Source organism: Accipiter gentilis, chromosome Z, assembly GCF_929443795.1.
Source record: "Accipiter gentilis chromosome Z, bAccGen1.1, whole genome shotgun sequence".
In the NCBI taxonomy this organism is placed as follows: Eukaryota; Metazoa; Chordata; class Aves; order Accipitriformes; family Accipitridae; genus Astur; species Astur gentilis.
The window spans coordinates 75034592-75100465 of NC_064919.1; the positions used below are offsets into that span (position 1 = coordinate 75034592).

Genomic DNA, 65874 nt, shown 5'->3' on the forward strand with positions numbered 1-65874 from the left:
AAGTCCACCCCTCGATCTCGAGCCCATCTATATGTTGCATCTCTTCCCTGATGGCCTGAGGTATCGTGGGCCCACTGAGCCATAAATAGCTCGCTCCTACGTTGCCAGTCCGGGTGCACCTGAGACACTTCAATCTTGGCGGCCTGATCCGCCTGCTGGTTGTTTTGATGTTCTTCAGTGGCTCGACTCTTGGGTACATGAGCATCTACGTGACGTACTTTTACCACTAGCTTCTCTATCCGAACAGTGATATCTTGCCACAGTGCGGCAGCCCAGATGGGTTTACCTCTGCGCTGCCAATTGCCCTTCTTCCATTGCTGTAGCCACCCCCATAGGGCATTTGCCACCATCCATGAGTCAGTATAGAGATAGAGCACTGGCCACTTTTCTCTTTCAGCAATGTCTAACGCTAGCTGGATGGCTTTCACCTCTGCAAACTGACTCGGTTCACCTTCTCCTTCAGCAGTTTCTGCGACTAGTCGTGTAGGACTCCATACAGCAGCCTTCCACCTCCGATGTTTTCCCACAATGCGACAGGACCCTTCAGTGAACAGGGCATATTGCCTCTCATTTTCTGGCAGTTTATTATACAGCGGGGCCTCTTCAGCCCGTGTCACCTCCTCCTCTGGCGACATTCCAAAATCTTTGCCTTCTGGCCAGTCCGTGATCACTTCTAACATTCCTGGGCGACTGGGGTTTCCTATGCGAGCCCGCTGTGTGATCAGTGCGGCCCACTTACTCCACGTGACGTCGGTAGCGTGATGTGTAGAGGAGACCCTCCCTCTGAACACCCAGCCCAGCACTGGCAGTCGGGGTGCTAAGAGGAGCTGTGTCTCAGTACCAACCACTTCTGAGGCGGCTCGAACTCCTTCATATGCTGCCAAGATCTCTTTTTCAGTGGGAGTATAGCGAGCCTCGGATCCTCGATATCCCCGACTGCAAAACCCCAGAGGTCGGCCTCGGGTCTCCCCAGGTGCTTTCTGCCAAAGGCTCCAGCTGGGGCCATTCTCCCCAGCTGCAGTGTAGAGCATATTTTTAATATCTTGTCCTGTCCGGACTGGCCCAAGAGCTACTGCGTGAACAATCTCCTGCTTAATCTGTTCAAAGGCTTGTCGTTGCTCAGGCCCCCATTTAAAATCGTTCTTCTGCTGAGTAACTTGGTAGAGAGGGCTTACAATTTGACTGTAATTTGGAATATGCATTCTCCAAAACCCCACAACACCTAAGAAAGCCTGTGTTTCCTTTTTATTAGTCGGTGAGGACATAGCTGCTATTTTGTTGATCACGTCAGCAGGGATCTGACGACGCCCATCTTGCCATTTTACTCCTAAGAACTGGATCTCCTGCGCAGGTCCCTTGACCTTACTTTCTTTTATGGCAAAACCAGCCTTCAAAAGGATTAGGATTATTTTCTTCCCCTTCTCAAAAACTTCTTCTGCCGTGTTGCCCCATACGATGATGTCATCAATATATTGCAGGTGCTCTGGAGCTTCACCTTTTTTCTAGTGCAGCCTGGATCAGTCCATGGCAAATGGTGGGGCTGTGTTTCCACCCCTGGGGCAGTCGATTCCAGGTGTACTGGACGCCCCTCCAAGTGAAAGCAAACTGAGGCCTGCACTCCGCTGCCAAAGGAATGGAGAAAAATGCATTAGCAATGTCAATTGTGGCATACCACTTAGCTGCCTTTGATTCCAGTTCATATTGAAGCTCTAACATATCTGGCACAGCAGCGCTCAGCGGTGGCGTGACTTCATTCAGCCCACGATAATCTACTGTTAGTCTCCATTCCCCATTGGATTTCCGCACGGGCCTTATGGGACTACTAAAGAGTGAGTGAGTCTTGCTGATCACTCCTTGGCTCTCCAATTGGCAAATCAGCTGATGGATGGGGATCAGGGAGTCTCGGTTGGTGCGATATTGCCGCCGGTGCACCGTCGTGGTAGCAGTTGGCACCTGTTGTTCTTCAACCTTCAGCAACCCCACAACCGAAGGGTCTTGGGAGAGACCCGGCAGGGTAGACAGCTGTTCAATCTCCTCCGTCTCCAATGCAGCTATACCGAAGGCCCAACGGTACCCTTCTGGGTCCTTGAAATACCCCCTCCTGAGATAATCTATACCAAGGATGCACGGGGCCTCTGGGCCAGTCGCAACGGGGTGTTTATGCCACTCATTCCCGGTTAGACTCATTTCAGCTTCCAATACGGTTAGCTCTTGGGATCCCCCTGTCACACCAGAGATACAGATGGGTTCTGCCCCTTTATAACTTGATGGCATTAGGGTACATCGTGCACCAGTGTCCACTAGAGCCTTCTATTCCTGTGGGTCTGATGTGCCAGGCCATCGAATCCACACTGTCCAGTAGACTCGGGTGTCCCTCTCCTCCACCTGGCTGGAGGCAGGGCCCCTCTAATCCTGGTTAGAATATCCGTTACTCACTTTCTGCACACGTGAATCGGAAGTCCCTTCAAGGGGATCAGAAATGAGATCAGCCCATCTACTACTGCGTCTGGGGGACTGCTCACGGGAAACTGGAGCAGCGGTTTTCCAAGAAGAATTCTCTTTCCTGGTTGCTTTTTCTCGCAACTCCTGTACCCGTGCATCCAAGACTGAGGTAGGTTTTCCATCCCACTTCCTCATGTCCTCTCCATGGTCACGCAGGTAAAACCACAGGTTAGCCCGTCGTGTGTACTTTCGTTCTCCTCTCTCTTGGGTAGAGGAACGCTTACTCCCAATAACTGCGATGCGGGCCCGTACAGGTGAGGAGGAGGACAGATCTACTTTGAATTGCTGGAACTCTCGGGACGACCCCTCTACAGCTGAGACACAGGCCCGTAGGGAGGAAGAGAGACTTCCCTCGTCTTGCCGGAGTTGGACAGCCAATTCATCCACCGTTTGTCCATAGCCTTCTCTCCAGGACATCACTGCCAACGAGTTGGCATAGGTTGCTGGTGCACTTCGCAGAAACTTCCGCCACATGGGTTGTGTGCGTTGGACCTCATCTGGATCTGTGGGTGACTGCGCATTTTCTGGATCATTATAAATCACCTCCAGCACGGCTAATTCTCTCAGGTACTGAATCCCTCTCTCCATGGTGGTCCACTTGCCTTGGTGACATGTAACTTCATCCCCGAAGGGGTACCTTTCCTTTACACCTAACAGAAGTCGCCTCCAGAGGCTGAGGACTTGTGTTTTTCTCCCAATCGCCTTGTCGATGCCCCCTTCCCTAGACAGAGATCCCAACTGCTTAGCTTCTTTACCCTCTAATTCCACACTACTAGCCCCACTATCCCAGCATCGGAGCAGCCAGGTAACAATGTGCTCACCTGGGTGGCGGCTAAAATCTGTTCGCATGTCACGCAACTCACTCATGGATAGGGATTGGGTAATTATTCCAGGTTCTGGCTCTTCCTCCTGTTCTCGCGATGACCCTGGTTCATCTTCATCTCTCACTAAGCGAACTGATTTCTTTGTGCGTTTCTTTTTCTGTACAGGGGCGACTGATACTGGCACAGGTTGGTTCTCTGGTTTAGCTGCAGTGTCTGTCACCGGGGTAGGGGTAGTCGTGGTACCTGTTGTCGTGGTAGGGGCAGCCACGGTGCTTGTTGTCGGGGTAGGGGCAGCCAAGGTGCCTGTTGTCAGGGTTTGGGTAGCCACGGTGCATGTTGTCCTGGTTTCCATCTTTTCCCCCTTTTCCCCCTGAGGGTGCTGCATAATATCAAGCAGTGTTTGGTAGATACTGGCCAGGGCCCAGCACAGTGCAGCGAGTTGTACGTCTTTGGAATAGCCACAGCATTTGTCTTTCAAATATTCTACCACTTCATGAGGGTTCTGTAGTTGTTTGGGAGTGCACTTCCAAGCCACTGGAGGTGAGAAGTTCTCTAGATACCTGCCCATATCCTCCCACATGCCGTGCCACCCATGAATATCCAGCTTTGGGGCCGATCTCTGGGCGGTCCTCTTAAAGAGCCTTTTTGTAGCCCTAAACAAGACCTGAAAAATATTCAGGAGGCATAGCACTAACAGCACGCTGGCTTGCGCATCCCAAGGATATTCAAAATTCTCGAAAGCTGTTGTAATTAGTCGGAAGGAGGAAAGGGAGGCGAATGGATGGCGGGGAGTATCCCCCCCTAACTTCCCCATGGATGGGGTGTAATTACCAATAAAATCTGACAGAAGGTGCCCAAAGTATGGAAATGGTATCGCTGCCTCGTACAGATACCAGCTTAACCTCATGACCAGTGATGTAATCATTTCACAAGTCGACATTGCCCAGTACAGCAAAATGATAATCCCAATCACTCTCCCAGAGATGAGATACGCAACTACAGGCAATACATAGAGCATATAAGAGCTTACAAAACGCCACCATGTAAACAAATGAAACAACATTGTGACTAACATCTATTTATCCAAGAAATGCGTTTGACAAATTTGTTTCAACACGCTCTGGCCAGATCTGTCGTTATCTCAACCCTTCTGCCCCACGTTGGGTGCCAAAAAAGGACTGTCGTGGTCTCAGCCCAGCCGGTAACAAAGGACCACGCAGCCGCTCGCTCACTCCTCCGCCCCCCTCCGGTGGGATGGGGAGGAGACGGAGGAGAGAAAAGAAAAAGAAAACTGGAACCTCGAGGGTTGAGATAAAGGCAGGTTACTGGGACAAACACAAAGAAAAATTACAACAACAACAACGGTACTAATGAAAAAGTATACAAAAAGAGTGATGCACAGTGCAACTGCTCACCACCCCGGACCCGACGCTCCGCCACTTCCCCCACCGAAAACCGAGACCACCCCCCGGCCCGCTCCCCATTTATATACTGAGCATGATGTCACATGCTATGGAATAGCTCCTTGGCTAGTTCAGGTCAGCTGCCCCGGCTATGCCCCCACCTCCCAGGTTCCTGTAAAACTTAACTCTATCCCAGCTGAACCCAGGACAACTACCTTTTCTGGTTACCCCTTGTTGTGTCCATGGCAAAGTATACCTGCGGTTTCCCTGTGGAGCTGAATCCGCCATCTCCACGTTGTACTTCACCTGGGTTCGGATCACACGTCCTGAATGGAACTAATTGTGCTATTCTGGTACCTTTAGGAATAGAAACAGGAGGGATTAAATCATGAATCATAATTCTTTCACAGTCCCACAATAATCTGCATCAATAAGCCCTGGGACTACTAGAATTCCTCCTAGAGCTGTTGAAGATCGCCCCATTAAAAATGCACTGAGTCCAAACCCCAATGGTCCCTTTATGTTGGATGTGTACTGCGGTTTCCACATCCACTCCGGAGCTTCCTGCAGTGGCGGATCTGGTGGTTGCGAGGCTGCCTGAGGGCTGGCAGCCCAAGCCCCTTGCATTCGTGTCGTTGCGTGAGGGGCCTTCACGGTCGGTGTGAATTTTCCCTGCTTCCTGTATTCTTGGTGGTATGGTTATCTTTCTTACACTTGTTGCAGCACTTACTGTTGGCAGTAACCGTACATTTGCTCCTAATGTGACCACGTTTGCCACAGTTAAAACACTTGACCGAGGGTGTCTTACTGGCCTTGTGCTTCTTTGTAGCTCCTTGTAGAGCTGTGGCAGCATAGGCTACTTTCTGTGAGTCCACTGATCGATCCATGTATTCCATCATATCAACGACGTCTGCATTTTTCGGCAAATTACACAATGCTTTGTGTGTCTTTCCAGTAGCATTTTCAAAAGCGAGTATTTTGAACATGTTTTCTTTCATGCCCTCGTTCACGTCAGGGTGGTCATAGATTGCCCTATGCAGTCTATTAATAAGCTGTGCAAAAGGTTCGTTATACTCCTGTTTCACCTGGGTGAAAGCACGGCTGCGCATGTTGTCTGGTATGGTAAGAAAAGCTTGATACGCCAAGATCTGTGACAGATGACGAACCTCAGGGACACACCGTAACTGAGCGTTCCCTGATGCGAAGGGTCCAGTACCCTTCAGCATCTGCGTGGTTACTCCCCATAAGGGATCTGTTTGTTGTCGTGGTGTTGCTTGTTCCCTATCACAGAACGTCTCCCACTGCCGGAAAAACACTGACATTTGGGTGGGTGTCAAAACCAACTGTGCTAGCTGTTTAATATCTTGAGGTATCAGCGTATCAGCAGAAAAATGAAGTGCAGTATTTGGTGAGTTAACGCAGATTTGATTCCGTACTGGCTCACAGCATTCCTTAATCTCTCAATGACCTTCCAGTCAAACGCCTCCCATTTTTTCTGTCCATTTGATGCAATAACTGGGAATGCTTGGAGCATAGTCCCTTCTGTAACGGCATCTTTTATTACACCCCTCCAGCGTCTCTGCCTTTCTTCTGCAGCGGCTATTACAAGCGGCTCCGCGTCTACCGCGGGCGCGGCTGGTGTCACCGTCTCCGGTCCCGAGAGGCGGGATGGATGAACGGGCGGGGGCGGGGGCGCGGACGGTTCTGCCCGGGGTCCGGCCGCGGCCGCGGCGGGCGGCGGGCGCTCCATGGCCGGCTGACACGCGCCGGGGCAAACGGGCGGAGGGGGGGGCGGACAGGGAGGGGAGGAGGGAGGGGGCGGAGGGGGTGGCGAGAAGGCGGGGGAGGGAGCGGGACTGGTACACGGCCAGAATCCTCATGCTCTTGCCTTCTCGGTTCATCCTTTCGGGAGGATCCTTTCTCCCTCACTTCTGGCTCTCCCGACCGTGCTGCCATTTTTTGTAATTGGTGCACCACCTCCCTTGGGAGCTCTTCCGACCGTACTGTCCGTTTTTGTAATTGGCTCACCACCTCCCTTAGGAGCTCTTCCATCGCACTACCCGATGGAGATGGTTCCCTCACCCCCGCAACCTGTTTATCCGCATTGGTCACCCCCGAGTCTGTCGGGTTCGGATCTGTCGGGCGACAGTCGGCCCCCCCTAATTCCCCTCTTTCTTGTGGAGTAACAGACGGGGGAATTTTTTCGGCGCCAACGGCCTGGCTGGGTATAGGCAAAGGCTGCGCCTGTGCAGGCGTCTCAGCGTTAACAGAAATGGATGTCGGGGGGTGGAGATAGCTGTGTAGAGAATGTCCCCCCAACTCCAGCGGGGTAGGCTGACGCGGCAGCCGTGGAGGCAGCAGAGGGGTCACGGCCGCGCGGGCAGCGGCGGCTGCCTCCCGGTCCGCCCTCATCGCCTCCAGCATGTCTGGCATTACTTTCCCAAGCGCTGCGTATTTTTTCATCTCCTTCACCTTACCCCCCTTGCAGTTAGCAGCGTCCCACAGTGCCTTGCCTATATTATCCCAGGTCGCTTCTTCAAATGCGACATTTACATTCGGGAGAAGTTCCTTCTCCCAGGCCCATAAAAGTAACCCCTTTAACACAGAACTATCGAATTTCAGTCCTCTCTCAGAGAGAAAATTACGAAGGAGCTTTAGGACTGCTTCCTGCCTTTTGTCCAACCCCATCTCCTTCTCCGACCGCTCACCTAATCAGGGCGAGATTCAAGCTTCCGCGCGTCTCCTCGTTTTCCCAGCTCAGGGCGAGATTCACACTTAGGCGCGTCCCAGCTCAGCTGAAGCTCACGTCGTGCTTCCCAGCGTGGCTGAAGCTTCTGCCGTCCTGCCGGGGCAGCAGGAACACTCTCGGCCGGCTCCTCCGCTTCCTCGTCGGTTCAGCTGCACCAGAAATTCCCATAGAGACGATAAAGTGCTGATCTGAGGGTCCCTGTTCGGGCGCCAAATGTTGCGGAGGATCCACAGGGGAAATCACGCACAGACCAATGTGATCAAGTGAAGCCCATTTACTACAACTTTTAGCACAGTTCTATACCTTATGTGCTTGTGCACGCGCCTTGTACAATACTCTAATTGGTCCAATACCCCGGTTCACGCGACACTACCTTATCCTCCATTGGCTGTGCAAGCTTCTTCACGAGGTGTCCAGCAGTTACTTGTCTCATTCTTCGGCATCCAGGAGTTGCTTGTCAGGCTCTTCTTATCTTCCTTTCTCCCAGCGTACAAGGGCACAGCGTCCTTGTCTGCTCCTGCACTTTGTCAACTTATGCCTCGTTCCCACCTAACGGCTGGATTGCTCGCATGCCCTCGCCCAGCCAAGAAATCCTCGACACCTTCCTGCCAGCAGTGGCACAGGGGCTGAGCAGGGCCAGGGTGAGCGGGAGGCAGCGGCCGAAGCTCCCCGTGGCGGCAGCGGCGGTGGCCGTGTGCGGTGCCCGGGCTCTGCCTGCGCTGCTGCCCCTTGCCCGCTCGGCCCCTTTTATGGTGGAGGGGCCCGCGGACAGGCAGTGGCCGCCCGTGCTGGGCCTCCTGCCAAGGGTCACCCTGGTGGGAGACGGGCCACTAGCCACCACGCCAGACTGAGTGGGGTCCTGCTCCTCCGGGCAAGGCGGAGGTCCCGAGGGAGCACAGTGGGGCAAACTGGGGCTGCGACGGAGGAGCCCAGGCCATGGCAGGGGTCATGGTGGGGGACAGGCACCGGGCCTCGGGGATGGAGCCCGGAGAGGGCATGAGATGCTGTGGGGGACACACAGGGGAACATGGGCGCTGAGGCGCAACACGACAGGAGACGGGTGAGTGTTTGCTGCAAAGCTTTATTGAGAGCAGCAGTCGGCGGAGCAGAAGGAGCAGGATGCAGAGTCGTCGTCGTCGTCACTGGCCTGGGAATCCCCTTGCTCCCAGCTACACTCCTGCCGGGGGCGCAGGCGGGTGAAGACGTTGGTGCCGACCCTGTGGGGACACAAAGGGAGGAGATGTAAGAGTGAGAAACGCAGCCTTGCTGTGCCAAACGCCTGCCCGTCCCTGCCCCCCTGCTTCCTCCCCCAGCATTTGCACCTCCGAGGGACCCGCAGGGCGGCCGTGCACAAGCACCCCATCCTCAACCACCCCCGCACTGGCAGCAGCTCTGCCAGACGCTGAGCACCACGGGGTGGGAGAGTCCCGAACCCCTCTGGGGATGCTCAGGGGACCTGCGCAGGGCAGGAATGGGGGGCTCACCTGGTGGCCTTCCAATCGTCCTTGATGTTGTCCACATGTGACCGCTGGAGCCACATGGTCTTCAAAATCTCATTTCCCTTCTCATCCACAAAGCACTGGCCGGTGAAGACGGTGACAGAGTCTGCAGGGATGGGGTAGGAGATGGAGGGGAGAGTGGTCACGTTACCGAAAAAGCCAGTCAGTGCCAACCCATAGCCCTGCAGCTTGCCCCAGCACAGGGGGACAGTAGACCTGGGCTGTCCCTGCCCTCTGGGGACAGTGGTGATGGGGAAAGGAGGCAGAAGGCAACAGGGGGCTTGGGGTCTCATCTGGAGATGGGCAGACAGCAGCGGGCTTCAGCCTCCAGCACAACCTCTGCACCCTGGTACTGCGAGGTGACACCAGCCAAGGAGCTCTGGGGTCAAGGATGGGGGGCATGAGGGACACCACAGAGGATGGGAGAGCATTTGGGACACCACAGGGGAAGGCAGGGGATCAACAACGACCCTGCAGGGAAGGGCAGAAGAACATCAGGGACATCACAGGGAGGGCAGGGGAGGTCTGGGGACATCACAGTGGAGGGCAGGGGAGCTCTGGGGACACTGCAGGGAGGCTGGGAAAGGAGAAGTACCTGAAAAGCTCCATTTGACAGTGAAGCCGAAGGTGGGATGCCTCTGCTGGTTCGGGCGGTGCTGGGATCCCCGGAGGGGTGACACCTGGATCTTGTTCGTGGTGGTTTTCACGGCCGTATGGTAGAAGCCCCAGAATTCGCCTTTTCCATTCACGGGCATGATGGTCATGTTGGAGCCCAGTTCATTCATCCAGCGCCCAGTCAGCACACACTAGAGCAGAGGGGACTCAGAGTTGGTGCTGCAGCACAGCCCAAGTGCGGGCATGGTGGCAGGCGTAGGCAACCCTTCCCACCCTGCCCCGTGGATCCCAGCCCTGCCATTACCTTTTTTGCAGAGTAGCCAGGAGCCACCAGCACCATGCCGAGTATCAGGAGGAGTGGAGTCACTTGCACCATCTCAACAGCAGGCAGAGAGCAGGTGTACACAGGGATGTCCTCCTTGCAGGGCTCTGCTGATGTGCCTGGTCTCTTGCCTTTTTATTGCTGCCAGATCTGTGAGTAGCAGCTCTGGCCAGGGCATTATGCAAATTTGCAGTTCCCACCTGTATGAGAGGTGGCTGCAGGCAAATATTTCCAGAAGCACCAGCTGGAACTGCACCTCCTTGCCTACACATCTGTAAGAGACTCTGTTGATTTGCTGACTCAACATCCTGTTTTTGTAGGGGACTACACACAAGATGTCCCTGAAGAAGCCACCACATGACGCCTGCTGAGCTGTGCTTGCCCACAAGCAAGGTGAGAAAACCACCATGAGCACCTGGGCATGCATCCATGGGGGAACAGGGGGCGGCACACAGGATAATGAGTTCTGTGGAAATGGGTGGACTTTTCAGAGAAACAGAGGGGACTGGAACAATAAAAAAGAACTGCGTACTCCCTTCTCGGCTGAAGAAACCCGGACTTGGAAAACATCTGAAGGACTGTAACATCTGGATCTGAAGGGAAGACACCTGGCTGGCAGCAGCAGAAGAACCTGACCCTCCATCACTGTCATTGGAACCAACTCAGCGGGACGCTGCTGGCTTCGTGGTGGTGGTTAACTAGTCTTGCTACCTCTCTTCCGTTCTCTTGCTTAGGTCTGTCTCTTTTTCTTTTTCCTCCCTCTGTTCTATCGCAGTTATTGGTTGTTATAGAGAATAAAATTTGTAAGGTTGTACAGCATCTGACCTTGTTTGTGTCTTAATCTCGCTCTCGGGTTCATTGAACAACCTTCCCCGGTATTGGATCGGGACATTTTTAAATTGGCGTCACGGACAGGATCCCCAGAGATGAGAGTGCTGCACTACTTTGTTGTGGAACTTTTGGGTTAATGTGCAGTCTGGCTCCTGAGAGTGAGAAGGGGGAACTAGTATATTCACGCGTGGCCCTCTCAGGACGTAATCCTCCTTCAAGTTAGTGTGTGACGTTGAAGGTTGTGCTCTTGAGAGGGAGAAGGGGGGAATTCGGAACTATTGTGAGACCCTCTCAAGACGTTACCCCCTTCTAGTTGTGTTGATTTGTAAGTGTACAGTGTGTCCTTCTGAGAGAGACCCTCTCAGAACGCAGACCCCCTAATTTGTGTTAGAGAAAAATGGATGCTCGGGAAACTGTTGGTGTTTGTGATTCTGCACCCTCACGGGTTGAAGGAATAGAGAAACTATATGATCTTTTAGAGGACTACCGATCTTGCCCCTCAGTCCAGGGACAAGACGGGGTGAAAAACCACTGGTTTCAACCACAGAGTGTGGTGGATCGGATAAGAATCTTGCAGAAGGAAGCTAAGGTTAAAAAAGGGAAGGGAAAAGCAATAATTTGTGCAGTGCTGGGAGTGAGTCTGGCAGCCGCGATGGAAGAGAGGAAGCAGAAGTCTGGTCAAAGTGACATGATCAGAAGCCTGCAGAAGCAACTGCAAGAAAGTAAACAGTTGTTGGAGGAGGAAAGGAAACTTGTTAGGGTTTTAAAAAGAGAATTAAAGAATCAACTTTCGAGAGAGACGGAGGTAGACACGCCTCCTGTGGAGAAAAGGACACAGCAAATCTATCCTCAGAGGGATTTGCAAAGGGCAAAAGAGACCGTAGAGAGCCCCCCCGCGACGTGCGTCCAGTGATTAAAACCGAGTATGTGTATGAGGACAGTAGCGACGACCATCCTCAGGTTATCACTAAAGAAGCCCCATATACAGCAACTGAATTAGCAAAATTGAGAAAAGGTTTTTCAAGGATGGCAAAGGAATCTGAGACGGAGTACGTGTGGAGAGTGTCTTTGTCAGGAGGAGATGGAATCTTGTTGTCAGAGAAAGAAGCAGAAGAATATTGGGGTCCAGGTGTGTTTCTAACAACTGGTGATCACCGGGCCCCATGGTCATTGACTCAGAGAGCTGCGTACTGGGCTGGAGGGCTGAACCCTATGGAACGGGGAGATCCCCTTGCCATAACCGATACGGTGGATCAGCTGCTAGAAAGTGTGCAAAAGGCGGCATGTATCAGGATGATGTATGACCGGGAGCTCAAGCCCCATCAGGGCTCCCCGATAATGCTGCCTGTGGACCCAGAGAGGATGACTATTCTGATATGGGGGCTTCCTGACTCTCTGAGACCAATTGGGATCCAATTGCAAGGGAGAATTCTAAACACCCCCAATGGAGAAAGGACTATGTCCGTTCTGGAGGGGAGAATGTCCCCTGACCATCGATGGCCAGGGACATGGGGAGAGGTAGCTCAGGAATTGATTAACTTGGAGAGAAAATACGGCCCTGTTGGTGGATCGTCTCAAAGGACTGAAAACAAGATCGTACGGCGACTTAGTGGGCGGCTATTAGCCCCTGGAAGAGAGAGGCCCCTAAGTCGACAGGGACTATGGCAACTAGGGGTTCAAAAGGTGTTCCCTGGGACTTGATGGATGGGCTCTCGACCCAAAGACTGGAGGAGCTTGTGCAGAATTGGTCAGGGCAAAAGGCCATTTCCAAACCAACCCCTAGTGCCCCACCCTTGATAAGCCTGGAGGACGAGTCGACTAAGGAGGAGAAGGTGGCAGGAAACTAGATCTTCCACCCCCTGAAGGCGAGGGGGGAGGCGGAGGGTGGATGTTTGTTAGACAACTCACCTGCAATACAAAAGGAGATTTACTGATTACTATTGCTGTAGGACCAAAGAAAAGACCGGTGACCTTTTTAATTGATACTGGGGCACAAATTCCTGCGCTAAGGCGGACTAAAGCAGAACAATGCGGGATTTCGGCCCCATCTAAAAATCTGATTGTCTTAAATGCTTTTGGGAAAACCCAATCCATGCCCATGACTCCGGCAACCCTATGGTTGCCAGGGGAAGAAAACCCGGTCAATACCATGGTGGCCGTAGGATCTTTCCAGATGAACCTTTTAGGTATAGATGTTTTGAAGGGTAGACAGTGGCGGGACACCCAGGGAAACTCATGGTCTTTTGGTGTCCCTCAGATTAGGCAGTTAGCCGAAACATCCAGCCTGGAGGTGCGTCTATTGCAAGCAGCACCTACCCTCCCCCCTTCCAAGCTGACAAATGTTAAACCCTATCCAGTGCCTCTAGGAGCAAGAGAAGGAATTACGCCAGTTCTGGAGGATTTAAAGAAACAAGGGGTTGTAGTTCCTACTCACTCCCCCTTCAACTCCCCAGTATGGCCAGTCCGAAAACCAAATGGCAAATGGAGATTGACGGTAGATTACAGGAGGCTCAATGCCAACACAGGTCCACTAACAGCTGCTGTACCAAACATTGGTGAATTGATTGCTGCCATTCAGGAACAATCCCACCCTGTCATGGCAGTGATCGATGTTAAGGATATGTTTTTTATGGTCCCTTTACAACCTGAGGACCAGGATTGCTTCGCCTTCACCTGGGAAGGACAACAGTACACCTTTACATGACTGCCCCAAGGATACAAGCACTCCCTCACGCTGGCTCACCATGCTCTAGCGTGAGAGTTGGAAACAACTCCCATAAAAGCAGAGGTAAAGATCTATCAGTATATAGATGATGTGCTCATAGGAGGAAAGCAGGTAGAAGCAGTTAGAGAAACCCCGAACGACATCATCACCCATTTGGAAAGTATAGGGTTGACAATTCCACCTGAGAAAATCCAAACCCCTTCAAGCGAGGTAAAATTTTTAGGAATCTGGTGGAAGGGAGACATGACGTGTATCCCACCGGATACCCTTTCCTCTCTCGATCAGATCCAGATGCCAGAGTCAAAGAAAGACTTCAAGCATGCACTAGGATTGCTTGTGTTTTGGAGGAAACGCATTCCTGACCTCTCAATTACTGCTAGACCCCTGTATGACTTGTTGGGAAAGAGAGCTCAGTGGGAATGGACTCAGGTCCATGACGAAGCTTTACAGTTGTTGGTATTTGAAGTGAATGCCTATCAGGCCCTTGGTCCCATTCAAAAGGGTCCAGAGGGACCTGTTCAGCTCATTGGGTTTTATTCTCGTAGCTTTAAAGATGCTGAAAAAAGGTCTACAACTTGGGAAAAGGGTCTATTTGTAGTTAGTTTAGCTCTGAGAGAAGCCGAACGGACCACCCGGCAACAATCGATAGTGCTCAGAGGTCCATTTAAAGTGATCAAAGCAGTTTTGGCAGGAACTCCACCCCCCGACGGGGTGGCCCAGAGAGCCTCTGTGCGAGAGTGGTATGCACAGACAGAACACTACTGTGAAACCTTCTCCGTATCAGAAGGAGCCGCCAAAGTGTTAAATATACAAGACGAGGTGAACCCAGATAGAGACGCCTCCGAGCTTTTGCCTGTAATAGAAGTAGCTCCTCCGTTTTCTGGACAATTGCAAAATGTCTGGTTCATGGATGCCTCGTCGAAGCGAGAGGGAAAAATTTGGAAATATCGAGCTGTGGCACTTCGAGTAGATACCGAGGAACAGATCATTACCGAAGGGATAGGTAGTGCACAAGTAGGAGAACTAATTGCTGTGTGGAGCGTCTTCCAGCACGAGGCTCAATCTGCTTCCTCTATATCTATACTGATTCTTATGCTGTGTTTAAGGACTGCACTGAGTGGCTTCCATTCTGAGAACAAAACGGGTGGGAGGTCAATAGGATACCTGTGTGGCAAAAGGAAAAATGGCAAGATGTTCTTACCATTGCCAGACAAAGGAAATTTGCAGTAGCATGGGTAGCATCTCACCAACCAGATGATGCCCCGGTGAGCCAATGGAATGCTAAAGTGGATGAGCTGGCCCGGCTAGCTCTCCTACAAAGCACCCAGACAGTGGAAAATTGGGAATGCCTGTTGGAATGGCTACACGTAAAACGGAAACATTCAGGAGTCGAAGACCTCTGTTGTGAAGCACAAGCCCGAGGGTAAACCCCTGCATTTGAGAGAGGCAAAAGATGCCTGTGGAAAAATTGAAAAGATTCATACTAACCCGAGAAGCAAAGTTGTTCTTGTTTAACTTTCAGGAAGAAGCAAGCGACACAGACATACCCACAGAAGAAGAGAAGCAGACACGATGTTATTTCTAATTATGTTATGTTGGAGATTTACCTATGAAGGTGAAGGGAAGCCAATTCCCCCACCTCTCCTTATCCCATAGGGTTCCTATAAGTATAACGAATCTGTTTTGTTAGAAACTAACCCATGTCCCCATTCAAACATGGAATGTTTGGGACGGTGATCTATGGTCTTGGTTACCTGGAGCACCATGGATAAAACGGCTTCTGTTTTACCTGTTGTGTGCATTTGCCGCTTTGATGTTTGTGCCATGTGCTATTCCTTGGTTTATTCAGCTAATCCAACATGTCGTATCGAATATGCAATTTGTATCTGGTGCTTTGCTCGACGGTGTAAAACAGATTCCTGTCATTCGCCAGTCAAAGCGTGCGACTGTATCAATTGTTTAGTGTGATGGGTTAACCCTGGCTGAACACCAGGTGCCCACCGAAGCCATTCTATCACTCCCCCATCCTCAGCTGGACAGGGGAGAGAAAATATAACAAAAGGCTTGCGGGTCGAGACAAGGACAGGAGAGATCATTCACTATTACCATCACGGGCAAAACAGACTCAGTTTGGGAAAATTAACTCAATTTATTACAAATCAACCAGAGCAAGGTAATGAGAAATAAAACGAAATCTCAGAACACCTTCCCACCACCCCTCCCTTCTTCCTGGGCACAACTACACTCCCGGATTTGACCACCAAGCCCCCCCAGCGGCACAGGGGGACAGGGAGGGGGTTTATGGTCATCACACGTTATTTTCTGCCGCTTCACCTCCTCAGGACGAGGGCTGATCACACTCTTCCCCTGCTCCAGCGTGGGGTCCCACCCACGGGAGACAGTCCTCCACGAACTCCTCCAACGTGGGCCATTCCCACGGGCTGCAGTTCTTCACGAACTGCTCCAGCATGGGTCCATTCCACGGTGTGCAGTCCTTCAGGAGCACACTGCTCCAGCGCGGGTCCCCCACGGGCTCACAAGTCCTGCCAGAAAACCTGCTCCGTGGGCTCCTCTCTCCACAGATCCGCAGGTCCTGCCAGGAACCTGCTCCAGCGCGGGGTTCCCACGGGGTCACAGCCTCCTTCGGGAACCCACCTGCTCCGGCGTGGGGTCCTCCACGGGCTGCAGGTGGAGATCTGCTCCACCGTGGACCTCCCTGGACTGCAGGGGGTCAGCCTGCCTCACCAGGGTCTTCACCACGGGCTGCAGGGGAATCTTCGCTCCGGCGCCTGGAGCATCTCCTCCCCCTCCTTCTTCACTGACCTTGGTGTCCGCAGGGTTGTTTCTCTTACATGTTCTCACTCCTCACTCCGGCGGCTGTTTCTCTCCGTCCCAACTTTTTTTCCTTCTTAAAAATGTTATCACAGAGGCGTTACCACTATCACTCATTGGCTCGGCCTTGGCCAGCGGCGGGTCCGTCTTAGAGCCAGCTGGTATGGGCTCGCTCTCTCGAACACAGGGGAAGCTTCCAGCAGCTTCTTACAGAAGCCACCCCTGTAACCCCCCCCCGCGACCAAAACCTTGCCAGACAAAACCAATACATTTAGGCACATGCACTCTGGGCTGGGGCGCGGAACTGCATAAACACCCCCTCGCACTCAGGTTGGTCAGACCACCATTTTTTGGCTCTGTAGTTAACCAAAATGTATACTTTTCTTGTAGTTAACTTTGTGACACTTGGTTTGTTAGCTGTTGCTATATGTATGTCTTGGTTTTGTAAGTGTCCCCGGTGGTTTTGGAATTTTGTGGCAGTTGTTTTGTTGGCCTTTGCTACATTTCTCCTTGTGGTATGCATGTGTTGGTTTTGTAAGGGTCCGCGTCAACCATCTTGTAATTGTACTTGCTCATGTGGACAACCACCTTCTCCCCCTCCCCGTTCCGAAAGACCAGGAACACCTTCCTAGGCCCGGCCAGGGACACGTTTAAGTAGATAATGTTGTTGTTGTTGTTGTTGTTATCTTAATATGTGTTTAAGTAGAATAGTGGTTAATTATTATTATTATATAGGATTGTTGTTTACGTACTTTTGTTTAATTTGGGAGAGAAGCTTTTAGGCCCAAGCAGCGCATGCACTTTAGGCGCATGCGGACTCCAACACCGACAGACTGCGTGGGCTGTTAGGGCTGGGACCATTTTGTGGCGTAGCGCCGGCAAGATGACGAAGTACGAATATGTGTTTGTGTTGATTCCAATTTATTATATAGCCTTTGCTTTAATGGCGGTTATCTTAATAGTTCTCTTAATACTTCTCTTTTGTCCTTGTAGCTGTTCGTGTGAACGGCCGTAGTTTTTTTTTTATTGACTCTCTGTAACCTTGAAATGTGTTTTAATATTGTAGAGTTAGTTAAGTTTAGAATAAAAGTTGATGTTAAGTAGATGTTGTTGGTTATTGGATGTTGTTGTTTAACCTATTTAGAAATGTTATAAGATAATTGTTATGATATCGTTGGTCATTCATATTGTTGCCTAATGTAGAAGTATTGTAATAACATAGAATAAGCCTTAAAAAGCCAAATAATTTTATGTTGACCTTTGGTTTTTGTCTTTGTTTTATTATGGAAATTTGTTAACTTGGTTATATCGTTGTAGCATGCACCTTTTCCCTCTTTCTCTCTCTCTCCCTTTACTTTCTACGCCACCACGAGGACAGCAATGTCAAGCCACGGGGTGGATGTAAGAGACTGTGTTGGTTTGCTGACTCGACATCGCTGCTGCCTCGACATCCTGTTGCTGTAGGGGAGTACGCACAAGGTGTCCCTGAAGAAGCCACCACATCCGCGCCTGCCGAGCTGTGCCTGCCCACAAGCAAGGTGAGAAAACCACCATGAGCACCTGGGCATGCGTCCATGGAGGAACAGGGGGCGGCACACAGGATAATGAGTTCTGAAGAAATGGGTGGACTTTTCTGAGAAATCGTGGGGACTGGAACAATAAAAACGAACTGCGTACTCCCCTCTCGCGCGCGTGAAAAAACCTGGACTTGGAAGACGCCTGAAGGACTGTAACATCTGGATTAGAAGGACAGACACCTGACTGGCAGCTGAAGAACCCGACCCTCCAACACCAGCGTCGGAACCGACTCAGCAGGACGTTGCTGGCTTTGTGGTGGTGGTAACTAGTCTTGCTACCTCTCTTCCGTTCTCTTGCTTAGGTCTGTCTCTTTCCCTTCTTCCTCACTCTGTTCTATTGCAGTTATTGGTTGTTGTAGGGAATAAAAGTTGTAAGGTTGTACAGCATTTGACCTCATTTGTGTCGTAATCTCGCTCTCGGGATCATTTAACAACCCTCCCCGATATTGGGTCGGGACAACCTCTGCCATCTTGCACATCACGCAGACAGCTGCCAGCCACAGCCCACCGCAGTAGGCACTGTCGGAGCCAAAGGAGAGAAGCATCAGCAACGTGGGACACCCCATGGGTTGCACAGAGCTCCCACAACAGATGGGGACCACAGTCCAGGCTCTGAGTTACCTTCCCACCCCACAAGACCCATCTCCAGGCCCCACCGGCCTCTCTTGCTCACCTGGCTCCATTGACCACCCACGCATCATACGTCTGGTCAGCAAAGCCACCATTTTCGATGAGCCCATCATTATCCATATCAAACTTCAGCTCCGACTCCATCACAGCCTGCGAGAGAGGCAGGAGATGGTCACGCAGCCCCCGTATGCTGGCAGCCCCTCACACTCTGCTCAGGAGAGTCCATCCTCTTGGGATGTCGCATGGCTCCCAAGTGGGGAAGGGGGATGTGCCATGGTCTGATCTCCTCCCAGTACCTGGCAGACTGGCCACATGTCCCGCAAGTATAGGGAGTCACGTGTCAGGTAGTAGTCCCGGTACACCTGCAGCACAAACTTCAGGTTGAGGTCCTTCCAGTCGGCTGTGTCATGCATCAGGTAGGCATTGACACGCTGCCACGGCTCATCACCTAAGCAAGGAAAGAGCGGATGCAGCAGGGCAGCAAGCAACGAACGTCCTCTCTCCTACCCAGGAGCAAGGTCCCAAGGGTGCTGCGATTAAACTGCACTAAAATAACATGTTGCATCCTGTGCCACCTCTAGTGAAAGCAGCCTTCCTGCTGCTGCTCAGCTTCCCTCTGTCTCCCTTGTGCAAGCTTCATGCAGTGTGGTCCTCATCACCACCCCAAATCATCCAAGCTTTTCGTTCCCAGAAAATAAACAGTGTATTCCATGCATCATACCTCTTTCCCACAGCTCGGGAGTTAACTACCCTGAGAAAGTTATGTGAGCAGACCTTCACCCCCTCTGCCTGCCAGCATGCCCGGCCAGATCACCTCACCTGGGTCCCCAATGTCACACGGCACCACATTCTTCAGCTTCACCTGGGCTGTCTGACCACACATCAAGTACTGCCGGGGCTGGACGTCCTCGTTCACCACTGTGACAGCTGGAGAGGACACAGAGCAAAAGGCATTAGAAAGGCAGCAGGCACTGCAGCAGCAAGCTCCAAGCGCAGGCAGGGCCACCAGCACACCAGGCTGCCCGTTGGGGCTCCGGCTGCAAGACCACAGCCCTCTGCAAAGGGGGCTGCTCCCAGTCTCCCCTCAGCAGGGGACATGCAACTGTCGCCACCCCCTTAAGCAAGGTGGTGGCAGCACCCAGGGCTGGGAGGGAACCCCAGTGGGCTCAGCCCTCCCACAGCCCAGCAAAGGGCTGTGCTCCACCACTGGCCAGGCCGAGCAGCCTCCAAGCCCACCCAAAGCATCAGGGTCTGCAAACAGCTCCATGCTTCTCCTCTGCAAGGAGCACAGGGAGAGATGGTAAGACCAGGGACTTCCCAGGGCAGGCAGAGCCAGCCGTGCACCCCAAGTGTGGCAAGAAGGCATCCCAGTGCTGGCCAGAGAGATGCTGAGAGGCGGCTATGTGGGGGGTTTGCAAGTCCTGGGCCCAGCAGAGGAGCTGGAGGGGGATGCTGGCTCCATGGCACAGATTTCTATGGCAGGTGCTGTCCCAGATCCTCCGTCTCTTCTCTAGGCGAAGACAGCAGCAGGCATCAAGCCAGGGTCTCCTGGGTCACTCACCAATGTCATACTGCAGGCTAATCTGCAGCTTGGGCCACAGCGTGACGAGAGCAAAGGAGGCATAGAAGTGGACATCGTAGGTGTTGTACATCCGGTACTCCTGGCCTGCAAGGACCGGGGAGACAGTGAGGGGGAAGGCAAAGTAGGGGCAGGTCCTCCCTCCCACACAGCCCAGGAGGGTAGGCTCTTTGCTGGCACAGGCAAGGGCTCCCGTTAGAAGTGGTTTTTATTCTCTATGTATAGCACCCAGGAGTCTGAAAAAGGTCTCGTGACATGTCCTACAGGGCTTGGTCCTGCAAGGGGTTTTCCTGGGAACAGCGCTGCTCCCTAGCCATCAGGGTGTGAAGAACATCCCCGTGGCAGGTTAAAACCACCTGGTGACAGCAATGGGAAGGGGTTGAGTTGGGACCATCCATCACGTCCCTGCAAGTTACCTTCTAAATAAGCAAACCTTCCATACTCCCCCAGGACAGGGAGGAGGTGGGAGAGGCCAGCCCCCGCTGGCCCCTGCAGGTCCTCGGCATGGCAGTCCGGGGGCAGCTCCACCCAGATGGTCCCCCCATCCGTCACAAAGTACAGCTCACTGAAGAGGGCCGACTTGTACCAGGAAGGCAGCTGGCTGTGGGCAAGAGGGAAACTCAACCACGGTGGCCCAGGCGGTGATGCTCCTGCTCTGACCAGCCCCAGGAGGCCACTGGGAAGGTGCTCCCACCCCTACCCTACCTGTTCTCCAGGATGGGCTTCTGCCACGCTTCAATCTTCCTCTCCCACTCCTCATAGTGTGTCAGGGCATGATGCGACAGGGCAGGAGCAGCATCACCTCCGCTACCAAAAAAACGGGTGTACCGCCTGCCGAGCAGGGGTTTGGTGAGTATGCCGTGGGCTCAGCCTGGGAAGCCCACTCGGCTGTGGGAGAGGGGCTGGATTATAGTGAACACCAGATTAATAATGCAACTGCTAGTGCAGAGGTGTTGAGGAGCAGGGGCTGGCGAGAGGGTCCCCTCCATGAGCTGGCAGGGCCACGGCTGCAGGGAGCGGGTGGCACAAGGCTCCCCAGGCGGTACTGAAGCCTGGAGGCAGGGAAAAGGGGGCTGCGGGGACATGAGCCAAGGCCCACTGGAGACAAGCCACCCACCTAAGGTGCAGCTTCTCCTTGGAGCCAAAGTAAACACGGGGCATGTCCCAAGCCAGGGCCAGCTCCAGCGTCCTGTGCCGCCGGGCAGGCACCGCTGCTGCCGTCACCTCCCCCTTCTCTGTCAGGCTGCTTTTACCTGCTGGGAGAAAAAAAATACTCACAAGTGACCAAGGAAGCCCTACGGGGGGGGAGGTGGGGGTGGTGGTAACTGATGCTCCCATGCACTCCAAGACAGACAAGACTATTTGGGCATGCCCCAGCCTCCTTGCAACCTGGAGGGTACATGCCCAGAGTTTTAAGGGATGACATTACCGCACATGAGTAACTGCTTTTTGCAAGCAGGAAAAAATACCTGCTGTGGGCGAGGGGTTAAAAAAGTAAGTCATCAAAGCAGATGAAGAAATCAGGCAGGAAAAGCCACCAGACATGAGTGGAAGGGACAGGGCATCCCATGACTAACTGCGTTGCACTCAGAGACACTGTGAAGTTCTAGTGACAGTCATCATCTCCAGCTTTTTGCAGGGTGCTTGAACTATGCCCATATTTAAGAAAAGCCCGGAGGCAGCTGGATAATTATATGCTGGTTCTGACATGTTTTCCACGTAAACTCATTAAAGCAACAATTTGAACAGAAGCACAGATCCCAACTATGATAATGGCTGGTATTCATGAAGGAAAACCACATCCCAATAGCCCGGTGAGCTCTGAGTGCATCTAGGCAGGAAACTTGGTTTTCCGGAAATATTTATGTAAACGCTTTATTTACATAATTTAAGCTTCAAGAAATCTTGCAAAGGCCCAGTGCCAGCATCACTAGTTTGTCAGGATCATCCTTGTTCAAAAGCTGGCAGAGACATAATGCAAATGGTCACTTTTTTATCGCCATAAGAGATTAGCAGCAAGGGCTGGGAGACACCATGCTACTTCAAGGCTTCTGCCAAGGTAGTGAGCAGACAACTGAGGATGATGTAGAAGTATCAAGGGAACACCACTGACCTGCAGGGAACTGATAGAGTAACAAGAGGACAGCAAGTGATGGCAGCACCAAACCCAAGGACTGCTAAACACCCACTAGAATGAATCTGACAGCGCCCAGCTCACAGATCTGGCAATGGGAACCTGGGGAACGTGGCTGGCTATCACCCTGACTACTCAGCAGAAATCTCAACTCAGTGTGCAACCCTACACAGACTAAAAAGATAGTGGCATGTATAACTAACATAGCTGAGAACAGCCCCATACTGGTGTGAACAGCTTTTGGAGAACCATAACAATGACAGCGTGACTAGCAAAGAGAAATTTGGATACAGCCTAAAGCTGGGAACGAGCCGCAGCGCCACGAAGGGCTTTTTGCGAAGGCACCGAGGTGGCCAGAGGCAGGGAAATCCACTCTTGCGTGGGTGCCTTGTGCTCCACAACCAGCGTGGCAACCCATTCCTCCTGCTCCCCTCTGCCCATCCCATGGAGGACGGAGGGACTCACGAGCGGGGGAATCCAGCCTGCCGTCCTGCAGGAGGTCCTGCCACACCTCTCTACCCGATCCGGTGGGATTGAATGCCGTGAGGTGGGTGACTCCCGTGCCTGCCTGGGGAAGGGAAGAGCCTCATCAGGGGCTGGTAGTTTTGAGGGGCAGATGCAGGCCCCCTGCCCCCAACAACTCTGGAAGCCCACACTCACTCCCCACATGCTGCCCAGCAATGCTAACTCTAAACCTACTCACCCGCTGTCCTGCAAGCTTTACCCATAGCTCCTCTCCTGGCACCCACCCCCAGAGAGGATGCCCTCAGGGAATTCATGTCCCCACTCCTGCTCCAGCAGTCAGGCAAGCGCTGAGGACCGGTGCTGACCCCAGCCCATTGTACACCCATCCTTCACTAGCTGCCTGGCAGCAGCTCCCCCACATTCAGCAGGGCTGTGCAAGCCCACCAGCAAGAGCCACACCACCAGTGCCAGCCCTTTACCTTCTCTCTGGCGGAGATGGCGAGGGTGAAGGGGTTCACGCGTGTGCAGTGGTGCAGCAGGACTCCAGCAACCCGCTCGCCGTCCTTCTCATAGGCGAAGGGCTCATTCCAGTGCCCTCCGCTCCCGTCCTCCTTCGTTCCTGTGCCATTCTGCAGGCTGAACATGATGGAGACATCCACATCTTCATCCTTCCCATTCTCCACCTCCCAGATGAACACTCCTACCGGTAGGCTGGAGTCCTGGCAGAGACAGACAACACTGCGTATAGGGCTGGTGCTCCATGGTTAGCCGTCAGAGCGTCATTTCTCCCGCTGCTGGGAAGACCACATGGGATGCAGCAGGAGCAAGAGTACCACGAACAATCGGTCTCACAGTCCACTGCCAAGCTGGGGAGCAGCAGCAGGAGCAGAGGAATTCTGGGGCCAGGCAGTACAACATTCAGATCACAAACACTGGGCTAGCAAACCCCACACCGGTTTGTGGGGCTGTGTGCTCAGAGAAGCTGTGGATGTCCCCTCCCTGGCAGTGTTCAAGGCCAGGCTGGATGGGGCTTTGAGCAGCTCAGTCTAGCAGAAGGTGTCCCTGCCCATGGCAGGGGGGTTGGAACTAGATGATCTTTAAGCTCCCTTCCAACCCAAACCATTCGATGATCATTCGATGATAATGCACAGATGGAAAGCAGTGTTTAAGGCTCCGACGGGTGTCTCGCCACCCATCTGCTCAACAGGTTGATACAGGCTCACGTGCTTTGCTGGGGTAAGAGGAAGGTCAGGTGTGTCAGCAGCACAGCCTGCCGCCTTCGCCTGGGGCTGGGAGCGAGCAGGAGCAGCATGCAGGAGCGGCAAGGCATCCCTTGCTGCCATCCTGAGCTTCCGCATTGCTGTCGGGGTTCCTCCTGCCTGGGAGCATCACTGAGTGGAGACATGTCGGAAATGTTGGGAAAGCCCAGCTGGGGAAGCCCAGCTAGTAAGCAGCTCTTCCCTTGGGGATGGCAGGCAAAAGCCAGCTAAAACACTCTCAGGAACACACAGCTGACAAACCAACCCACAAGTACAGGCTGAGAGCTTCCCAAAACATTACCACCGCATGCTCCGGGCAGTAAGGCCGCAGCTCTGGACCTGCCATTCCCGGTGGATGGGAGCTGGGATGGTCACAGGACAAAACCAAAGGCAGGAAACAAGCAGTACAAAGAGTCAAAGCACAGGAGCAGCTGTCAGAGCTAAGCACAGGAAAAAAGGGGTAACTCTTCCAGCACCAACTGTCCCAGGAGGGGCAAAGCCTGCCAGGGTCCCACGGCTACAGAGCCGGCAGCTGGCACTAGGGACAGGGTCTTGGGACAGAAGAGACCAGGCTGGGAAAGAACATTAACAAGGTGGCAAGCCTGGGTGTCTTCAGGCAATGCTGAGCTGGGCAGGAGGGACCAGGAACTCCTCTACTACTGCAGCATCCCTGGACGCACGGGCAATGCTCAGGGGTCAAAAACTCACCAGCTCCAAGCTTCTGCTATCACAATGGGACACACTGACCATCACACAGTACAGGCCTGTCTCTCCTGTGCCAGTGTGACGCCCATTTACAAGAAGGGTCAGAGGGAGGATCCGGGGAACTACAGGCCTGTCAACCCGACCGTGGTACTGGGGAAGATGATGGAACAGTTTGTCTTGAGAGCACTCATGTGGCAAGTCCAGGACAAGTAGGGGATCAGGCCCAGCCAGCATGGGTTTACGAAAGGCAGGTCCTGCTTGACCAACCTGATCTCCTTCTATGACTGGGTGACCCACCTAGTGGATGAGGGAAAGGCTGTGGATGTTATCTTCCTTGACTTCAGCAAGGCCTCTGACACTGTCTCTCACGGCATACTCCTTGAGAAGCTGGCGTCTCGTAGCCTGGATGGGTGCACTCTTCGCCGGGTGAAAAACTGGCCAGATGGACGAGCCCAGAGGGCTTTGGTGAATGGGGTGAAATCCAGTTGGCGGTGGGTCACAAGTGGTGTTCCTCAGGGCTTGGTGTTGGGCCCCGTTCTGTTTAATATCTTTATCAATGATTTGGACGAGGGGATCGAGTGCACCCTCAGCAAGTTTGCAGATGACACCAAGTTGGGAGGCAGGGTCGATCTGCTCAAGGGTAGGAAGGGTCTACAGAGGGATCTGGACAGGCTGCATCGATGGGCCGAGGCCAACTGTATGAAGTTCAACAAGGCCAAGTGCCGGGTCCTGCACTTGGGTCACGGCAACCCTGTGCAGCACTACAGGCTTGGGGAAGAGTGGCTGGAAAGCTGCCCGGCAGAAAAAGACCTGGGGGTGCTGGTCGACAGCCGGCTGAATATGAGCCAGCAGCGTGCCCAGGTGGCCAAGAGGGCCAACAGCATCCTGGCCTGTATCAGAAACAGTGTGGCCAGCAGGAGCAGGGAGGTGATCGTCCCCCTGTACTGGGCACTGGTGAGGCCGCACCTCGAGTCCTGGGTTCAGTTTTGGGCCCCTCACTACGGGAAAGACATGGAGGTGCTGGAGCGTGTCCAGAGAAGGGCAACCAAGCTGGTGAGGGGCCTGGAGCACAAGTCTTGTGAGGAGCGGCTGAGGGAGCTGGGGCTGTTTAGCCTGGAGAAGAGGAGGCTGAGGGGAGACCTGATCGCTCTCTACAACTGCCTGTAAGGACGTTGTAGTGAGGTGGGTGCTGGTCTCTTCTGTCAAGTAACTAGTGATAGGACAAGAGGAAATGGCCTCAAGTTGCGCCAGGGGAGGTTTAGATTGGATATTAGGAACAATTTCTTCACCAAAAGGGTTATCAAGCATTGGACCAGGCTGCCCAGGGAAGTGGTGGAGTCACCAGCCCTGGAGGTATTCAAAAGACGTGTAGATGTGGCACTGAGGGACATGGTTTAGTGGTGGGCTTGGCAGTGTTAGGTTAACGGTTGGACTTGGTGATCTTAAAGGTCTTCTCCAGCCCAAGTGTTTCTATGATTCTACTGCAGTAGGGGTAAGACAGCACACTTCAGGATTTATGCCAACACACGCTGGGGCTCTACTGAGGGAAAATTACTCAACATCTGCCCGCTCTCGGGCTTCTTGCATTTTTTTTCTGTGAAGCATCTGGTACTGGCGGTACAGAGAAACTGCCTTAGACTGGATGCATGGTTCCGACGAACTTTTAGCCAATTCCTTCCTTTTTGTCTTGAACTATTCGGATTAGAGGCAGTTTAACACCAGGCCTGCAACATAATGGCCTGAAATTGCTCCCACTTGAACTGAAGAATTTGGGCCCGTTATCATTTAAGCGAACAACGGGAGACACAGGCTAGGCTTTATAAACTTGCTGCACAGAGCATCTGGAAGGAGGGGACCGTAGCACCTTTTTTTGCTGACACTGCGCGGGGTTCATGTCAGCATGGCAATAACCACAGCGCTGGGCTCTGTCGCTTGATGTTTCGCCTTCCTTTTGGAAACAAAACGCCTCAAAAATCAACTACCAAGCGCAGTTACCGAAGGAGGCTGCTGCTAAGCAAAAGCCGCGGTTCTACTGGAGGGGACAACAGAGGTCCTCCGCGGTGAAACCACCGAGGAGCGCAGCACCACCGCCCTTTTTAAGGGGTTCGGCTTCGCGGGGGGCATTTTTACGACGCGCTGTGTCTCCACCGGCCGCACAGCGGCTCAGGTCGCGGCGGCGGCGGCGGCGGCCCGGAGGCGTCCTCGGGCAGCCGCTCCCGCCGCCCCCGGCTCCGGCGCCGCCCGCCAAAGCTGCCCGCGGGGCCGCCGTCCTCCGAGCCCGCGGGCTGCCGGCCCCAGCTGCTGCGGCCCACGCCGCGACGGGCCACCGGAGGCAGCTGCCGACCGACCGTCCGCCGACCCTTCCCGGGCTGGAGGCGGCGGCGGACGCCCGCCCGCCGTCCAGCCCTCACAGCCTGGTGAAAGCCCTGCAGCGTCCCTCCTCTCCGTGCCGCCGGGCGGCTGCTGGGATCGCGGCCGGGCGTTCGCGACCCCGGCGGTCTGCGGAGCCGCGGGACAGCGGCTGCAGCAACCCTGGGGGGGGTGGTTCACCGCGACGGGAACCGAGCCAGCCCCGGCCGCGCTTCCCCTCCGTCGCCACGGCCGCGCCCGCCGGCAGCCCGGCCCGGCCCGGCCCACCCTTGCCCCGCCGCCAGCGGGCACCCACAAACCACCCCCTCGGCCGCCAGCCCGCCCCCGCTCGGCGGGAAGCTCCTCACGCCCCTCTCCGCGGAGGGGGCCGCCCGCGGCTGAACTCCCGCCCGCCGCCTTCTCTCAGCCGTCGCCGGTAAAGACGGCGCACGGCCGCTTCCCCGCCCGCCCTCTTATGTTAATCGGCCGGGCTTTACATATCCCCTCCCAACGCCCGGCCCCCGCCAAGAGCTTGCCCCGAGCTGTCAGGGCAGCAGCGGCGGGCCCTCACTCCCCCGCCGGCTCCGCCGCCGCCGCTGCAGCCTCCGGCTCCGGCTCCGGCTCCGGCTTCGCGCTGCCCGGCGGGCAGTGTCCCCCCGCGGCCCCGGCCGTTCCCCTCCGGTGGCGGCTGCGAGGGCTGCTCGTCGCGGGGCCTCGCCTGACTAGTCGTGAGGGGGGGGTGGCCTAGGCAGCAGCTAATGAGACCAAATCCAAAGCTCCAGACTCAGCTGCATCATACATACCTACGTAACTGCATACATATATACATATATATATATATATATATATATAAAGTAGTACTTCCGAGAACCTCATAATGAGAAACCAGCCAATTCCTGCTTGCAAAGGGAATGTTCTACATGCAGGTACACGGCGCTCCTGTGCAGGCTGCGGCGGTTCCGTCAGATCCCGGCACGATGCGAAAGCCCAGCCGGGCCTCCCCGAAAGGCCAGACCGGCCCAGTGACCGCTGGGCTCCGCACCAAGCTGCTCGCCCGCAAGAACAGACGGCCCGCAGGTCCGGCTCCCGCAGCGGAAGGTTCAATCCCAAGGAGGAATGCCGCACAGGTAGGTTTTGCTGGGTAACGTTTTTGGAGCGTCTCCTCTGTTCCCCCTGCAAGGAGGTTTCTGGAGAACGGGATGAACACAGAGAACGTGCCCGTTGGGTAACAGCGTTGTGGGTGATGCAGAGCAAGAGCTCGGCTGGCTGTAGGTTCTTTGCTGCAGGTTTTTAGTGGTAATCTGCCAGGCATCTCCGATTTGTGTTTTAGTTGAAGGAAAGACACGGCCAGGTAGTGTACGCTTGGGGTTTTACTTGCAGAGCACCCCAGAGTGGTCTCTCCATCTTTGACCCCCCCTGTTGTTTCAGCTTTCCGCAGCTTTCCAAAAGGCCGGCCCTGGCAGCGGGTGGGAAGAGCGCTCGCTTCCCTGGCTGTTCCTCCCTGCCCGGCACACCTGGGCAGGGAGAGCGAAAGGGGCCCAGCCTGGCTCCCCCGCGAGGAGCCTGACTACAGAGGCGGCCAGCAGAATCCTTTCTCACCTCGGTAGTGAGGAGGGCCAAGAATTGAGAATGATTTATGTGAGCTTGTGATGGTAACATTTCCTAAGAGGATGCACAAAGAAACAAGGGCTAATAGCAAGGATATTTTGCAGGTGATGCCACCAACCGTTTTTTTTACCACGCAGGCTGACGAATGAACCCAAAACAGCAAAAGGAGGCATGCGCTTTCAAGGTCTAAACCTGATGCTAGGACTGATGCAGTTTAGAGCGCTTGGGCTAATTTATGAGTCAACCAGCCTTTCAGCTTGTGCTTAGTGTTGAGCACACCTAGTCCAACTTACAGGCCTAAAATTTAAGGGGGTGTGAGCGTTGTTGGATCACGGCTTGATTACCTGTGTAGTTCAACCTCTGCACAAAATCCCCGAGTGTTACTTCCATGCTACTTTGTAGGGATTTATGAAATTTAATATTGGTACAATGCCCTGAAAATGGTAAAGCTTTATATGCCTATGAATTTTACTGCCGTTCCATTGAGTATTTTACAGGCTTTTCTGATACATTAAAAATGCTGAGTGCTGGCTTGTTGGAAGTTTCAGTGCTTGGGAAACAAGTTTTGGTTCCATACTTTGGCACAGCCCTGCTGATCTAGTGACACGGTTACTTCTGTCATTGCATCACTGCTAGAATTACATTATAGTGATGAGACTCCCAAAAATACTTTCTTCACTCTAGCGTTTGAAATAAAGCCAAGTAGGTTTCATTTCTCTCAGGAATTGTGTTAAAGTGTTGGCTGGGGCAGGGGTTTTTTCGTTGTAATGCCTATTTATGTCTTGCCCGTACAAAGATGAGGACTGTGCTTTACGGAGATAAATGGGTGTGATATATGCTGTATTTATAAACACTTTTGCAGGCTGTCAGCTGAGTTTCCATGGCTAAAGAGAAGTGTGTTCATTTTCCAATCTCATATGGCATGCTGTAAACCCGCAGTGGAAGCTAGGAGTAGTAAATGGAATCTGGGGGTAAAAGAACCCTTTCCACACTGATAAGAAAACTGTAGTTAGAATCTGTAGCATTGCGAAGAGTGGCTGAAGAGAGGCTGAACGGGCCGTAAAAAGTTAAGGCTGATTCTGCACAGCTGTGCCTGGGTGAAGAATCCTTGCTCCCATAACTGGTCTCACTAAGGACAGTGAAATTATTTATGTGGGTTATGAACTATTTGCATGGCAAAGAACGTGCAAGACGGGAGCCTTAGCAGTACAGTTAAGCTGTCCTAGGAGAAATCCTTCCAGGAGTTTTATTTTGCAATAGTCAGTTGGGTGAACTTTTCCTTTCCTCTTTCCGAGTACGATGAAACGTCTTTGATGATGCACCCTCTGTTGATCCAAACAGGGATATGTGAAGTTATTTATCAGTTCCCCAAACAGTATTTACAAGATGCCATCCGAACCCAAGATAAGCAACGTACTCTTTGTATTTAATACAGTGTTTGAGCTGCATGCAGTGCTGTGTTCAGTAGTCTCTTCATGGGCCACTGAAGTACAGTCACTTCTGTAGCAATCACAGCCAGGTGGCCAAATGTCTGTTGTGTAGGTTTGAGTTCTCTAGAAAGAAAATTCTCAAGAATGTTGTTTTTCAGAAAATGAAAGGCTTTGTCCAAAATTTCATCTCAATATGTTTGAAGGACTTTATTTTAATAATGCTGAAACTATTTCTTCTCATAAAACAGTTCCGCGTGGTTTGGGACCAATTATTCAGAACAATTTCTATTGAACATTTTTGGAAAATCAGGATTCATGAGAACTTGTTGCAAATTTATTGATCCAGTGACACTCTTCAATAGAAGAGTATTCTAAAAGAAAAAAATTCAATTAGCTTACAAGCCTGGAAATATGACTAAGATACTGAACTTAAAAATTTGTGGCCTGTATAGCAACATGCGTCTCTGCGTATGGAGAACTCTTCTGATTAGCATTGAAGATTTGACCAGATTAGAATTTAATTTGATTTATGACTCTGTTTATTTTCCCATTTTGTTTTTAGTGGTTATTGATTTACAAAACCTACCATGTACGTATACTGGATTTACATGCAAATTAATTAATCAAGCTTATTTCACAGTGTCTTCGCAAAAAACCCCAAAACCCCGAACCGTAAGTTTGCTTGGAAAATCCTGCCATCTTGGCATTAGAACTGATACTAATTTTTAATGGAGTTGTCCTAGAAAGTACTGAATATGCTTCATAAGCAGAAATCAAAAGTGTGAAGGGTAATAAACGAGAACCTGAAAGTAGCTTTCCAGGTCCATATTTAGAGCCTTAAATAAGTGACCTGATTTTCCAAAGGTGCTGAGCAGCCAGTCATGCATGTGAATTCCACCTGAGTTCTCAACTGCTCAGCGCTTCCACAAACAGACCTGTTACTCGGGGTCAGCAATTCAAAATTTTTAAAAAGCTTTTTCTGTATCTCTTAAAGTTGGCCAATTTTATTAAGTTGGGTGCCTAAAGTACGGCTCTAGGACATCCCCATTTTGCCTTATGTCACCTTCATTATTTAAGTTTTGGCAGAGGAAAGCCTGGCTTACGTAGCGAGGTCACTGAGGGACCCGAGAAGTTGGCTGGCAGCCTTGCCGCACTCTCGCTTGGCTGTGAACTGACTCTATTTTATGTTGCGATGTTCAGTATTTAGGAAACAGAAACCGCGGTTCTACTGCAGGTTTGGCAAATCCTGTTCTTAGCCAGAAGGTTTTTACTATTTTTTCACCTCTTTTTAGATGAAAATGGGGCATCTCTGGAAATACTGACAGATGTCTTTTTTGTATCAAAACCCAGACACAATATTTAACCGTGAGCCTGAGCTTGGATAGCAAAGTATTCTGTTAATTTATCCTACTGCATATTTTCACTGTATGTATTTCTCTTCTGCCTGTTATTGCAGTTTATCTTGTGTATAAGTAGTTTTCTGTGGTTTTGCAGCATATTGAACAGAAATTGGTCATATTAGTACATAGTTTATCTCTGATGCTCCTTGAGACAACATGTTAAGGGACAGATCATCAGCTAGCATAGTCAAGATAATTCCTTTTTTTTTTTTTTTTAACGTGACGATACAAATTTCTGGATCCATGTCTTCCACTTACATGCTAGTCCATTGTTGCCTTCTTCACTTACCACAAAATACGAGGCACAATATTTTGTCTTAGTGTTTTTTTCAAGTAATAGCTGTAAACAGCATATATATTCATAAATAGCAGAGGCAACACTCTCCCTTGGTTTTTTTTCCTTAGTATTTTAGTATTGTGAAACTACCTCCGGGGATGTTGGAACTAAAGTCACAGTAAACCTACTTTTCTTCTTAACATCTTCCGCAATTACGTGTTCCTGTTGAATGCAAAACAAACAAAACGGCAATGTTATGTGCAAGAATTTGTTGTTATTTCTTAATTTCATTTGGTGTGAGTTCTGTGACTTGGCAACCATCAATCTAAGCAGTAACATAAAAATGCAGTAGTGTTCTGCTTTTATTTTTGCAAATTATAGCAGTAATATACAAAGCTAGTAAAATTCATGCTATAGGGTATTAGAGTGCAGAAACTGCTAATACTATGTCGTAGCCTTATCTTTTGACAGGATAAAATTATAATCTGATTATAAAATTTCATGTAGTAGTTTTTGTGTTGTGTAACACTTACTAGGATGTTGTGAGGGAAAGCTAGATGCAGTTAAAGGTTTTGTAAGTCAGTGACATTGCTTGGAGATGATATAATTTTCCAGCATCTTATTCTATTTGAGAAAATGATCTTTGATTAAGAAGGTATTTTCTTTCTTTCCTTTTTTTTTTTTTTTTAATTTTTTTTACCGTGTAAAAGTAGAAAATTGTAGTTTCTGTTTCAGAATTAAAAGTTTTCCTATGAGGTGCAAATGGGATTGCTACAAACCCAAAGAGGTTCAAGTTGTTACTTTAATTTAAGGAATTATGACAAAAACGTCATTTTTTACAAGTCAGCTTTTGTTATCAGTGTTAGATCTTTGTTGGCAGTTATGAACTACCAGGTGGGGTTTTTTTCAGGTTTAGTGTGAAGGATTCAGTTTTGTAGGTAAGCCAATCTGAAATACCTGATTGCAGGATTGGTAGTAAAGAGCTATACAAATAATATATAAAGTTGTGGGAAAAGTAGAAGCTCAGGCAAAATCCATTGGATTGGCATTAGGCCTTTATGGAAATTCTCTGGATGAAACTGTTGAAAGAAACAACAGAGACATGAGAATCCTGCCCCCTAACTCGTCAGTGGCACTCAATTGACAAATAGAATAAAAAATGCCTACTGCCAGCTCTGTGGTGAAATATTTAAATTACAGTTTTTCGTATGACTTTCAGTGGACCCTAGTTAAAAACTTTAATACAAAGTAGAAAAGCAGAACACCATGTAAAGTGTATAACCTTACATTTGGTAAGGTACTAGGTTAATTTACTGGAAAAGTAGTTACAGCTTGCTTCAACGCTGACTGGCTAGTCCCTGAAGAAGGTATTGTCCAGTCACTGAGCAAGAATTTGAAAATCCAGGTGAAGTTGCATACCTCTGACACCACAGAAAGCCCAATTGCTTAAATAGTTACTCAGTTTTGTAATGAGCTCAAAGGGATCACTAATCAATGAAATTGATTTGAACAGAACGCAAATTTGAATGAGAAAATGAGTTTCTGTACTTCCTTTCTGTAATAGTATACGTTGCTAAGACTGGAAGAGGAAAATAGGATTGATGTGTAAGAACCGTAATTGCCGTCAAACACCGATGCCTGCATTTTGGCACTTTAATGCGTATGAAAATCGGTTTGATTTTTAGGTTTGATGGGCCCTCACAGCCTCTCATTGGAGTCAGCCATCCCGAGTGATGTGAAACCTTCTACTGTTATGTTTTATAGTTGTGGGTTCCTAGCCCTATTTTTCGATAGGAAAATGTGAAAGTATTTGCCATGAATATGAGTTAAGATGCTTTCTGACTTCTGGCAAGTTTGGTGGTGGTGAAGATGCAACAGAATTGATTTTCTTTTGACTCTGAAAATGTCAAAATTAACTGTTTAAAAGTCAGAAGCAAAAAACTTTTATTGAGGTCACAAATTCCTGTCTTATCCTCTTAAAGGTTTGAGTTTGTTTTGCTTTGCACTGTCAGCCACTCTTGACATATAGCTTCAGGCATACGACTGCCTGAAGATTGGAGAGAGATTTGGGCTCATCTTTTCTCCACTGGGCCCTTAGCCCTCACAGGATCGTCCTCTGGGCAAGACGGAGCAATAACAACAAGAACTCTAAAATTTTCAAAACCATCAGCGTCCCGCTTATTCTTTAACATATACGTTTTGTGAAGTTTCTACAGCTTTAGGAGAAGCAATAGCAGTAAAAGTGAAGGGTGGTGTGTCGCAGCAAAGGCTGAAGGACCCCCACACCTCATGGACAATGCTGGCTTTTGGGACGCGAGCCAAGTTGGTGAAAGCAATTTTACAGCCTTTCTTGCATGTCATTCTGACCAGTGCTTCCCGGGCTTGGGCGGCAGCCAGCGATCACTTTTCCCCAAATGCACCTCTGCAATTTTCTTTCAAACGGAACTCGGTAAATGCAGTCTCCGTCGGGGCATACCATCACTTGCCGGTTGCCTTGCACGTACCGCGCGAGGCAGAGCGCCGAGCAGGGCGGCAGAGCCCACGCGGGCCGAGCCGTGCTGAGCTGATCCGAGCCGAGGCGAGCCGAGCCGATCTGATCCGATCCGAGCCAAGCCGATCCGATCCGATCCGGTCCGATCCGAGCCAAGCGGCGCAGGCAGCAGGCCTGAGCGGCGGGTGCCGTTCGCGGCGCGGCGCGGAGGTCGGAGCACGTTTGGTGGTGCTTCTGCCCGGGGCGCGAGGCCGGAGGCAGGGAGGCCGTGCAGGCGAGGTCTCAAACAAGGGAACCCGGCGCTTCTGATGTGTCTCCAAATGTGAGGCCAGGACCCTTCGAGTTCAGCGGCGTCAGGGGAACGCTCGTGAGGGACAGAGAGCCCCACCCGTGGTGGTTACTGACGGGCGGACAGACAGACAGACGGGTCCTGGTGATGGCTGACAGACGGCTCCTGTGCCCGGACTCTTGGCTGAGGCTGGCGGGCGAGTCCAGCCTCTGCAGCCAGGGGCGGCCAGCCCACTTGGCAGGTTTTTCTGGTCGTTTTTCCAACAGCCCCTCTCACCCACAAGTACCGAGCTGCTGGGGACTGGAGCGGCCCAGTCTCAACCGGGCGCTAGCCAGCCTGTGCCCGCCCGTGTCCCGCCGGTGAGGGTGAGGAGGAGGAGGAGGAGGAGGAGGAGGAGGAGAGGCGGGCGGCTCCATGCCGCCCCGTTCCCCCTCGCCGGGGCCGCCGGGGTCGCCGGGGCCGCCGCCGCCGCCGCCGCCGCGGGAGGGGGGTGCGGAGGCGCCTCTCCTGCTGCCCGCAGGCGGCCGTGCGGCCTGTCGGCGGCGGCGGCCTCGGAGCGGGAAAAGGAAGGCGAGGACGGCGGAGTTGCCTCCCGGGGTTAAAACCAGCGCGCTGGCACGGCGGTGGCCGCTCCTTGGTGGCCGGCCTCGTCCGAGGGCCGCGGGTAATCCCGCCTCGCCGCCTCGGTGGCCGCCGGCTGCAGGTGTCTCGGGCCTGCGTGCCTGGGAGGTTTAGAACGTAGGGGGGAGTCGAGGCATAGGATCCATCCATAGTTATAGGACACATGCATAGTTAACGCGAACACGCCTGGGAAGGTCGTCCTGTGGGTGGCCCGATTGAGGAGTGAAGGTCTTACGGATGAGCTACAGGGAATGCTGCTCAGGAATTACAAAAAAGGTTTTCTTCGTCTGGGTAGAAGCAATACAGAACCGCAAAAACGATAAATAACCGTGGCAGCGTCAGCAGCCTCTGACTACGTCTGCAGACGGAAGGAAAGTTTCCCCTTGCGCTCAAAAGCGGTCGATGTGGTACGTCTTTTGTATCTAGCGCAATATCAAAATAGGAATATTTCTCTGTAAGAGCTACCATTATACCCTAGCTTCACATGTTGCTGTTGGTGATCAACCAGTTACCAGTTTTTCTAGAGGAGCTTCTGGGTTTTTTGAAACTATTACAGGAATTCTGTTGTTGTTTAAATTGTAGTGAGCTTTCCTAATTCCTTCAAACTCCCTGCAGCCTTTTAGCTCCAGCAAAAGTTCACTCTGTGGTAGAAGGGCAGTTCCCTTTTCACAGCAATTCACTCTTTGCTAACTCCATGCTTTGGAGCAGTAAATCTACTTTTAGAAATAGTGCTAGCTTCTGAGCTTTGAGAGGTAGGTACTGTGGAGAATATGGAGGGTTCTGTAGTCATACTTTTTTGTATTTTTCCTTTATTCAATAGAATACAAGACTTTTTTGTTTGTTTGTTTTGTTTTGTTTTGTTTTTAAGGAGACCGGAAAAAAGGCTGTTATACTGAATAAAACACGTTTCGGTGAAATACTATAGTTTATGTGTGCCACTCCCCTCTAGTGAGTAGAAATGGAATTACCCCATCTCATGCGATGCTATGGTCCCCCAGCTGCAACCAGATTATGGAAATTTTCTTCAACTTTCAGTCACAGAGAGTTACCTTTTTTGGAGTTGAACAATATGAACTTTTTTCTGCTTTCTCTATTAAGGACAAAGAAGATCTGCATTGCAAAGCATGCCAGGTTTGCTAAAATCAGTCATTTGTGCACACATAATGCCCAAATAAATGCAAAATGAACCTCAACAACAGCAAAACTGTATTAGTTTTTACTGCTGTGTCTGTATATCACTGGATTTGAGTAACAGGTTCATGCTTCTTGCCCCAGGTTACATACACACATTTATTTTAAAAATGTTTCCTTTTTTCTTGATTGTTGAATATATATATTTATACAGTAATTTTAAAACCTCCATGACAGGTTGATACTTGCTTTATTAAACCTTTAAGCGATTGATACCAATGCTGGAGTGGTTTGCTCACAGATGGATGTGGCAGCCAAGATAAAAACGTCACTCCGTGTATTTTCCCACCGACGTTTTTGTCGAACAGGTAAATATTCTACTATAAAACAGAGGAAAAAGATGGTGTGTACATGATAAATATTCTGTCAGCCGTCAGTTAACAAGATATCAAGTGTGGGATTTCTCTGGCCAAAGGCCAGTCATATTTAGCTCAGTAGTCACCCTAGCCTGTCCTTATCACCCATAGAGAGAAATACATGCATTTCATTCTTCTTCATTCGTTCATCTCTCAACGTACACAGCTAAAAGATGCTCGTGCTCAGAAGCTGATTGTTTCTATTGACTACACGTTACAGACAGCTCAAGCTAGCATGAGGTCAATCCTGTATGTGGTGGTCTAAAAAAATCTATTTGTGTCTGCTGCTTTGCTCATTAATTGTGCCATTTATTGGCATAATAAATGTGTCATTAATTGGTGGTATTGCTGAAAACAACTTCTGCTTTCACACTGACAACCGAAGTTAGCCCATTCGAGTTGCAGAGGCTGTGAAGGTCTCATTCTTTCAAAGTAAGTAGCCCAAAGAAGTCATGTAAGATGTAGAAGCAGTGAACCCTAAATCAACATAAAATTTGATGTGAGGCAACTGTATGCTGAAATATGTTTCATAGAAAAAAACCCCAAGACATGGATCCAAAGTTGTTTTCAGTCATACCTAAGAAATGCAGAGGTACGCCCGAGAGCGGAATTTGCTCTATAGAACTTGATGTTTATATGTCATACTCACACATTAAAACTGACACTAGGCATTCACTTACATGAAGCCTAAAGAATGGCAAGCGTGTGCATGTAGCTGAGAGGCCAATGTAACACCTTTCCTTGCTTTCCTTTTGGGATCATTTTGCATGTCATGTCCTTGCAGTTTTCTGAGAGCAAAAGCTGCAGTTTACCCTTGTGCTTAAGGGATGGCAGATGTTGTTTGTAAAGGCTAAAAGTACTTTTTTGTTCTTTTTAACTAAAAGAAGTGCGAAATAGTATGAGGCCAAATCCTGTGGCATGTAGTGAGGCAAAACTCACACTGGAATTTGAGGACTCATCTTTATTTTTATTTCTGGACCGTGCTGTACATCATTGCAGCTCTATATTTTCTTCCTTTGTTACAAAAGGATAAAGTCCTGTTTGTTACTGTACAGCACTTTGCGAACTGGTTGAGAAGTGCTATTACAGAACTGTTATGACATGTTATTACTCTTCCCTTTTCCAGAGAGATCAGTGCTTGCCCAGCCAACATTTGTTTTTGAAAAGAAGGACCGTCCTTTGAAGGTAAAAAGCTTTTTTTTTTTTTTTTTTCCCCCCTAATTGAGAAAAAATGCTGAGAAATGAGAATTCTGTAGACAGCAATCCTAGCAGTAATAAAAGATTTTAGCCCAGGTTAAGACTTGTAATAAATGGTCTCAGAACAGGGAAGAGTAGAAACTAGAAACAAGACTGCTTTCAATGCATGTGTGCTGGATTGATATACTTTGTGTCCTGGTCTAGAAAATGGCTGTTCTGTTCTCCTTGACCTTCCCATGCTTGTATTTTTTTTTCCAGCGGCCTGCAGAAGACCTGGTTTGCAAAGCTGACAATGGTAATAACCACCTCATTGAAACAGTATAATAATGCCCTGGGTTATTCTTAGGTCTGACTGTTGCCTGTGAATATAGTGTTCGGACCCTTACTTTGTATGAGCAGGGACAGATCGCTTGAGCAGGGACAAATTGCTGTTAGTAGACTAAGGCTATGTGGGTTGTAGAGTCACCTGCCATGTCCTAATATATATGTCCCTGTCTTACCTCAAGAATTCTTCCATCTTACCTCTCATGTTTACCAGAAAGTCAAAATCCAGAAGCCCTGAAAAGTGGCCAAGTATGTTCATCAGCTGTATGGGTTCCTATTTGCCCTTTTCTATTTGTTTAGGCTACATTATCATGTAAGTTAATATGCTTAATGTCTTCTGAGCCTGTGGGCTATGAACTGATTCTAAGTCCTTGATTTAAGTTCCCTGAACCTAGTGGAAATAAAGAAGACTCCCTAGGCCTTTGTGCCAGGTGTTGACTGAGATTCCAAAGCCCTCGTGCTCTTAGGTACTGCCTTAAAGCTGTTCATGTAAGTCATTCCTAGAATTCATTGTGTTCAGGTTTTAATTTCGTATCATAACATTGTGCTGAAATCTCCTGCCAGTCTGTCCCTGCAGAACGTTATATGTACTTTTCTCTAGATTTCATTAGTTGTTCCAGAAAGCGTGCAAGATCATCATCTTTTACTTTGCGGAAGTCTGACTCTCAGTCTAACACAGGTATGATGTTTAGCTACAGTCATGTTTTAATTACTATAGTTCTGTATTCTCATCTGGTAAAGAAGAGAAGGAATTTTACTGTCTAAGAAAAGCTTCTGCACTGTAGAAATGCTGCAAGTCATGAAAACTTAAACATTGATATAAACTTGCTGGTAATTTCCAATAAATCCCTTTTTAAGTAAAAATATATTCATTTTCCGTACTAACATAATACAACATAAAGTAGTGAAAAACTTGTACATTTCATATTGTTTCCTTGAATTGCTCACACAGTCAAGGGAGGAGGAGGGCTGGAAAGGAATGAGATTCCCCGGTTTGTGGAAGAGATCAGTGTTCCTTGGGCAATCCCTGAAAATGTAAAGCAGTTTCCAGAAGGGCCCCTCCTTTCATTCAGCCAACAGCTCACCTGGAAGGCTCTTTAAGGACTATGTAGTGCTTCCATGGGAAATGCACACAAGTCACTGAGGCGCCTCTGCAGAAGGGCTGATCTGGTTTTTACAGCGTTTATTTAACATACAGATGGGACCAGAAAGTTATTTCTGAATTCAGGCATTCATATGTGTACACTGTATTTTGTTTTATGTAGTCCTGTGACATACCTGAATGTAGCTATGAGGCTTTAAGAGAACCTAAGTTTGGTTTACTCTGAAAATTATACTGAGATCATACACAAAAAATCATAGATATGGTAGAAATGTTAGAGTATGCCTATACCAAAAAACAAAGCGGGGTATAGGAGGAAGCTTGAGTGATTGACCTCTTGATTGTCCACACTGCTTAATTGATAGCTAACTCTCTGCTTCTGTTTTGAACCTCCCAAACTAGCAGTCTCCAAGACAGAGCTGTTACAGAGTGGACTAGCTGTAAGTAGCGTGCCTAAGCCAGGCTGTGCTGCTTGGCCTCAGAGACCTCTCTGATTCAGCAGCACAGGCATAACCTAACAGTGTACTTCAGAAAGCTGGTAGTTAGCAGGTAATAATTTATTCTACTGCCAATGAAGGCATGACATCAAATTGGCTAACCTTAAAATTAATCTTCTTTTTTTCCTCCGAGCAAATGATAATTTGAGTCTTTTATCCTTTCAGATACAACTGTCGCTCAGAAAAGAGGGAGATCATCTTCCTTTACCATCCTTCCTACTTTCCCTCCCTCCCAGCCAGGTAACTGAAAAAACCCCAAACAAAACCAATAAACATTTATGTAGAAAAGCAGGTATTAGCTAAAATAAAAAGGTGTACAGAAATGCTTTTTCTGCAGGACAGAGCTGGGGTGCATTGGACTAGTCTGGTATTTGGACAGAAGAAAGGAATGTTTTAGGAGGAGGACTGGCAGTTCAATAGAAGAAATGTTTTATGTGTTTCCCAAATGTTTTACAGGTCCTTGGCAGGCATTGGCATAAAGGATTTCTAAACAATCTTAAGAGGACACAAGATTGTTTTAGCAGCACACCGTGCCCTTTTTGCAATGAAAAAGTTGTGCTTATCTTGTGTCATTTTACAGGATGTGGTACATGGTTGCCATCACTTTCTGGCTGGTGTTTGCTATCTTGATTAAAATGGTGAAAGCATCAGTCGTGCACCACCATCATTATAGTAAGTTATGAAAGCCTTTTTAGCAGAACAGGGCAGGGCACATTTATTTATTCCCATGTTCTTGGGCGTCATTTACTTATCTTAAAAATGCCTAAGACTGAACCAGATAGCATTGCCATTTCAATAGCTTTTGCAAACCAGCAGCACCTGGTTTTCAAAGCTGTCGAAGGATTTTATGAATTTAAAACATCCATTAGTATCCAAAGATTTCTGTCTCTGACATAGCCAGAAAAGCCATGGTGCTTTCTGTGCCTAAGTCTACCCACCTGTAAAATGGAGACAGTAACAGTTATCTCAGAGATCTTGTTTAGATTAATAGGTTTGAATATTGCTCATGTACTACCAAAATAGGAAGGGGTTACAGAGATGTGAATTAATAATTCAAATTTGTTACTACTCACTATTAAAGTTTAAATTCCTTGTTCTGTAGTAAAGAAGAATAACATATTCATGACCTCAGCTCTTCTTCAAAGAAACCCTGACTTGATCAGAAGTACAAAAGAAGGTAACTGTCAATGCAATATTTATTCACTGTACTTCCACAAAGGCATTCTTAACAGACCAAGAAGACATAAAAATGACAACTCTTCTCTATGCTGAGTGATAGGCTAAGAATCTTTGTGACATAAGTTATTTGTTTGACAGTGTAAATATCCTGTGAGCTCTGTTCTGAGCCGCTGCTCTGACTACTCAATTCCTGAGTGGACTGAATATAACCTTGAATAGTGAAATTCCACATTCCTAACTGAATAACTCTGCTCCTGGAGAGGGTAGTGAAGAACCGTCTTGGCGTCTGCAGGTGCAGGATTAAATTTGAAATAGCAGAAGACAGATCTAACACAAAGCAGTAAATATAAGTATAAATATAAACACGTATTTAAATACATAAATACAAATATATTTTATACATCTAAACAACTATTTTTTTTTATTTAACACATTATCTTTTAATTCTGGTAGGATCATGGGGTTGGTGTCACTACAGAGTTGTGCATTTTAGAATGGATTACAAAATTTCAGAATGTGTAGCAAGTAAACAATAAATGCTATTTAAATATGCTTTGAAGCTTTCAGTTGAAGGAGGCAAGACACATAGGTATGAATTAGATGGGAAGAAAAAGTCTCTGTTTAAATATTTTGTCTTTGTATTTTGCAAGGATCCTTGTCACAAAGTCAATTGCGGAATGTCATTAGACCTGCCATTTTACAACCCCCACAAGCCCTGGCCTGTCCTGAAAATCCTGTAGTATCTCCAGTGACTAAGAAAGAAGCATATGTTCAGGTAAAAAGAAAAGTAGTTTTACTGGCTAATGTATGTTTGCAGCTCAAATACAAAAACCCAGTGCTGTCTTAAAGCAGTTAATTATTCCACTGCCTGATTTTCAAGAAAGTTCCCCTCTCAGTTTCAGTGGAATCGATGGATCTCTGACATGGTGTGAACTGTTAAGCTCGTGCTGGCTGTGTTTGAAAACACATCTCTTCTCTGCAGGCTGTCTCAGCTTTCAGATATCAGGGTTCTGTGGGCAAACCAGCTTTGGGAATTTTTTGGATTTTGTTTATTTAGAAAGCAACATTTTAGCATTTTGATTAAGGGCACTGGCTTAGTACACAGCTGGAGGAAGCTCAGCCAACTACCGCATATATATATATATATATATATATATACGCCTCGGTGACTCTGGACTTCTAGCAGACCTGTTTATAGCAGAAAATAAGCTTGGTCTAATTAATTCATCGGGTTTTACCATTCCTAGCTATCTGAAGACAGGTCTTATTCCTCAGCTGAGAATTCAGTGAGTTCCAAGACAGCAGTGAGGTCATCTACTACCATGAATCTTTCTACCTCTAAAACAACACAGTAAGTTTTTCTTTATTGTATTCCTGCACCATTTTGTCACTTGGCCTATGGCACGCCCTTTTGTCCTACATGTCTAACATGGTACTAAGCCCGTGGTATCTACACCCACACAATGCTCAGTGGTGTTTGTGTGTAGTGCCAGAATTTGTGGGTACTGACTTGAGCTCCGTACACCACAAGAAATGGACTCCTGCTGGAAATTAATCTCTGTGGGACAGATTGTTTCTCATTAGCAACCCCCAAGCCAGAAACTATTTTGGTTTGCCATGTCATGCAGCTTTGGCAGTTCAAAATATGTCCCAGTTTTGAATGTTTACAGTCATCTTTGTGTCCCTTTGGAGAGCTCTATTCTGATTGCATGGCTGCTGCATCTCATAAACAGATGCAGAGAAACTCAGCAATTACAAAAATATGTGAGCATCTTGGACACAGAAGACATGAAGACGACCATACAGGACTGATCTGGAAGACAAGGTCAGTGCTGCAACTGATCTTCTACTTCCGTGCACACGCCAGAGTTTCTGGGATGAACAGCTGGCTGTGATGATTGTGGTAGGGTGGCATCTTTGTGCAGACATGGGTTGACCAGAACAGGCTTGAATGTCTGCATGAGGAAGCTGACTTGCTTGGGCTAGGACGTTGCCCCTTGCCTCTGACTGAAAGAGCTCATACCGGTGCAGAAGCGGGCTATTGCCTCTCTCTGGAGACTGGCTCATGAGAATGTTAGGTCTGTGGTTAGCCAGCAGGTTATCTTGTAGGTATTAATACTGCTTGCTGATGGTTGATGAGGGTTGTTTGCCTGGAAGTTGTGAGCATCAGGAATACGCCTGAGATCAGTTGTGATGAGAGAATGACATTTTAAAATGGCTAGGGCCACAGATAGCACATCTGGGATGTTGCCTCCTTTCCCCCTCCCACCCAAAGAGGGCAGAGAACGTCTTAACTGCAAAGGAGTCCAGTCCAGTCTCCTTCAGGGCTGGATGGGCCACAGATAAAGCTTCCTGCACACAACGTTTGGGATGCACAGTGCTGGGGTTCTGAGGAAGTAAGGAGTGTTTAGGTGCACAGAGAACTTAGATTCTTAGTCTTTGTCAACAAGAAGAGCATAATTAGAGGGCAGATGCTCACTGTGATTTTGGAAGAGCCAGCCTGTCCTTGTCTATCACAGTTAATGCTGTCTATCACAGTGATGGTGCCCTGTGAGAACAACATGGAGCCAACAGAGCATGCTGGAATTTTAGCAGATTCAAAATGATGGCAATGCATATACCAGAAAAGCTAAAGGGAAGGTGGTACTGACTTCAAAATCAGTTGCTATCGCTACTCAAATCTATTTACTTTCTGTCAGCTGCACAATATCTCGGAAAAGATAGGTGAGTGGCTTTCTTTTGTGAAGTAGATGGACACAGAAATGCAATGCAGTGTTTGAGTGCTGACAAGTTACAAGACTTAAAAGTGCTTATGGTATTTCTTTTCCTTTTCTTTTTTAAAAAGGAAATTGCTAATCTCTTTGGGGTATTCATGCCTCATTAATTCTGCATATCGCAGTTGTGGTAAATGTTGGTTTATTTGACAAGTTGAAAACTAATTTAAATACAACCAGGTGCTTACTGCTCTTCTGAGATTGCAGGGGGTGTAAGTGCCATTCTTCCGATGTGTATTAAGTGACTGATGCTTTAAAATACTTCAGTAGAGTCTTTTGGGCATAGCTGTTTTCTCATAGATAGCTTGACAACAAGTATTCAAACAAACAACTTTATTATAAACTCCGTATACATGCTAAACAGTAGTAAACATTGCAGCCAGACCTGCTCATTGCTAAGTAAAGAATTTTCTGAGTTTGTTTTTAATTATCAGTCGAGATGTAGCTAGTGTTTATTTACAAAATAAAATGCAGACACACTCAACAGCAGGGATTGCTGCTGCCTGCAAACGTCCCTCTTGCTTTCCCTCCTCTTCCACCTCTTCTCTATGTGACATGATTCTGTAGAGAGATGAATGAAAATGGTTTGTTAGCCCTCTGCAGTTGCTGCAGCTGTCCACGTCCCAGGAAACCACCAATGGTTCCGTTTCCTGAACGGGCTGTAGTAATGAACTGAGAAGAAGAAATTTGCAGTTTCTTAAGTCGGCTTAAAAACTTGGAGAGAAGATTGTGTCGTAAGTGACAGAAATGTAATGCTGGGAAAGCTCAGGCTTCTGGTCATGTATTCAGCTCTGCACAAGGATTTGCTTGGAAAACTGACAGGGTTTAAGGCCGGCACTGGAACTGGCAGCTACTCAGACCCTTCTGGACACTCTGAGGACAGTACCTGGATCTACTCCCTTTCCGTAGTCCCTTTCCAGTATCTTATCCACATTTCTCCTTCTCCTGTTCTCCCTTGTTAGTGTTCATTCCCTGAATTCAGTGCCTCTGTTTTGAATCTCCATGGCAATGTCATCCCGGGCACACTTTGTTCTTGCCCTGCAGCAACATAAGGGTATTGAAGTTTTAATACAGCTTTAAGGCTGGCACTTCCAATTAACTGTCCGGAAGAAGAAAGATCCTGCACCAGTTACTTCTTCCTTACATTTCCAAAAATAATCAAAATCCATTTCCCACATTATTTCTTTTGAGACAAACCTCTACTTTCAGGTTTTTTTACTCTTCCAGACTGCTATCCTTCCCAAGTTGCTACCGGAGCAGCCTAGAAGCAGCCGACAAAATTTCGGGATGCAAACTGATCACAATTCAGTCAATTTTAGTGGGCAGTTTTCTTAAGGATTAGAAACTCATTAGTTTAAACACACTTTAGATTCCCTGTTCATGGCCCAAAACACATATGGAAGGCTTCAAGGCTGAAAAGGGATGGATTTTCTGATTTCTTTTTCTTATTTGCTCTTAGTCTTAGCAACACATCGAGCATGAGAATGTTAAGGAATATTTTGTTCTTCAAGTGTAAAATGGAGATAGCTTGTCCTTGGGAATTCCTTCATCCTGTGTGAAGAGATTTCAAGCACACTGTATTTGTGAACACAGAAACTAAGTTTTAGAGGCAACCGCCAAAGTTCTGGCAACAAACCCAGCTTCTTAACAGGAATATCCTCTGCACGACATAGGTGCTGTTAAGCCCTCCCAAGGGTGATGAATGATCTGGAAGAGCAGATAAGTGGTGCTGAAGTATGCAGTTTGTGACAGAACATCAGATTGTCTTCCTGCCAAGTCATCCTTCTGGAAGAGGAAGAGACTAGAACTTGGATGGTTTTGCCTTGTGGCCAGCAAGAGATGCAGTGATTAAGCTCTACAGAACGCATAGAATCATAGAATCATTTAGGTTGGAAAAGACCTTCAAGATCATCGAGTCCAACCATCAACCATGCCCACTACACCATGTCCTGAAGTACCCCATCTACTCGATTTTTGAATACCGCCAGTGATGGTGACTCAACCATTTCCCTGGGCAGCCTATTCCAATGTCTGACAACTCTTTCAGTAAGGAAATTTTTCCTAATATCCAATCTAAATCTCCCTTGCCGCAACTTGAGGCCATTTCCTCTCGTCCTATCACTAGTTATTTGATAGAAGAGACCAGCACCCACCTCACTGCAGACCCCTTCAGGCAGTTGTAGAGAGCGATCAGGTCTCCCCTCAGCCTCCTCTTCTCCAGGCTAAACAGCCCCAGCTCCCTCAGCCGCTCCTCACAGGACTTGTGCTCCAGGCCCCTCACCAGCTTGGTTGCCCTTCTCTGGACACGCTCCAGCACCTCCATGTCTTTCCCGTAGTGAGGGGCCCAAAACTGAACCCAGGACTCGAGGTGCGGCCTCACCAGTGCCCAGTACAGGGGAACGACCACCTCCCTGCTCCTGCTGGCCACACTATTTCTGATACAGGCCAGGATGCCGTTGGCCCTCTTGGCCACCTGGGCACACTGCATGAACCACCTATAAGCCTTTTGTGAAAAAAACCCCAAAACAAACAACACCCCCCCCCCGCCCCAAACCAGCAGCAAGAACAACTTCCACACGAAGTTTCCAAGGACTTCCTAATGACTTTTATAAAAAGTGGATCCTGTCACATTTAAAGTGGCTGTGTAATTAGCAGGTCAAATCACAGCTGTACTTACATTAGAATATCCTTGAATGTAATCCACAAGTAATACACTTTTTACAAGTTGTGAGTATGTTACTATTTAAAAATGCATTCGCTACCTTCTCTTAAAACCTGAGAGGTAAGAGGCTAACTGAGAGTAGTTAAACTCAGGGTGGCAATGCAAAAAAAAAATGATGTTTTTTATCTGGAAAACCTGAGACACTAAGAAGGAAGAAGGGACAGAGGAGGAGAAGGACAAGTGTTGTTTTAATGTATCTTCTGCCAGAACCAGTCACATTCCAGATCCTAAATGTAAAGTGATGTATCTACTGTATGAAATTTTCTCCTCAATCTGTATCCCCAATCTATAGCGGGCCAGTACCAAAGGATTGCAAGTATTTAGTTTTCTTCACTTCTTATTTTAAGTATATCTATGGAACAGGTCATTGAAAAATGGAGAGAAGATCTTTCTTCTTGTTTTAGTTATAACTTCTCATAAGCCACCTGCTATCATGCCTTTACATTTTTGCAGTATTTACGTGAATTGAAAGTGTGTGCATTAGAATACACTGCTTCTCTGCCTTTCCAAGACATTAGGTAGATGACCGAGGAGTGCCTGTAAGGCATTGGGGAGGACATTATTCTGAAGGGCGTGAGAGCTGTAGGAACATGAAGGGATAATTGTTAATCATTGGTAGTCTTTTGGTGGAGCAAAAGGAAACAGGGAAAGAAATGTAACGCATTAAAGTTTCTGGAGTAAGACACTTCCCTGAGGAGGAGGCGGCATGTTGTTTTGCTTCTTATTCTTCGCTTTTAAGGAACATCCTCAGTAACCTTCATGAAATACAGTGTGATACTCCGTTCCTTTAGTGAAATGTTACAGAGAGAATATTCTCAGATTCTCTTAAAAGATTTTGTCTGATTACTTAAGTAGTCATTTTTTGTTTGTCTTTAATGTAAGGTGTGGAAAAGTAAATGCGTGAACTTATTTGTATTCTTTACAAAGTTCTAAAGAGTTCTAAGTCACATTGTTATGTTATTTTGTTCCCACAGAAGTCAGTTGTTTGAAGATGAAAGTGTACAAAACAGCAGCAATTCTGATTTTGTGTTTGGAGAAAACATGGTTGAGAGAGTTTTGGTAAGATCAGTAAATGCTGGCAGACTTTTTATCAATGTTAATGTACTCATGAGTATAATTTTTTTCAGAGATTGATTCTTTTTAGGTCATCCTGTTCTTTTAAAGATGTGAGAAAATATGATTCCAATGACTGTTGAGGAGAAAGTAACTTAATATTTGCTGTAGAAGGGGTAGGCATCTCTATCTTCCCCGTCCTAGATAAGTACTCCAATTACTAGCCTGTACTAGTACGCACTTCTCTTTTGCTCATTTTTTAACCCGAAAAAGTTTGGTTTTATATTCCATGTAAAGTGGGACAGCTAAAATACAAGATAAAAGAATGTGCTCCATACTGCTCTAATAATTTCCATTGTAACTGTTAAGAGATGGGAGAAATTAGTATGAGGGGAAAATTGAACATCCATCCTAGATAGCGTCCGTGTTCAACTATGTTGTATGTGCTGTGAGATAGCTTAATGGATCAAGTCCTGAAGGAAACTCAGACAAAAAGGTGGTTCCCAAGCTGAAGACTGCACCATTTAAAAGGGAATTGAAATTCAGTTTCTAGTAGAAGTAGAATGAAAACAGTATGCGTATCTGCCAGTGAAAAAGCTTGGCAACCATAGGTCTGGGTTATGACTTCTGACCAGGATTTAGGTATGAGGTAGGAGTTGGGCCACTGAGCATTGTCAGGAGCCAGAAGCATTTATTTAGATATGCCTAAGGAACTTTATCTGCAAAAACTGAAGGTCGTGGAAATTCTTAATCCTTCTGAGGTTAAGTTTGTGGTGTCTGAAAGTTTTCACCTATTCTTCTGGGGCTTAAGTGCTTAAACTGGAAATTAGCTGGTACTTAAACCTCTAAGTCCTTCAGTGGATTTAAATCCTAGTCCAGGATCCATACAGAGAGGCCATTCTTCTTGGTGGGAGAAAGACATACTGATTTTATGACAATAAAGTTACTTCCACTTGAGACTGAAATTGTATCATCTGGGTCAGTTTTTACTCTGAAGATACTCCATTTTCTAATCTTCAGCCTAGCATGCATTAAATGATTCGATGTTGTATCTGATATGAAGTAACATAGCCATTTTATTTAAATAGGAATTATTATTTCCCCTGTTTTTTCCTAGAGTCCTGAAAAGCATCCCCAGCCGTGTAATGGAGCTGATTCATACAATGGAGAAATAACATCCATGTACATAGAACCTTTTCATGTCAGTCCACAAACAAGTAAGTGTACTTAGCAAACAAGTACAGTTAGCTTTGTTACTATGTTTCACTGTATTTTAGAGGATGTCAAATGAGTGGTGGTCAATAATTTTCATCTATTCTCAAGTTATCCAGTCACTAGTACACTGGCAGCATGTGCCAAAAATCTGTGTTCAGAAAGCAGCTACAGTTTGATTTATGACATTTGAACTGGACTAACTTCAGAATGAATGATCTAAGTTACTCAGGAAAGGATGGATTTTATGGATTATTATTATTATTTATTACAGATTATTATTTTTTATTACTTGAAAAAAATGTGGTGAACTTTGTGAATGCCTTTTGGACCGCATTTTTGAACTACGTTTTTTAAGCTGTCTGCTGCTTGTATTTTGTGACTGTTCATATAAATTACTTTGCCATATTTGTATCCTAATTGGAGGACTGAAACTTCCAGACAGACAGATTTCGGGGTTTGTTTGTGACTTTGGTGTGAGCTTTTCTACTAGGCAAGCCACATAAACCTAGGCTGTGAGGGAATCCAAAGAAGGCCCATATCCTGAGCCCTCTTGCCAAATTTTGCGCCCTCTTTACTAATGGATGTCTTGGATCCTCTTGCTTTGTATGAAGATTCTTACAAGTAAAAAAAATAAAAAATTAAAGCCTATGGAAAACGTATCTAGATCGTGCAAAATACAAAATTTTGTAACAATGTTCCTTTCAAATCTTGTCCTTTCGTGTTCCTGTCAAGTATTCATTGTATAGGTATTACTATTCTGAATACTAGGATGTGTGTCTTTCATTATTTATTAATCTGCCCAGCAATATGACAGGCAAGTTTCATTTTGAAAATCAACTTCTAATTATTTAGGGCTTGTTTCTGCAAGTTGTCCCTTGGGGCAAACCTCTGCAACTGCAGAGAGCCCTGTTCTATTCAAAATGAGTCTGAACAGGTGAGACATTTTGCATTATTCCAGCCTTTTTCTCTTGTATTTACTGCTTTGGCCAAAAACTTGTTAATAGCACTAAAGAATATCAGATACCACAGGGTTTACTGACGTCGCAGGCCATCCTATGTCCTAGTTTTGTTGTTCTGAAAATACTCCCCGTACAGAAAGGATTTCCTTTTTTTTTTCCCCGCCTCCTACAGAAACAGCTTTGTTGAGGAATGCAACACTAAATGAATCAGCAGCTGCTTCTATTTGCAAGCCAGTAGAGAAAATTCTGTTAGATAAAGTTGACGTTATAACTGGAGAAGAAGCAGAACACAATGTGTTACAGGTATGTATTTCATAAAGCCTTGATGGTGAGCAGTTTTGTGGTTGAGAAGATCATCTAGATCTATTACAGATCTGAAAATAACTTCAGTTTATATTTTAAATTTTCACTTCTTTAAGATATAACTCTACTAACCCATTATTTCTATAGGCTGATATTTTCTTTTTCATATTACATTTGTTCATTTTATAGTGCCTTTCAGTAAGTGGCTGCTTCAGAACTGCGTTCTACAGTTGTATTTTATAAGCATCTACACAGTGTACCAGCAGTAACTAAAACTTCAAAATTTGAACTGATTTGGGTAATGATTTTTTTTTGGACAAAACTATGTTTGGAAAAAAGCAATGTGTTGTCAAAGTAGTTAGTTTTATAGTTCATCTAAAATATCAATTATCTTTCTGGCCCTCCAGGATGTATCTTGCTATTCTTCATCTTCAAAATGTTATTTTCTCAGAAAATACCAATGATGTATATGTTTTTAAAAATCTTAACATTGAAAGTTGCATTATTTTATCATTGATTCAATCTTCTGTCTTGTCAGAACATGAAAGTTTTACTCTCTTTGGAGTGGTACTCTCCTAGTAGTGGTACTACTGGTATCCTGGTCTGCATAATGTTTCTAATGAGTGAGGGAATAAGATGTAGAACATTTGCAACAAATTCAGCTGTGGTAGTGGGTATTGCAGGTGAAGAGTTACTGAAGATGAAGTAATTGAAAAAGTAAACTGGGATTCATGCTGAATGTCCTCCATAACTAGCAGAAAGTTTAGCACACATCTGGGAGCCATTTCATTTTAAGTAATAATGGTGATAGATCTATATATCTTTCTATACATGCATATGGATGTATTAAAAGCCGTATCAAAAGGTTTGAAAACATAAAGTTTTAGAACCAGTAATATTAACATTGGCTGGCAATTTCCATTATGTATTTCTCTTTCAGATCAACTGCAAGCTTTTTGTATTTAACAAGCTTTCTTTAACCTGGATTGAAAGAGGCAGAGGATCCCTGAGGCTTAATGACACTTCCAGCAATAAATGTGGAATGTTGCAGTCAAGGCTAAGTAAGAATTAAGTAACGAAGTAACACATACACAAAACACTAAATAACTTGTACTATTGCTGGCTAGCATAAGTTTATTTCAGAACATTTAAAACTGAGTAGCTAGTTTTATTTAAGTCAAGTTGCTGGCCATCTTTTTAACATTGCCTGATAAAGTTACCTGTGTTACAAACTGAGGTACTGGGCATTTTTCACTGTTTGTACACTCACGCTTGCATATGTTGTTGGGTTCTGTGTAATTGTGCTGCAGTGTATCTTTAGCTCAGTCACCAGTCTGACAGTTTACTCCCTTTTGGTTCTGCTTTTCCAGGATTTTCCAAGTGACTGTTTCAGGTCACTTCTAGAATGTTGTTGTTACTGTGCTGTCATTTTTTGTACTGTATTGCACAGTTTCAGCAGATTATTTGCTTTGTACGCCAGATGTATTGAAAGAAACTAATATATTTTGGTATTTTAAAAAATAGTTATCTCATCATGTCAGGTTTTAGACCTAATTAAAAAGAATAACTCATGAAAATATTAGTTGTATACAAGTGCTAGAGAAGACTGCTGCAGTGAAAACGAAGGTGGTTCCAATGCCTTACATAAACCTTCTTATTTTAGTTATGCGAAATCAAGGCAGCCTGAGACTGATTCTCAACACCCGACTCTGGGATCAAATGGTTATAAAAAGAGCAAACAGAAAGAGCCTGTGCTTCACTGCAAGAGACCAAGAGGACCACTCTGTTCAAGTATTTCTGATTCAGGTAAGCAAGAGAGAAAAACCCCAGCCAAATCCCCATTTCATCTAGGACTGTGAAGACTTGCTGAGGCTTTGGTTTTAGCAAATGGCCTTTGATGCTCTGTCAGGCTGTTTAGCTTAGCTGTTACATGGCTTTTATTATGAAATGAGTTAGAAAGTGCCATCCCTTGGTATTTCAAAAAAAAGGTGTGAAGATGGGATATGGCCTTAGGGCAGACATTTCCAGACTGTGGTTCACCTGCCACTGATGGAATGGATATCATTCCAGTCATATGCAGCAACTGCTGTTTCTTACAGAAGCAACACTATTTTCTACACAGGTAGGTAGATATTCGTAAATTACTTTGGTACAAGGCAGCAGCTTTCTGCCATGGTTCTCGACACAGTGCTTGCAGTAATCCATCCAGTGTAGGACCTCCATTTCTCAGTTGAGGAGAACATAGATTTTGCAATGTCACCTTATGTAAGACAATAGTCTTGGGAATCCAGGTTTTCTCTAGCAAGGGCTGGTAAGTTGAGGATGGAAGTATGGTGGACTTAACTTGCAAATAAATAGCACATATGTCCTAGGTTAAGAAGTGAGAGCATCCACCTGAGTTTAAGGATGTCTCCGGTTTCCCCAGTAGACCTTTCTGGGAAGGGTTCAGCCTCCTGGGCAAGAAAAATAACTCGCCACTTCCAGGAAGTGTCACATGTCATACACAAGCAAAGCACTATGCACCTTATATGCCAGCACTGTAAGTCTGTCACTTCCAAACAGTTATTGACTTATGTATGGCTGTGCTGGACAGCTGGTCTGCCTGTGAGAATTAGAAATGTTCTGGATTGCCAGATGTGCTGCACAGTTTTTCTAGTGTATATAAATGTAAACATCCCTTAAATTCTGTTGTGGCACTTCTGGACAGCAAAAAAAAGACATGTATTAGGAAACCAAGGTACACGTTTGTGGCAAGGGTTGCAGGAAGCTACTTCTACAGTCGTCACTGAAGCGGCTGGTATCCTTCCCTATAGCTAGTATCCAGCCAAACTAACACTGAGACTCTTGAGTGTGGAAGGCAGATTGGTCAATGCGTGAGACACCCAGCAGGCACTGCCAGAGCCTCGGCATGTAAGTAGGCTGGTCTAGTAGTCAGTGGAGCCCACTCCTCCAAGGCACCGGCAGATATTTTTAACTGCCATTTAAATTTGGTTTTCCCATGTCCCATGAATGATTGATACATTTGGTTCAGGGATATTATCCAAAGGGCTTCTCATGAGTGAGGGAGAAGAGTCATATGATGCTGACTACAAAGTAGGCGGTCCACAAGACTCCATTCGGTTGATCCTACAGTACTCACCCAGGTTTGCGCAGAGGGCTGGCCCTGCCCACTCCCCCATGCTTGTTTCTCCCTCCTTGCTTTTGGTGGCATTGGAATTCATACAGCTATGAGTGAGGCAGATCAGAGAACTGATCTGGGTGGGCTTTTTTTGGTTTTGCTAATTTCGGTTTTCAGCTTGATTCTATTCACCCTGTGATTGCCCTAACGGTGGTACTGGCACAATGGAGAGGGTAGAAATGAAGGGTCAGAGGATGTACGGAGGCGAGTCCACCCCTCTTGGCAGAAGCCAGAGTTCATACTAGATTAAAGTGACAAAGGAACTCTGGCTTTTCAATGAATAAGTAAAAAGCTACCAATAGAAATGATCAGACTGAATAGCTGCCTTTTTCATATTTATGACCCTGCGTTTCCTGAAAAGCCCTGTTATCTTCAGAGCTCAGATTTGTCCACTGAGAACTGCAGTTTGCAGTTGAGACATCTCAACAACTCTGAATTGCTTTCTTCTTTGCCCGGCTGTAGGGAGAGAACGGTTTGCTGCTGCAAGTCTGGGTGGCACAGAAGGCAACCCTGATCTGCTGCTGCTTCCCAATTCGCATGCTTTTCCACCTGTACACACTGAAAGGTGTCATTCCAATCCAAACAACATGTATTTATTCCTATTGCCAAGCGATACAGATAGAAATTACTCTATGTGATGCACAGAAGTGGAGAGCTGGACTACAGAAGACCATATGTAGTTACCCTCTGGTAGATGATCTGCTTCATGACAATGTAAGAAGTACTCTACTGGTACTTCTGGCAATGCCCAAATGCAGTGCTTTTAGGAAGCCCAGGCAAACATGGCCACTTTGTATGGTCTGTTCACCTCATTGACCCCCAGCATCCTTCAGTGTTGGATTAGAGATGTGAGAACATGCACCCCTACTTGTTTCCTTTGCTATCTATTTTGTGAAATGATTGCCCCTGAATTTTTCCAATTCCTTTTTTTAAACTTTTGTGACTATATTTTTGACCTGCTGTTTTTAATTTACATTGTCTCTCCCCCCTCTCTCCTGAAACTGCAAATATAGAAGTTATTACTCAACTCTGTGAAAAAGCACTTTCTTTTATGCCGATCCTCTACTGCTTTCATTAAGCGTACGCTCGTGCATTTATTGTGTGGTTTGATGAACAGCCATACCATATGCAGTTTATCTACCACTTTTATAATTTTGAAAACCTTAGTTATACCCCATTCTTATCCTTCTTTTCAAACTTGAAGTGTCTCAACTCTTCCTAAGGAGCTGCATCACACCCTTGATCATTTTTGGTGGCCTTCTCTTTCCCTTCTTTAATTGTGCTATATCCTTGAGATGTGATGGCCAGAACGGAACACAGTACTCAGGACATGGCTGCTTGAAGGTTTTATGTACTGGCAAAATGCTGCCTTGTCTAGTTCTCAGTACTCTTCTTGATGCTTATCTTCTGTTCAAAAATAGCAGCAGAATTCATAGTATCTTTAAATATTATAATCACAAATAATTTTTTGTAGTTAGGTTTTAAAATTCTTACATTCTGTAAACCAAAATAATGTAATACATATATTAACATTTCAGTGCTTTCTTACTTCTCGAATCATACTCGGGAATTGTCTGGAATATCGAGTACTCGGTACAAACTGAGCCATTCTTCAGGGGAAATTATTTTTAAGCTTATGTTTCTTGTAACTATAGGGAAAATAATCAACAGCTACATATTGCAAAACTCAGACCACTTAAAGAAGCGTGACCTTATTTGTATTTAAATTTATTTTCTGAAATGAATTATTAAGTGTGAATCTTAAATGGATTGCTGTGATTAAAAAGGACAAAATAGAGCTCCTTCATTACTTTTGAAAATTTCTCAGTCAGCTTCTCTATGACAAACAGAGGTTTTTCTTGGTTAGTTTGGACTGAATGCATTTTATGTTCTGCAGGCAAGCTCAAAAGACACCGAATACCTGTATGCAGCAATGCATCACCGCCTTGTGGCATTGCGAAGCTTTGCTGAGCAAGAGCCAGATGCCAATCAAGTAGATGCAGAGTCAGAAATAGCTTTTGAGCCATTAAACTGTGATAGTGATGATGAAGATGATGAAAAAATAACTCAAGTGAGCAGCAGTGGATATGGTAAGCAGAAATTTTCCTGGGAATGCTGTAATCCTTTCAAGGTATTTTCTTGCAAGCAATGACAATTGTACTACTTTTTTTTTTTTTCGTGCTGACTATAACTGCCATCTGTTACAGATACCCTTTTTCACGTAGAAGACGGTAATTCCTTTTAGTATTTTGACTTACTACTGTTAAAATGCAAGGTTTTGCCAGATCAAGCTTCTACACATCTTTATAGCAGTGGAATACTCTTTTGACAAAAGGCTGAGGGTTAAGAAATTTTAATATTGTCAAGCTTTACCTAAAAGTTTCTTCAGTATATTTCAGTAGAAATGACTAGAGGTATTGAGATACTAGGTGTTCCTTGAGTAAGTGAAAGTTGAGTCCATTCACATCAGCGCTTACGTAGTTACTAAGGGCTTGAAGTGTAATGTGTTTACTAAGATAATTTATTATGCAGTGGTTAACTTGATTTAAAAGACTGATTCTTGATCAGCTATAACAACTACCTCATTAGGAAATCTGAAGGTCAAGATTTATGCACCGGTTTTGCCAGCCTTCTTCAACGTCACAAAAATGTAGGCTCCTCAAAGGGAAGAATGCAACTAAAACAAGATATAAGGGGCAAGCTGCTGACTTAAACCTTCTCTAGAAGCTGTTAATACAGCTCACAACAAGGCTGGGGTCACATTTGCAGAAAGCAAGGCAGAAACAGCTGTCAGACTTAAAAGCTCTTCTATCTTAGCAAAAGACAAGTCACATTTCTGGGGCAAATTCACTTGCTTGTGCCAAACAGCTACAGTGGATACAGGAGCTGCCAATTACATTCAATTTTCTAATAGAAGGACTACAGCGGGCATGTTTGAGTTGTTGCTCATGGCATTAGTTTCCCTCTGCAACTGAGCAACATACTGTCCTTATATTGTAAACTCTTCCTTTTAACAACTATTCAACAAGAATTAAGTCATGTATGAGTAACAGCTACAAGTGACTGTTTCCTTAAGGAAGTCTTTTTTCACCTTTAGGCAAATAGATTGCAGTTTACAATGCTCGTTCCCATTATTAATTGTTGTTTAACTACATTTCAGTAGCATTCAGTGCTCTAAGCAAAGCATGATGCTCTTATACAACATTTTCTCACAAATACCTTTTTTCTGTTTAGGAAATGGGAAAATTGTTAGCTGTGAGAACTCCCTGGATTGCTCCCAGATAATCCAAAATTCCCTCTGTAATTCCTAAATAGTCTCTATTGGCTTTTACAAAGAGTTACTGGTAACTTGGAAACTCTGGATGGAGCTTGATTCCTTTCCAGAATTCTTGATAAGAATTCTTTGTTCTTTTAGGGGACAAAAAAAAAGAGGGGAAAGGGAATGTCAAAGCAGTGTAGGAGCACAAATTTACAAGTTAAATATTTATTTTGATTTGCAGAGACTTCTGATACAAATATTCAGATGGCAGCCAGCAAACAGATTCTGAGATATGAGTGTCAGGTGCTGTTTTTTCTTGATCTTTTAGTTTAAGCATCTGTCCTTCGTTTACGTCCAGTTACTGACAGCAATTCTAACAATCCCTTTCAGCTGCTTTTTCGATGACTTCTAGCATTTCCTGCTTATCTTAATCTCTTCTATTATTCTTAGAGCCACAAGGTTTTAATTTTGCATACATGTCAGTTACTGGTATCCAAGTCCCACTTACTTTACTTGCAGACATTCACCTCTTACACATGCCTATCCCTGGAACTCCCATTTCCAAGACAGGAGGAAAAATATACCTCATGGGTTTAGAACAGGGTGAGGTCAGTTTTAAATATCAGCATAGAAGCATCCATTTGGATGCAAGAGATTAGATCCTGCATATTTAAGAGCATTTGTTTAAATCTTTCATTTTCATGTGTTCTTTTTCTTTGAAGGATGTGTGTGAATAAGTCATCTTCTTTTTATTGATGTAATTCTGTTTCAGAGATTACCTCTCCTTAAGACCACATACATGTTAAGAAGCTAAGTCCTCAGTGACTGCTTCATTACAATAAATAGAAAGTATGCCTGCATTTTATTTCCTTCCATTCTACCTGTTTTGTCTCAAAAGAAATCAATTATAGTTCTTTCTTTTCTCAATACAGGCAATTTCCTTCTTGTTAAACTGAATAACACAGTTCCCTAGATTATGATATCTATTTCATGACACTGTAAAAGACATGAAAAAATAGATAAGAATTATCTTTAGTGCTAGAGACTGAGGAAGAAGGCAAATGATATATGCCGTAAGTGAAGTGTTATGAACACTAAAGTGATCCTATGTTTGTTTGCAAGACATTTTTGTAAGAATTTTTTACACAGAATTCTTCATTAACAGGATGTTAATGATGTATAAGGACACTGTATAAGGTAGTAGAGGTATCTCTACCATTTTGCAAATTCAGTATAGATATTTACTCCAGCATTTTTTAAATTCTTTATTGCTTTACTTTCAAGCAGAGATACTATTTTCATAAAGTCCATAAAGAATAAGTTGCTGCACCTGCTCCTTTTATCAGATAATATTTTACCAGTTACAGCTTGGATATTTCTACCAACAAATTGCTCTGTAAACCTAAGTGCAGAGAAACAGAACAATTAATCTTTAAGCGGATTTTGAGAATGGATAAGATCAATAACTCTCTGGGAAGTATTAATCTTTTCCCACTGAATACAGAGTGAGCCGAGGAGATGAATTCAGACTAGACAGCAAACTTCTAGGCTGACCAAAGTCAAGCAAATCTCTTCGTCCATTTCTTTCATTGCTAGTTCATTTCTCTGCTAAGTATTGTAACTGTGTTTGCCTCCAGTTGTCTTTGTTAGATTTAGGTGAGGACAGATCAGCAGAATTCTTTATTACACGTAAGAAAAATTTTCTCAGTAAATAACAAATAAAACAATGAAAAATGCTGATTGAGTGATTGGACCAAGAGTGCTCCCTTCTGAGGGAAATGCCACTGGCCTGAGACAGTTCCGTGACTCTCCCCTTTAGTTTTTCCTCTCCTTGGACTTGGAAGCCTTACATTCTTTGCTGTGTGGTAGATCTGCTTCAACAAACAGAACAGAGAATTACCCTTAGCCAGACATATGGAACAGCCTAGTATGGGAGCACTGCCTTCGGGTAGACAACGAATTGTTCCTGACCCCTGTGGATAAAGAGGACTTGGCACCCTATCAGTCTGTGTCCGGGGCTTGTTCTGCAACGAGTACCATAATGTCAGACTGTTGCCACTACCTCCTCCTGCTTTGCTAATAGATCTCAACCATCGATTTGGGGCTTTCCAGTGTGTTTGCAGACCTGTGCCAGGTGTCTGTGCAGACAAAGTCCTCTGACTCTGGCTTTTTAAGGACCTTGACTACAGGCAGTTACAAATTCAGCACATGGGAGTATTGAATTGCACTGCTAATATGCATAAATTCCATGTGTAGTTATTGGATAGACAGTTCTCTAACGTAGACACTGTGCAACTCTTGCAGGCTGCCCATCTCTTTCCACTTGGCAGCACAAACAAACCAGGTACCCGTGTCAGCTTCAAAAAACCATCCTGCCAGAACATGGAACTGTTAGAGCCCCAACACCTAAGCTTGCCATTGGTAGCAGGTGATTGGAAGTCACTGCTTAGACCCATAAGTGACCAAGATGTCTCTGAAAATGGTACTCTTGTTTCTGACTCTTCTAAGAGAGTTTTTCCGTCTTTTCTTCATAGGCATAAGGAGATTCTGTCCTTGCTCCAAAGGAATGCATTTTGATCACATTTAGAAACGCCTCCGTCATGGTCATCAGAAATAGTGGAAGGTTCTTAAAGTGCTGTAACCCCATTAGTATATAGAAAGAACTGTTATGCCTCGAGACACATGAGGCATTTCTTTCACAGGGGAGTATGAAATGCCAGTTGTAGTAGTAGAGTAGCATGGGGCTATAGGTAGCATGGTTCCTATGATTTCCATCCTTTTCCCTTTCCTGATTTTGCAGGAATTTATTTATTTGTATCCCTAAGGGAGAACAGAGAAGCTGGAAAAGTACCTGTGAGGGACAAGGACGGCGGTGTCACTAGGCAAAGAAATGCTTTACGCATTGTTTCTTACACCGTACCTCACCAATAATTCTCTTAAATCTTCTCCTAACTTCATCCTGGTTGAGGTATCCTCTCTTTTGATCGAGGTGTCCTCTCTTTCTTGGCATGGAATTTTCTTTTAGAAGCTGTTAGGGTGAATTCAAAGATGCTGGAGTCTAGGACTAGGTAAGTCCCAAGAGGTCTCTCTTGTATGTAGCCATAGACCTTAAGAGAAAACCACAGTGTGCGAAGACATCGTGTGTCCTGTATGGATCCAACAAGAATTGCATGGATTTTGGAGACTACTGGTGTGGAGAGCCAGACAGTGCAGTCTTTGTTCTATTTTACAGACCTTTTCTGGTCCACTATACAAATACCTCCCATGTTGGCCTCATTAGGACTGTCATCTGTTGGTGTTGGTCAAGATTTAAAATGTTACAAGAGCTTTTTTTATTTTTAAGTAAAATACTTCTAAAGTTCTTAAAGGAACTACTGTTCAGCAACACCACAGGAACTCCTGAAGAACTGCTATCTTTGCTTGATGTTTCTTGTCAGTTTAATTTAAATTCTTTCCAATTGTTAAGGATTCCAAATCATAAATCTCAAACACACACTCCCATACCTGATTGTGATTAAAACTGAGGAAAAGTTAAGAATTAACTTCTTTGTTGGAGTCCAAGTTTCTGCATTCTTTGCAGCAGAAGTCAGTAACATCTAAAGCAGAGAAGAAGAGACAACTCTGATTGGCTTTAAATGCTGACATATTAGGAAAGGGGCGGGGGGGGATCAGATTAGTGTTCTGACAAACGCAAGACCTTTCATTTCACCTGTAAGAAGTTTGAAACTTATAGTTAGTATTTAGCAGGAGCCAGATGGTAGTAGCAATTTTTAAACCGATACTGAGTTACATGGCTGGCATTAGTCAGCTGTATCTGCTTTTTTGCAGATGAGTCAAAGTCATAGAGATTACAGACCAAAAACACCCCTGGGTACTTTATCATGACCAGTGAGCTGTTTGAAGATACGCTGGTTTTCTCACAGCTTAGCGAGCATCTATTACAAAGTGTTAAGACAATGTTCCCTGTATAGAGTGAGATGATTTGCATCACAGACACATGTCCTATCTGGACATCTGAATCCTTAAGTGCTTATGTGCTTGTCTTTATTGACATGGGGGGTCACAGGCTTCATTCACTATTCACATGCTCAAATATTTGTGAATAATCCTGTGTTATCTAGTTAGATATTTACCTAAACCAGGAACTGATCATATCCAAACTCTAACCTAGTGCTCTGGTATTATGAAATACCAGATTGTTTCAAAACATGAATATGCTCAAATAAGCAGGATTTTTTCAAATTCTTTTTCAGATCATTCTAGATGGAACCACAGGCAGTCCATAGTCTGCTCCTGACACCTACCAGAGGTTACAACAACGTGGCTGGGAACTCATCTTCCCAAAATGTCTAAGCTGACGCATTAGTCCCAGGAGGGAGGAAATCAGATGCATTTTCCTTTATGAGTTTTAAGCAAAGATTCATTTTAAGGACAGCTTAAGTTTAATACATTGAGAAAGAACTTCAGATGCACTTTTGAGGATTCCAGTCAGCCTGCTTTGCACTGAGATGGCAATGACACAATGGCTTCCAATATTCAAGAAGTGTTACCAAGGCTTCAGATTTTAGAATTAAATATATTTAGATGCATTATTAAAGTAAGGAATTTTATAGGGAATAGATGTTTATTCATCATATTGATGGATAAAAGCACATAACCATGAACTAATAATGTATGTGAAGAGATACTTGTTACTTTTCATCTGTTATTTAAAAGATACATTTGGAAAGCTTTAAATCAGGCTTCACTGAAAAAACATTCATTTAAAATTGTGTGGTAACATTCAGCATCCTGTTTGTAAGTACATACAAGCAGAACTGGGGATGGCAGTTTAGCATGACCAAGGCCTGTGAAACTAGCATTCATAACAAGGTTTTTTTTTCTCTTTGTTTTGAAAATACCTGGAGTTGCATACTGGTTATAGAATTCTGTTAAAGGGCAAAGAACCACAATCTGCCTTTACAGCCATAAGCACCAGGAGAATTCAGCATGAGGAACTGCAAGTCTGTTCTAGAGGCATATGAGCTTTAAAATCTAAAAGTATATCCACTTGCACTCATGAACACCTCTTCAGTTGCACAAAACAAGCACCTGCACTGTTACTTGTCCATTCAGTATGCGCAAATAAACGCATGCACAGTATAGCTGGATATCTGCCTAAAAATTTCTCTTAAATGTGTGAGATTATCTGAAATTACTTCTGCCTTAGCTGTAGCTATCCCTGAACAGCATCGTTCCTTGAAATAGATTAATATGTTACACATCCTAATATGTGCAATAATCCCAGCAGTGCCAAAGACCCACTCACTCTAGAAAAGTGATTCCACAAACTACTGCCTTTGACCTAACCATTCTCATGAGGAATTAGAAAAATCAATTCTCTCTAATGCCACCTATGAATTAAGAGTTACTGGATCATTCATAAGCCTGTGCACAGTACAGACACCATTTATACTCTGTATTTTCTATTCATTCTGTCAAAAGAGAAAGAAAATATGCCTGTAATCATTCTGCTGCGACTCTCTGTTGCCTTGTATATTGTTGGTTACCAAATACTCTTTCTTTGTCATCCTCAGAGCTGAAACAATGTTCTGAAATACCTGAAGTCCTTTTAATTAAGGTATTTGTAACAATTTTTCAATCTTAAAAGCTGCGTCGCACCCGAGGAGTCAAATTACACTTTAGTTTTCCTGTCTGAACAACATGTATGAAGTTGGAAGAATACCAGCTTCTTCCTGAATTCTCAGTGCCCTGTCAAGATTAGCATCCAGGTGAAGCTGGACTAGCAAGCATCTGGATTATGCTGAATCCTAAATACCCTGCCAAAATTAGCACTTGTCTGACATTGATTTAGCATCTGGATGACAGTAAGCTTAAGTGGGACCGGGTTTTTGCCTTCAGGAAAAGGGGACTGCTTCACAACAGAGCATCTGTGTCAAACACTGAAGCACTGATTGCACTCTTCAGTCTGCGAGTAATGTCTTTCCATAACTACCTGTACATTGTGTCCTTTTCTATCGGCCTTGCTCCTGACCACAACAGTATTTGCATCACTGACCTTCATATTTCATTGCTGCAACTCATACTCGGGAACAAAGCTCCATGTTATAGAAACTAAAGCAGTTGTAAAACACAGCAGCCCTCTGTATTTAGCAACAGGTCATGGTGATAACTTTGCCCTGGAGTTCAGCTGGCTATGCACTGAATGCAGAGTTTAATTTCAAAGTCTGTCCTGATAATCAAAGCCTTCCATGAAACAGGATTTAAGCACCCGAGTGTCACGATATCCCTCTAAATTCTACTACAGCTGTAAAATCCTTGTCAAATGAAGGAGTGTTCCAGGGCAGGCACAACAGAACTTCTGCAGACACAGGACTTAAACTTTGCCATTTGCTCCCACAGCATAAGGAACAAGGCTTATGATCATTCACAAATAAACTCTCCTTTGATCTGCCTCTTCCTAGGATTGTTACATGTATACACGAGTACACACGCAAACCCACATGCTTATGCACACACACACACAACCACACACTCTCAAACATGAAGCTACATCTCCTAAAAGCTGAGGAGGAAAAGAGATGCTTAACTGTTTTGAAGGGTTTGGATACTGTGGTAATAGATGACGTATAAATAGGTGTCTGTGCAGACATCTTTATGGTATGAATTTTTACTCCTGAGATCCTAGTTATTTATTCTGTTCAGTCTCATTGCACTAAAATTCATTGTCTCTCAAGACTGAAAGTATGCTAATACATAATATATTAATTTGGTGTTAAAAATGTGAAGATTGTCATTTTATGACAGCCAGAGCAACGATTGCTATGCCTGAGCAATAAACAACTTTCTTACAGCTTTAATTTCCATCTAACTAGTCTTATTTTGTGTCCGAGTTAGAGCTTCCTACAGACAGTTCCTTCCAACCCCGTTTTCCTAAGGAAACAAGATTTAAACTGTTGCGTACTCTGTCCATCTGTCAGGCCCACTTAGAGCCCACTGTTCAGTTTCAGAAAAATTGGATGGGAGGTAGAAGGCTCAAAGACAATTTAAGTTCTTCGTGAAAATTGGCAACTGTTGAGTGACAGAACTCGGAGGAAGGTATCCTTTGAGGAAAAAGTTTCAGAGTAAGCTTGGTATTTTCTGTAAGGCTTGTGGGGCTGAGTGATGCATTCCTGCTTCTGAACAAGCTGCAGCATTTGCTGGGAGGGAGGAGAAAGAAACCATGGCAGGATGGATACCTGGGATTACTGTGTCCTGAAGACAGGTGTAGGGATATGACCCAAATCCATATGAAAGTAGATATCGTTAATTTCGCTGTTTGTGGAGCAAAGTGTTCTTCCATGTTTCTTTCAGATGAATGTTACTTACTTATTTCTAACAAATCCCAGTGATTAATTTATATATGCGAGGGCTGCAGAGCTGGAAGCTCTTACATACGAGTACAGTAATAATTTTCAAAAGGAGGGAAGACTAACAATTCCTCATATAAGGATACATATGCAGATATCTGCCACTAAGATTATGAGTTTCTAGCAAAGTGTACTTGGATGGGAGAACCTAAGTGGCTTATGTTCTGGAGGTGTTTGTATCTCTCTAAATCTTGTCACTCAGGTTTTTACATCATGATCTTCAGTGACCTCCCAATTAGCTTTGGCAGACTGTATGAAGTTAAGAGTTTGGTACTGTCTCTGTTGAATGAATGAATACAGGGAAAACCTTTAGCACAGCTGATCCTGCTTTCAGTGCTGCCGACAGCCAGTATGACATGGTCAGGGAGGGAAACAGCATCCTCTTTCCCTACCTACCACTGGGGCATGCTGGCAGGAAGATCTAGAAGCAGCACACCTTGCCTGTTCTACAGCAGTTGTCTGTCTGGAAAGTGGGCTTCAGATTACCGAGTCGTCTTGCACAAACACTAAAGTTACTCTTACAAAACAATGTGTCTGCAGCTGTTCAAGCATATTCAAATTGCTTCTGAAATGGTGAATTCAGTTGTGTTAGTCCACTTCAGGACAGTGTAGTTTGCTTTGCATAAGCAAAGAGTGGGAAGAAAAGTAGAAAAGTAGATTTCTGTTAATTGAAACATATTCTAATGAACGTGTGGACAAGAAAGCTTGACCCTTCCCATTGGTTTTGTGTGACAAATTTTCAGCAATTTGCATTTGTAAGAATAACTGCACTTATTTTGCTTTTTCTGAAGTATTCTCTTCTGTTTTGGAATTTATGAAGCAGTCGTATGACCCAACTATGTAATCACTGATGAGGGTACATACGTTGCGAGCAAAATGGAAGCACCCATGTGTGATGGGTTGACCCTGGCTGAACACCAGGTGCCCACCAAAGCCATTCTATCACTCCCCCATCCTCAGCTGGATAGGGGAGAGAAAATATAACAAAAGGCTCGCGGGTCGAGATAAGGACAGGAGAGATCATTCACTATTACCGTCACGGGCAAAACAGACTCAATTTGCAAAATTAACTCAATTTATTACAAATCAACCAGAGCATGGTAATGAGAAGTAAAATAAAATCTCAGAACACCTTCCCACCACCCCTCCGTTCTTCCCGGGCACAACTACCCTCCCGGATTTCACCACCAAGCCCCCCCAGCGGCACAGGGGGACAGGGATGGGGTTTATGGTCATCACACGTTATTTTCTGCCGCTTCACCTCCTCAGGACGAGGGCTGATCACACTCTTCCCCTGCTCCAGCGTGGGGTCCCACCCACGGGAGACAGTCCTCCACGAACTCCTCCAACGTGGGCCATTCCCACGGGCTGCAGTTCTTCACGAACTGCTCCAGCATGGGTCCATTCCACGGTGTGCAGTCCTTCAGGAGCACACTGCTCCAGCGCGGGTCCCCCACGGGGTCACAAGTCCTGCCAGAAAGCCTGCTCCGTGGGCTCCTCTCTCCACAGATCCGCAGGTCCTGCCAGGAACCTGCTCCAGCGCGGGGTTCCCACGGGGTCACAGCCTCCTTCGGGAACCCACCTGCTCCGGCGTGGGGTCCTCCACGGGCTACAGGTGGAGATCTGCTCCACCGTGGACCTCCCTGGACTGCAGGGGGACAGCCTGCCTCACCAGGGTCTTCACCACGGGCTGCAGGGGAATCTTCGCTCCGGCGCCTGGAGCATCTCCTCCCCCTCCTTCTTCACTGACCTTGGTGTCCGCAGGCTTGTTTCTCTTACATGTTCTCACTCCTCACTCCGGCGGCAGTTTCTCCCCGTCCCAACTTTTTTCCTTCTTAAAAATGTTATCACAGAGGCGTTACCACTATCACTGATTGGCTCGGCCTTGGCCGGCGGCGGGTCCGTCTCAGAGCCGGCTAATATGGGCTCGCTCTCTCTTGAACACAGGGGAAGCTTCCAGCAGCTTCTTACAGAAGCCACCCCTGTAACCCCCCCCCGCTACCAAAACCTTGCCAAACAAAACCAATACATTCCACCCCT

General features: G+C 46.5%; 4 protein-coding genes across 4 annotated transcripts; 2 read left to right on the plus strand and 2 right to left on the minus strand.

The window, feature by feature from the left end:
* Positions 1–8559: 8559 nt before the first annotated feature.
* LOC126036243 (avidin-like) lies at positions 8560–9992 on the minus strand. Its single transcript, XM_049795772.1, has 4 exons — positions 9897–9992; positions 9516–9783; positions 8963–9083; positions 8560–8695 (listed from the first exon to the last, which is right to left on the minus strand). The coding sequence occupies exons 1-4, from the start codon at positions 9966–9968 to the stop codon at positions 8560–8562; spliced, it is 597 nt and encodes a 198-aa protein (XP_049651729.1). The 5' UTR covers positions 9969–9992.
* Positions 9993–9998: 6 nt separating this feature from the next.
* Positions 9999–12592, plus strand: LOC126036546 (uncharacterized). Its single transcript, XM_049796480.1, is given in 3 exon segments — positions 9999–11629; positions 11632–12417; positions 12420–12592. Coding segments are annotated over 3 exon segments (1446 nt in total). The 5' UTR covers positions 9999–11142.
* Positions 12593–17685: 5093 nt separating this feature from the next.
* On the minus strand, positions 17686–24092 carry LOC126036244 (non-lysosomal glucosylceramidase-like). The gene is made up of 12 exons (XM_049795773.1): positions 23911–24092; positions 23167–23443; positions 22688–22790; positions 21206–21341; positions 20794–20919; positions 20505–20689; positions 20071–20175; positions 19329–19436; positions 18806–18957; positions 18553–18659; positions 18341–18398; positions 17686–17760 (listed from the first exon to the last, which is right to left on the minus strand). The coding sequence occupies exons 1-12, from the start codon at positions 24090–24092 to the stop codon at positions 17686–17688; spliced, it is 1614 nt and encodes a 537-aa protein (XP_049651730.1).
* Positions 24093–27877: 3785 nt separating this feature from the next.
* On the plus strand, positions 27878–60722 carry LOC126036562 (ran-binding protein 3-like). The gene is made up of 15 exons (XM_049796502.1): positions 27878–28127; positions 37790–37848; positions 38119–38155; positions 38786–38863; positions 39949–40023; positions 40886–40960; positions 41613–41737; positions 42210–42313; positions 47433–47517; positions 48629–48728; positions 49858–49988; positions 50929–51049; positions 51652–51794; positions 55064–55256; positions 60679–60722. Exons 1-15 carry the CDS (start codon positions 27878–27880, stop codon positions 60720–60722), a joined length of 1620 nt encoding a protein of 539 aa, XP_049652459.1.
* The last annotated feature ends 5152 nt before the right edge of the window (positions 60723–65874 follow it).

Coding starts and splice junctions, on each gene's coding strand:
- LOC126036243 (XM_049795772.1), bottom strand. CDS start 9,968: ATGGTGCAAGTGACTCCACTCCTCCTGATACTCGGCATGGTGCTGGTG. Junction 9,784..9,896: donor CTGGCTACTCTGCAAAAAAG/GTAATGGCAGGG, acceptor CCTCTGCTCTAG/TGTGTGCTGACTGGGCGCTG. Junction 8,696..8,962: donor GACGATTGGAAGGCCACCAG/GTGAGCCCCCCA, acceptor GTGTCCCCACAG/GGTCGGCACCAACGTCTTCA.
- LOC126036244 (XM_049795773.1), bottom strand. CDS start 24,092: ATGTCTCCACTCAGTGATGCTCCCAGGCAGGAGGAACCCCGACAGCAA. Junction 18,958..19,328: donor GTGTGACATTGGGGACCCAG/GTGAGGTGATCT, acceptor TTCCTTGCTTAG/GTGATGAGCCGTGGCAGCGT. Junction 18,399..18,552: donor TGGGTGGTCAATGGAGCCAG/GTGAGCAAGAGA, acceptor TGGCTCCGACAG/TGCCTACTGCGGTGGGCTGT.
- LOC126036562 (XM_049796502.1), top strand. CDS start 27,878: ATGAGAAACCAGCCAATTCCTGCTTGCAAAGGGAATGTTCTACATGCA. Junction 28,128..37,789: donor CAAGGAGGAATGCCGCACAG/GTAGGTTTTGCT, acceptor TCCCTTTTCCAG/AGAGATCAGTGCTTGCCCAG. Junction 38,864..39,948: donor TGACTCTCAGTCTAACACAG/GTATGATGTTTA, acceptor TTATCCTTTCAG/ATACAACTGTCGCTCAGAAA.